We start from the raw sequence: 72,089 nt of genomic DNA, 5'->3' as shown, positions 1-72,089 counted from the left end.
ATATATTTTGGATTCTAACCACTCATCAGATATAGGGTTTGCAAATATTTTCCCATTCCATAGATTGCTTTTTCATTTTGTTGATTGTTTCTTTTGGTGTGCAGAAGCCCTTTAGTTTGATGTAGTCCCACTTGTTTATTTTTGCTTTTGTTGCTATACTTTTAGCTGTCATATTGAAAAATAAACATAGTCAAGGCCAATATGAAGAAGTTTTCCCCCTGTTTACTTCTAGGAGTTTTACAGTTTCAGGTGTTACATTTAAGTCTTTAATCCATTTTAAGTTAATTTTTGTGTGTGTTATAAGATAAAGGTCCAATTTCATTCTTTTGCCTGTATATATCCAGTTTTCCCAGCACCATTTATTAAAGAGACTATACTTTCCTCATTGTGTATCCTTGGCATTCTTCTCAAAAATTAGTTGGCTCAATATGCATGGATTTATTTCTGGGCTCTAAATTTTGTTCCATTGATCTATGTGTCTGTTTTTATGCCAGTAACATACTGTTTTGATTATTATAGCTTTGGAATATAATTTGCAATCACGTAGTGTGATGCATCCAGATTTGTTCTTCTCAAGATTTGTTCTTTGGTTATTCAGGGTTATTCTGTGGTTCTAATGAACTTTAGGATTGCTTTTTCTATTTCTTTGAAAATGCCATGGAATTTTATTAGGGATTGTATTGAATTTATAGATTGGTTTGGGTAATATGGACATTCTAACAGTATTAATTCTTCCAGTTCATGAATACATAAATCTTTCCATTTATCTGTGTTGTTTTCAGTTTCTTTCATCAATGTCTTATAGTTTTAATGTACAGATGTTATACCTTGTTTAAATTTATCACTAAGTATTTTATTCTTTTTAATGCTGTTGTAAATAGGATTGTTTTCTTAATATATTTTTCAGAAAGTTTGTTGTTAGTATGTAGATATGAACAAGGTTTCTGTATATTGATTTTGTATCCTGCAACTTTACTGAATCCATTTATTAGGTGACAGTTTTTGGTGAAGACTTTAAGGGTTTCTATATATAAGGTCATAAACAGAAACAATTTAACTTCTTCCTTTCCATTTGGATAGGTTTTATTTCTTTTCCTTGCCTAGTTGCTCTGGCTAGGACTTCCTGTACTGTTTTGAATAAAAGTAGAAAAATTGAGCACCCTCATCGTATTCCTGATCTCAATGTAAACGTTTTCCCCTTTTCAGTTTTAAATATAATGTTAGCTGTGGGCTTGACATATATGGTCTTTATCATATTGAAATACATTCCTTCTATACCTAAATTGTTGAGAGTTCTTATCATGAAAGTATATTGAATTTTGTCAAATCCTTTTTCTGCATCTTTTGAAATGATCATATGTTTTTTGACTTTCATTCTGTTAAAGTGGTATACTGAAGTCCCCCACTTTTATTGTATTGCTGTCTATTTATCTTTCAGTTTTGTTAATATTTGCTTTATATATTTAGGTGCTCTGATGTTAAGTGCCTATATATTTACAATTTTTATATCCTTTGGTGAATTGACTCCTTTATCATTATTTAGTGGCCTTCTTTGTCCTTTGTGACAGATCTTCATTGAAAGTTTATTTTGCCTAATATAAGTACAGCTACCCTGCTTTCTTTTGGTTACCAAAAACAGTATCTTTTTCCATTCCTTCACTTTTAGCCTATATGTGTCTTTAAGACCAAAGTGAGTCTCTTGTAGGCAGCATATTATTTGATTCTTTTATTTTTTTCCAGTTCAACCACTGTGTGGATTTTTTTTGGTGAATTTAATCCATTTACATTTAATTGGTAGGTAAGGACTTACTACTCTCATTTTGTTAAATGTTTTCTGACTGTTTTGTTATTTCCTTGTTCATTTTTTCTTCTTTTTCTGTCTTGCTTTATGATTTTTTGGTCCGGGTATACTTTGATTCATTTCTGTATTTTTTCTTTAACCAGTTTTACCTTAAGTATGATGTTAGATTTACATTTTATATATATACCTTTTATTTCATTAGAAATAGAAAGCTCCCTGCTAGTCCTAGTTTTCTTTTTTTTTTTGGAAGTTTTTTCTTATGAGTGCATATTTAGTTTTCTTAAATGCTTTTTTTTATATCTATTGATATAGTCATGTGGTTTTTCTTATTCAATATACTAATAGGATAATTACACTGATGGACTTAATGTTGAACTTGTTTTCCATTCATGGAATGAGCACCATTTTATAATGAAATATGATTTATTTTTATATATCACTTTGATGGTCTAATATTTTTTCAAGGAGTATTTTCTCTCTGTTTACAAGAGATTTATTGGTCTGTATTATTCCAGTTATCTCCTTATCTGGTTTTGGTATTAAAGTACTACTTGGCACATAGAATGAGTTATTAAGTTATCCCTCTGCTTCTATTTTCTGGAAAATATTGTGAAATTTTCCATCATTTCTTACTTAAATGTTTGGTAAAATTCAATGGTAAAACCATCTGGGGCTGTAGCTTTACAAAATTATTAGTCTTTTATTCATTGTCCTTAATAGATTTAAGGCTATTTAGGTTATCTGTTTTTTCTCATGTAAATTCTAGTAGTTTGTGTCTTTCAAGGGTTTGATACTTTTTATTCTAATTTATGAAATTTGATGGGATAGAATTGTTCCAAGTATTTATTTATAATCCTATGAATGGCCATGGGATCAGTAGAAATCCCTCTCATTCATTTATGATATTGGTATTTTGCATCTTCTCTCTTTACATCTTAATTAACCTGGCTAGTGTTTTATCAGTTTTATTGCTCTAAGAAGCACTTCTGCTTTTGTTGATTTTCTCCATTGTTTTTTGGGTTTTAGCTTCATTAATTTCTGCTATAATTTGTATTATTTTTCTTTGCTTGCTTTAGGCCTAAATTGATCTGTTTCTAGTTTTCCTGTAGACTGCATTTGTCTTTTCTTGCCTCTTTGCATGCATACACATTTTTTCTGATGTTTAGAACAATAATGTACATAATAAGAGTTACATTATACTGAACACTTATACACCAGATACTACATTAGATGATTTACATATAAAGTTTTTTCTAATTTCCCAAACAACCCCTTTAGGTAGTTATCATCTACATTTTACTAGTGACAAAATTGATACTCAGAGAAGTTATTACTTCTTCTAGGCCACAGAGCCAGTGATTGAGAACACTTGAATATAGTTCTAAACGTCTCTAAAGCCATTGTTTATAAATATACTACTATTTTCCCTGTGAAAATGTGTAGAGTTACTTAAGCTTGTGCACAAGTTTATCATCCTTCATAGTCTCTCATATCTTGAAAATGGGATAGCAATACTTACTTGTTTATATCCTTCAAGGAAATGCAATTTTAATATATATTTAATTGCTTTTATAAAACAAAATGGAAAATAGCATTTCTAATTTTTGTAAATATCTTTGGATATGTTTTAGGCAGCAAGTTTTATGGGAAATGACTTCAAAATTATCAGGTTTTCAATTCTGCCTCTCCTTTACTAATTAGACAAGTTGTTAAAATTCTCTCAATCTTAATTTTATTTTTTGAACAACGTGGATAACACCATCAACCTCCCAGTGCTGTTGGGAATATCAAATAATGAATGGATCTAGAAATGTATTATAAATTGTAAAGAACTCTACACAATAGCAAAAATTATTATTTTTTATTAGGAAGAGTCACTTCTATTTCAGCATTTCAAAGAGACACTTGTAAATTTTGCTCACATTTTAAAATGCTATCTTAATTTTCATTCAAGAAGTGTTTAGTTTCAGGGCTATGGGATTCACTAGGAAAAACTGGCAAAGCACTTCTTATTCTATAACATGAATAAATAATTTAGTCATAAAATGAATTAAATTTGACAGTTGGTGATAATCTGTATTTCAATGATGAATAATATTAATAAATGAAACAGAAAGAATTTTTAAATCCATCTCCAATTTCCTCTGTGTTTGTCTCCCTCTTTTTCATGTTTAATTTTTTGCTATTCATGAGAAAATGAAAATGCCGTTGTGTGGAATGATTCTGATAAAGTGAGGAATGGATAGGATAGATTTGAGGGATGGTATAAAAGGAAGTTTCAAAAGAACTTTATCAACTTTGTAGGTATTCAACAAATCAGAGTGCCAAACCCAAGATAATTTGTATGTATATTTTTTATTGAATGAAATACTATTTAAATTCCATAGTGCTTTATAATTTTCAAAAGTTTCACACAGATGATTTCACATAATCCCATAACTCTTTTTTTCTGCCTACCCCTATATTGCTTCTCCCCCCTTCCCTCTCCCCACTGGTAATCTCTAGTTCATTCTCTATATCTGTGAGAACTTTTTTGTTGTATTCACTAGTTTGTTGTATTTTTTAAATTCCACATATAAGTGCAATACTTTGTAGGTATTCAACAAATCAACATGCCAAGCCCAAGAAATTTTATATTTTTAATCTAAATGATACAACAAGAGAGAATGATAAAGAATTCTGATTACTCTAGAAAATAAGAGGATGTTTTAAAAATTTGGTAGGCATTGAGAGCAAAGCACTTTTATTTGACAACTTCAATTTTGTTTTGTTTTGTTTTTAGAGATATTTATTCAGGGCCTACTGGTCGTCATAAATAATGGTAGCATCTTTGAGTGATATACATATATGAGTAATGGTCAATGAATATGTAACTACCCTGTACCAGACAGTGTTTTAATCATTTTATGTGGGCCTTTCATTTACTCCTCAGAAAATTCCAAATTTAACAGTAGAGAAAAATAAAGGACAGAACAGTGAAATAATATTTTTTTAAGATCTGGTAGATAATGAATGGAAGAGCTTGGGTTCTAATTCATATCTTTCTGCTTTCAAATCTTTACTATTTCTAATGACTTTCTAATGATGTTTCAATCAATTAGAGAAGAAATAATAAACCAAAAGTTATTATATTTATGGCAATATGAATGTAACATAAGATACTGATGAGACTCAGGTTGGATCTCAAGGAGAACCCCAATTTGGTTGAAAACTTACAGGAAAAAAAATCTTCAGGGAGGAGATGACGTTGAGATATTTAACAGGAACTTAGGAAAGATAGGAAATCTAGGAAGTGTAAATAACTGAATTTGACCTCAATATCAGGAATGGGGCCTGAGTTATCAATGACAGTAATTTTAACAGTCACATCATCAGAGAGAAGGAAAAAAAGATAATGTGTACATACTCTTCATCGAAATAAGGATGGTGTACCAAACATCTTGCATTTGGCTCTCAAGATCTGCTCTCCTCTCTTCTCATATTGTCACCTACTCCATGTTTCTTTGCCTTCCAGCTGGATTTATCTAAGCAGATGACTTTACAGGGCTCTCTTTCTGGATATTTGTACCAATACCTTCCACTTATCCCTTTAGGCCTCGAGTTGGTAAGTCCTTTGTAGTACAATATTTTTACAGTACTCCAACACTCACGTCCTGTAAATAACCCCCTTTTAAATAAACACTCCTCAAATAATCCAATTTCAAGTAGGCCACCTGTTTCTTATTGGCACCCTTCCTGACACAGATGGCTTTATGGAAAAAGTATTCAAATTGAAGAAAGTACAGAATTCAATAAATTGGGGTCAGAAGAGGAAAATCTATATATGAATGCATAACCAGGACCAGAATAAATGTGACTTAATGAAAGCACTTTGAAAACTAAAATTATTATGCAAACAATGAAGAACGAAGATGGTCATGACAACAGTGATGACAGGGACTATCTTGAGTTACCAGAAGCTGTAATCAGGGAAGGAAATGGTAAATCTAAAATCAAGTTTGGAACCAGAAAAGGAGCAGGATTTAAAACAGGGACCTTGACAAAGTTGATACAAGGTTACTGATAAGACATGTATCATAGAACCAAGAGGGAATGCTGTTAGAGATGATATAGGGGGGACATTTCTGGGTAGGAGATGTGAAATAAAATTCATATTTTATGGCAAGACAAGAAAAATTTAAACATAAAAATTTTTCGGTGCCCTTTAGCCTCCTTTCTCCATTCTACTTTGCATTGCATAGCTGCATTATGCATCAGCCAAACCTCCCTATCAGCAAAAATACCTGCTCAACCATGATGAGAGACATTCTCCTAGCACCAGTAAGATAACTCCTTAAAAGATAACATTCCTTCTTGATCTTGTAAGAGGCCACAATGACGCTTAGATCTGGATTGTGTAAACTGTTAATAATACATCATCTAATGTACAACCCTCAGTCTCAAAAAACTTATATAACTGTGTGTTGACTTTTAATGGCTGGAACAGTTCTTGGTGCTTTCTGAGATGCTGTTCCTGAGTTTTAATACTGAATTTGGCTCTACTAAAATTTTCCATTTCTTTCTTAGATCGACTGATTAATTTTTTTGTCAACAGATGTCAATATTTCATATTGGCTTTTTAGAAATACTTTATGAGACTGGGCTTCCTGTTAGCTGAGGCCTGCTGTCACCTTAGTCATGCACCTATTTTATGGCACAGAATTGTGATGGTAAAAGCTGATTGGTAGAGAATAAATGTGATACTATGGTGGTGATGGGGTGAAAGTGGTGGTACGATTCAGAATGATGGTGAAGAAAGCTGTAGTGTCAGGGATGAAAGATGTGGCAAGACTGGATTAAAACTTTAGTGAGAGAGAATTAGGAGAGGTATTCAGATAGTTGATGTGGAACCAGGTTACAGAACCAAAAAAAGTGCTTGAGTCATTTCTATTTCTTTATAATTATAGAATGATAGAAATACAAGTTGAGCATTCAGTTGAGAATGTACAACTGATGAGCACAGTGAACTAAGATTACAGCCGTCACTAAAGTGAATAAACGAATTTGATAAAATTGCCAACACCTCATCATGTTATCTGGGTCTGTAATTTCCTGCCTCTTAACTCGATAGTGATAAGACACATCACACACTGCATTAATGCTACTAAATGTGCTCTTTTTCATTTTGCTGATTCAGTAGCTCAGAAAACTATTACTCTCCCTAGCTATGACTTGCTCAGAGAAACTAAGCCCTCCTTGGAAGAATTCATTTTTGAACATAAAATTCACAATCTTATACAAGAATACTCAGAGTTATGACTAGGTTTTATCTGTAATATTTTTTATAAGGTGATAGTTTAGAGTTTGAAACACAATTTTCTCCAAGAAAGAGAAATAAAATTAGCATTCATTAAGCACTTATAATATGCATTGTTCTGGGCTAGGTACACTACTTGTACTATTTTAATCTTTCTAATACTTTAATCATGTAATATTCATCAATGGGGCAGCCATTCAGATTGGATAATGCCCATACTGTACTGGCCATTAAATAATTTGACTGTTAACTCAAGCCTTTGGAGATAGATATTAGCTTTATCTCATTCTAATAATAGTGAAGTACAGAGAAGTTTAAAAATATATACTTGTCATACAGAGAGAAATTGATGATTGAAGGAATCATTAAACATTCAGGCCAGCCCACAAAACTTACGTATCCTATAGTGTGGCTGAAATTAGTTGAAACATTAGGCATTTACTCCGTTTCACACACAATGCTAGGTGGGATAAACATAAGTGAGAGAGAAACTCTGGCCATAGAAAAATATAAAGTCATTAAGACCAAAAGCACTTATATAATTTTCAGCTGTAGAACAGATTAAATAGGCTTTGGAGTCTATCCTGGAATAGTTATCCAACATCTCAGGTTTTATTTTCTTCAAATCTCAGGCAGCATTTCAGGAGAGGAAAGGACTAGGAAAATAACATTTACTAACTGTGGCAAACAGTTTTATAATTTTATAATCACATGAATTGAAAGGACAGTTTATGACAGTGCTTCCTATACATGTTCACATTGTGGCACATAGAAAAAAACAACAATATCTGTACAGCATATTTGAGAAAACTGGAAGGCATGTGAGGGCATTACATGGAGCTTGATTTTTTAATTAATAAATTTATATTACATTAATAGGAACAGAAAATAAAATATTATAAAATATTAGATATTAAACCTCAACATTTTTCACATTTTGACAAGAAACTTGAATTTATTACTCTGAATATAACTGTAGCAGGTATTTTTATATATAAAATTTTATAACTTTTTAAAATAATTTATGCTTTAAATGGTTACATAAAATTCCAGATCAAGCTATTTTAAAATTAATTTAAAAAGCTAAAGAATGTACATGGTTTAGTAAATCAAATGATGCAAAAGTATTATAAAAATATACAGTTGTTTTCTGACCCATAGCTTCCTAATACATTGATTAGCTCTCCCAAAGGCAAGCTCTTTCAACTCTTTTAAAATAATGTGTTTACACTGCTTTATTTTCATTCACGAACTTTAGAAATTATCTTTTGGATTCCTATTGAAGTACATGTGAATTTATCTCTCTTAAAACTGAATCCTTTTTGTTTCCCCTCTCCCATTGTTCCAATAACATTATTAATTTCTTATTTATATCATAGAGGTGGTTTTTACAATATTATCCTTATGGAAGATTATTCATAAACTGAGCATTTAGTATATTTGATTATATTTCCTTTCTTTTTGTTTTTTTGAAAGCAAATATTTGTCTTCTTATTTACTTGGTTATTTCGTTTGTCCTCTTCCTATATGTTCTAAAGCCTCTCACTACAATTTTCCACAAAGTCAATCTTATTATGTAATCTATCATTTCCTGTTTTTTCTTGGAAACTTTCCTCTTAGAGATTCTCTTCTCAGGACCAAGTGCTCACTAGTCCTGCCACACAGCTTGGCTGTCTTTTGATCACATTGAGGTTGTCTGCACTGGCCTCAGTTTGCACTGAGCTTATGTTTGTCTCTTGTCTTATACGATTAGTATCAAGTAGGATTCAAAATATGTATTTTTTATTGGGATAAAAAACACATAACATAAAATTTAACATCCTAACAATTTTGAGTGTACACTACGGTAGTGCTAACTATATGCACACTGTTGTGCAACAGATCTCTAGAATTTTTCATCTTGCAGAACTGAAATTCTATACCCATGGAACAACAACTTCCCTTTTTATCTTCCCCCAGTCCCTGGAAACCATTATACTTTCCATTTCTAAGAGTTTGATTTCTCTAAAACCCTCATATAAGTGGAATCATGCAGTATTTGTCTTTTGTGACTGGCTTATTTCACTTAGCGTAATGTACTCAAGCTTTATCCATGCTGTAGCGTATGACAGGATTTCCTTGTTTGTAAGGATAAATAATATGCCATTGTATGAATATACCACATATTCTTTATCCTTTTATCCATGGATGGACAATTATTTTGCTTCCACATCATGGTTATTGTGAATCACCTGTTACTGAGTCCAAGCTACTACTGTTTGCCGCACAACAGGTCAATAAATCAAGAAACAAATTGTTGGGGCAAGGAATAACAACTTTATTTGGAAAGCCAGCAGACTGAGAGAATGATAGACTAGTGTCCCAAAGAACCATCCTGCTGGGGTTTGGATGCTAGTTTCTTTTATAGAACAAAGAAGGGGTAGATGAGGAGAAGAAGTAAAAAAGACCATAAATTGCTGCATATTTTTGCTGGTTCTAGCTAGTCTCCGGAGGGGATATGTTAATATCTTCTTTCCTGCAGCCATTCACAGGTGGGGTTAGTCATGATGTTTCCTGTGAGCTTAAACAAAGGTATTTTAGTTTAACACTCAGGCATGGGAGTCAGGGTTCCTGGAGATGGGCCATTATGTATACTTTAAGCAATAGGCAACATCCATTTAGTGATTAACTTGTAGCAAAAGCAATAGAATACATGGGTTAAAGTAAAAGAAATAGATCCAGTGTGGAGTCAGTTTTATTCTTCTCTATTACACATGCTACGTTGAACATGGGTGTGCAAATATCTTTTCAAGATCCTGTTTTCAATTCTTCTGGATGTATACTGAGAAGTGGGATTGTTTTATCATATGGTAATTTTATTTTTAGTTTTCTGAGGAACCTACATATTGTTTTCCATAATGGTTGCACCATTTTAAAATCCCACTGGCATTGCACAGGGGTTCCAGTTTCTCCACATCCTTGTCAACACTTGTTATTTTCTTTCATAATGGCCATCTTAAGGGTATAAGCTTATGTCTCATTGTGGTTTTGATTTGCATTTCCCTAATGATTAATAATGTTGAGTATCTTTTCATATATTTGTTGGCCATTTGCATATCTTCTTTGGAGAAGTGTCTAATCAAGTCCTTTGCCCATTTTTTCAATCAGATTATTTTGTTGTTGTTTAGTTATAGGTGTTCGTTTTGTATTCTGGATATAAATGCCTTATCAGATAAACAGCTTACAAATATTTCCTACAATATCATAGGTTGCCTTTTTACTCTGCTGATTGTTTCTTTTTTTTTTTACATAATTCTTTTTTTATTAATGTATTAATTTGTTTTTTTGGCTGCATTGGGTCTTCATTGCTGTGCGTGGGCTTTCTCTAGTTGCGGCGAGTGGGGTCTACTCTTCATTGCAATGCATGGGCTTCTCATTGCAGTGGCTTCTCATTGCGGAGCACGGGCTCTAGGCACACGGGCTTCAGTAGTTGCAGCATGCAGGCTCAGTAGTTGTGTCTCATGGGCTCGAGAGCACAGGCTCAGTAGTTGTGACTCACGGGCTTAGTTGCTCCACAGCATGTGGGATCTTCTGGACCAAGGATCGAACCCTTGTCCCCTGCATTGGCAGGTGGATTCTTAACCACTGCACCACTAGGGAAGTCCTGATTGTTTCCTTTGCTATGCAGTTTTTTTTTTTAAACATCTTTATTGAAGTATAATTGCTTAACAATGGTGTGTTAGTTTCTGCTTTATAACAAAGTGAATCAGTTATACATATACATATGTTCCCATATCTCTTCCCTCTTGCATCTCCCTCCCTCCCACCGTCCCCATCCCACCCCTCTAGGTGGTCACAAAGCACCGAGCTGATCTCCCTGTGCTATGCGGCTGCTTCCCACTAGCTATCTATTTTACATTTGGTAGTGTATATATGTCCATGACACTCTCTCACCCTGTCACATCTCATCCCTCCCCCTCCCCATATCCTCAAGTCCATTCTCTAGTAGGTCTATGTCTTTATTCCCGTCTTGCCACTAGGTTATTCATGGCCTTTTTTTTTTTTTCCTTAGATTCCATATATATGTGTTAGCATACTGTATTTGTTTTTCTCTTTCTGACTTACTTCCCTCTGTATGACAGACTCTAACTCCATCCACCTCATTACAAATACCTCCATTTCATTTCTTTTTATGGCTGAGTAATATTCCATTGTATATATGTGCCACATCTTCTTTATCCATTCATCCAATGATGGACACTTAGGTTGCTTCCATGTCCTGGCTATTGTAAATAGAGCTGCAATGAACATTTTGCTACATGACTCTTTTTGAACGATGGTTTTCTCAGGGTATATGCCCAGTAGTGGGATTGCTGGGTCGTATGGTAGTTCTATCTTTAGTTTTTTAAGGAACCTCCATACTGTTCTCCATAGTGGCTGTATCAATTTACATTCCCACCAACAGTGCAAGAGGGTTCCCTTTCCTCCACACCCTCTCCAGCATTTATTGTTTCTAGATTTTTTGATGATGGCCATTCTGACCAGTGTGAGATGATATCTCATTGTAGTTTTGATTTGCATTTCTCTAATGATTAATGATGTTGAGCATTCTTTCATGTGTTTGTGGCAATCTGTATATCCTCTCTGGAGAAATGTCTATTTAGGTCTTCTGCCCATTGTTGCATTGGGTTGTTCGTTTCTTTGTTATTGGGCTGCATGAGCTGCTTGTAAATCTTGGAGATTAATCCTTTGTCAGTTGCTTCATTTGCAAATATTTTCTCCCATTCTGAGGGTTGTCTTTTGGTCTTGTTTATGGTTTCCTTTGCTGTGCAAAAGCTTTTAAGTTTCATTAGGTCCCATTTGTTTATTTGTGTTCTTATTTCCATTTCTCTGGGAGCTGGGTCAAAAAGAATCTTGCTGTGATTTATGTCATAGAGTGTTCTGCCTATGTTTTCCTCTAAGAGTTTGATAGTGTCTGCCCTTACACTTAGGTCTTTAATCCATTTTGAGTTTATTTTTGTGCATGGTGTCAGGGAGTGTTCTAATTTCATACTTTTACATGTATCTATCCAATTTTCCCAGCACCACTTATTGAAGAGGCTGTCTTTTCTCCACTGTATATGCTTGCCTCCTTTATCAAAGGTAAGGTGACCATATGTGTGTGGGTTTATCTCAGGGCTTTCTATCCTGTTCCATTGATCTATATTTCTGTTTTTGTGCCAGTACCAAACTGTCTTGATTACTGTAGCTTTGTAATACAGTCTGAAGTCAGGGAGCCTGATTCCCCCAGCTCCATTTTTCGTTCTCAAGATTGCTTTGGCTATTCGGGGTCTTTTGTGTTTCCATACAAATTGTGAAATTTTTTGTTCTAGTTCTGTGAAAAATGCCAGTGGTAGTTTGATAGGGATTGTATTGAATCTGTAGATTGCTTTGGGTAGTAGAATCATTTTCACAATGTTGATTCTTCCAATCCAGGAACATGGTATATCTCTCCATCTATTTGTATCATCTTTAATTTCTTTCATCAGTGTCTTATAATTTTCTGCATACAGGTCTTTTGTCTCCTTAGGTAGGTTTATTCCTAGATATTTTATTCTTTTTGTTGCAATGGTAAACGGGAATGTTTTCTTAATTTCACTTTCAGGTTTTTCGTCATTAGTGTATAGAAATGCAAGAGATTTCTGTGCATTAATTTTGTATCCTGCTACTTTACCAAATTCATTGACTAGCTCTAGGAGTTTTCTGGTAGCATCTTTAGGATTCTCGATGTATAGTATCATGTCATCTGCAAATAGTGACAACTTTACTTCTTCTTTTCCAATTTGGATTCCTTTTATTTCTTTGTCTTCTCTGATTGCTGTGGCTAACACTTCCAAAACTATGTTGAATAATAGTGGTGAGAGTGGGCAACCTTGTCTTGTTCCTGATCTTAGTGGAAATGGTTTCAGTTTTTCACCATTGAGGACAAGGTTGGCTGTGGGTTTGTCATATATGGCCTTTATTATGTTGAGGAAAGTTCCCTCTATGCCTACTTTCTGCAGGGCTTTTATCATAAATGGGTGTTGAATTTTGTCGAAAGCTTTCTCTGCATCTATTGAGATGATCATATGGTTTTTCTCCTTCAATTTGTTAACATGATGTATCACGTTGATTGATTTGCGTATATTGAAGAATCCTTGCATTCCTGGGATAAACCCCACTTGATCATGGTGTATGATCCTTTTAATGTGCTGTTGGATTCTGTTTGCTAGTATTTTGTTGAGGATTTTTGCATCTATGTTCATCAGTGATATTGGCCTGTAGTTTTCTTTCTTTGTGACATCTTTGTCTGGTTTTGGTATCAGGGTGATGGTGGCCTCGTAGAATGAGTTTGGGAGTGTTCCTCCCTCTGCAATATTTTGGAAGAGTTTGAGAAGGATAGGTGTTAGCTCTTCTCTAAATGTTTGATAGAATTCACCTGTGAAGCCATCTGGTCCTGGGCTTTTATTTGTTGGAAGGTTTTTAATCACAGTTTCAATTTCAGTGCTTGTGATTGGTCTGTTCATATTTTCTATTTCTTCCTGGTTCAGTCTCGGCAGTTTGTGCATTTCTAAGAATCTGTCCATTTCTTCCAGGTTGTCCATTTTATTGGCATAGAGTTGCTTGTAGTAATCTCTCATGATCTTTTGTATTTCTGCAGTGTCAGTGGTTACTTCTCCTTTTTCATTTCTAATTCTATTGATCTGAGTCTTCTCCCTTTTTCTCTTGATGAGTCTGGATAATGGTTTATCAATTTTGTTTATCTTCTCAAAGAACCATCTTTTAGTTTCCTTGATTTTTGCTATTGTTTCCTTCATTTCTTTTTCATTTATTTCTGACCTGATCTTTATAATTTCTTTCCTTCTGCTGGCTTTGGGGTTTTTTTGTTCTTCTTTCTCTAATTGCTTTAGGTGCAAGGTTAGGTTGTTTATTCGAGATGTTTCCTGTTTCTTGAGGTAGGCTTGTATTGCTATAAACTTCCCTCTTAGCACTGCTTTTGCTGCGTCCCATAGGTTTTGGGTCGTCGTATCTCCATTGTCATTTGTTTCTAGGTATTTTTTGATTTCCCCTTTGATTTCTTCAGTGATCACTTCGTTATTAAGTAGTGTACTGTGTAGCCTCCATGTGTTTGTATTTTTTACAGATCTTTTCCTGTAATTGATATCTAGTCTCATAGTGTTGTGGTCGAAAAAGATACTTGATACGATTTCAATTTTCTTAAATTTACCAAGGCTTGATTTGTGACCCAAGATATGATCTATCCTGGAGAATGTTCCATGAGCACTTGAGAAAAATGTGTATTCTGTTGTTTTTGGGTGGAATGTCCTATAAATATCAATTAAGTCCATCTTGTTTAATGTATCATTTAAAGCTTGTGTTTCCTTATTTATTTTCATTTTGGATGATCTGTCCATTGGTGAGAGTGGGGTGTTAAAGTCCCCTACTATGATTGTGTTGCTGTCGATTTCCCCTTTTATGGCTGTTAGTATTTGCCTTATGTATTGAGGTGCTCCTATGTTGGGTGCATAAATATTTACAATTGTTATATCTTCTTCTTGGATTGATCCCTTGATCATTATGTAGTGTCCTTCTTTGCCTCTTGTAATAGTCTTTGGTTTAAAGTCTATTTTGTCTGATATGAGAATTGCTATTCCAGCCTTCTTTTGATTTCCATTTGCATGGAATATCTTTTTCCATCCCCTCACTTTCAGTCTGTATGTGTCCCTAGGTCTGAAGTGGGTCTCTTGTAGACAGCATATATATGGGTCTTGTTTTTGTATCCATTCAGCCAGGCTGTGTCTTTTGGTGGGAGCATTTAATCCATTTACATTTAAGGTAATTATCGATATGTATGTTCCTATTCACATTTTCTTAAATGTTTTGGGTTTGTTATTGTAGGTCTTTTCCTTCTCTTGTGTTTCTTGCCTAGAGAAGTTCCTTTAGCATTTGTTGTAAAGCTGGTTTGGTGGTGCTGAACTCTCTCAGCTTTTGCTTGTCTGTAAAGGTTTTAATTTCTCCATCAAATCTGAATGAGATCCTTGCTGGGTAGAGTAATCTTGGTTGTAGGTTTTTCTCCTTCATCACTTTAAGTATATCCTGCCACTCCCTTCTGGCTTGCAGAGTTTCTGCTGAAAGATCAGCTGTTAACCTTATGGGGATTCCCTTGTGTGTTATTTGTTGTTTTTCCCTTGCTGCTTTTAATATGTGTTCTTTATATTTAATTTTTGACAGTTTGATTAATATGTGTCTTGGTGTGTTTCTCCTTGGATTTATCCTGTATGGGACTCTCTGTGCTTCCAGGACTTGATTAACTATTTCCTTTCCCATATTAGGGAATTTTTCAACTATAATCTCTTCAAATATTTTCTCAGTCCCTTTCTTTTTCTCTTCTTCTTCTGGGACCCCTATAATTCGAATGTTGGTGCATTTAATGTTGTCCCAGAGGTCTCTGAGACTGTCGTCAGTTCTTTTCATTCTTTTTTCTTTATCCTGCTCTGCAGTAGTTATTTCCACCATTTTATCTTCCAGGTCACTTATCCGTTCTTCTGCCTCAGTTATCCTGCTATTGATCCCATCTAGAGTATTTTTAATTTCATTTATTGTGTTTTTCATCGTTGCTTGGTTCCTCTTTAGTTCTTCTACGTCCTTGTTAAATGTTTCTTGCATTTTGTCTATTCTATTTCAAAGATTTTGGATCATCCTTACTATCATTATTCTGAATTCTTTTTCAGGTAGACTACCTATTTCCTCTTCATTTGTTAAGTCTGGTGTGTTTTGACCCTGCTCCTTCATCTGCTGTGTGTTTTTCTGTCATCTCATTTTGCTTATCTTACTGTGTTTGGGGTCTCCTTTTCACAGGCTGCAGGTTCGTAGTTCCCATTGTTTTTGGTATCTGTCCCCAGTGGCTAAGGTTGGTTCAGTGGGTTGTGTAGGCTTCCTGGTGGAGGGAACTAGTGCCTGTGTTTTGGTGGATGAGGCTGGATCTTTTCTTTCTGGTGGGCCCGTCCACGTCTGGTGGTGTGTTTTGGGGTGTCTGTGTCCTTATTATGATTTTAGGCAGCCTCTCTGCTAATGGATGGGGCTGTGTTCCTGTCTTGCTAGTTGTTTGGCATAAGGTGTCCAGCACTGTAGCTTGCTGGTCGTTGAGTGAAGCTGGGTCTTGATGTTGAGATGGAGATCTCTGAGAGATTTTCACCATTTGGTATTACATGGAGCTGGGAGGTCTCTTGTGGACCAGTGTCCTGAAGTTGGCTCTCCCACCTCAGAGGCACAGCCCTGGTGCCTGGCTGGAGCACCAAGAGCCTTTCATCCACACAGCTCAGAGTAAAAGGGAGAAAAAATAGAAAGAAAGAAAGAAAGAAAGAGGATAAAATATAGTGAAGTAAAATAAAGCTATTATAAAGCAAAGCTATACAGACAAAATCTCACCCAGAAGCATACACATATACACTCACAAAAAAAGGAAAAGGGGAAAAATTAATATATCCTGCTCCCAAAGTCCACCTCCTGAATTTGGGATGATTCGTTGTCTATTCAGGTATTCAACAGATGCAGGCACATCAAGTTGTTTGTGGAGTTTTAATCTGCTGTTTCTGAGGCTGCTGGGAGAAATTTCCCTTTCTCTTCTTTGTTCGCACAGCTCCCGGGGTTCAGCTTTGGATTTAGACCCGCCTCTGCATGTAGGTCGCCTGAGGGCTTCTGTTCCCCGCCCAGACAGAATGGGGTTAAAGGAGCAGCTGCTTCGGGGGCTCTGGCTCACTCAGGCCGGGGGGAGGGAGGGGTACGGATGCGGGTCGAGCCTGCGGCGACAGAGGCCAGTGTGACGTTGCAGCAGCCTGAGGCGCGCAGTGCGTTCTCCCGGGGAAGTTGTCCCCGGATCACGAGAGCCTGGCCGTGGCGGGCTGCACCGGTTCCCAGGAGGGGCGGTGTGGAGAGTGACCTGTGCTCGCACACAGGCTTTTTGGTGGTGGCAGCAGCAGCCTTAGTGTCTCATGCCCGTCTCTGGGGTCCACGCTGATCGCCGCGGCTCGCGCCCGTCTCTGGAGCTCATTTAGGCAGCGATCTGAATCCCCTCTCCTTGCGCGCCACGAAACAAAGAGGCAAGAAAAAGTCTCTTGCCTCTTCGGCAGCTGCAGACTTTTTCCCGGACTCCCTCCCAGCCTGCTGTGGTGCGCTAACCCCTTCAGGCTGTGTTCACGCCGCCAACCCCAGTCCTCTCCCTGCGATCCGAGTGAAGCCCGAGCCTCAGCTCCCAGCCCCCGCCTGCCCCAGCGGGTGCGCAGACAAGCCTCTCGGGCTGGTGAGCGCTGCTCGGCGCCGTGCCTCTGTGCGGGAATCTCTCCTCTTTGCCCTCCGCACCCCTGTGGCTGCGCTCTCCTCCGTGGCTCCGAAGCTTCCCCCCTCCGCCACCCGCAGTCTCCGCCCGCAAACGGGCTTCCTAGTGTGTGGAAACCTTTCCTCCTTCACGGCTCCCTCCCACTGGTGCAGTTCCCGTCCCTATTCTTTTGTCTCTGTTATTTCTTTTTTCTTTTGGCCTACCCAAGTACGTGGGGAGTTTCTTGCCTTTTGGGAGGTCTGACGTTTTCTGCCAGCGTTCAGTGGGTGTTCTGTAGGAGCAGTTCCACGTGTAGATGTATTTCTAATGTATCTGTGGGAAGGAAGGTGATCTCCACGTCTTACTCTTCTGCCATCTTCTTCTAGTCTCCAGTTTTTAATTTGGTATAATCCCATTAGTCTACTTTCTTTTGTGGCCTGTGCTTTAGGTATTGTATCCAAGAAATCAATGTCAAATCTAATGTCAGGAAGCCTCTCCCCTATGTTATCTTCTAAGAGTTGTATAGTTTCAGGTAGTACATTTAGGTCGCCTACATTTTGAGGGAATTTTTGTTTGTGGTGTAAGGTAAATATCCAATTTCATTCTTTTGCAATTAGATACCCGGATTTCCCACTTCAGTTGTTAAAGTGACTGTCCTTTTCCCACTGTGTAGCTTTGGCACCCTTTACAAAGATCATTTGAACACTTGATCGTTTGAGGGCTTATTTCTGGGCTCTCTATTCTGTTCCATTAATCTATATGTTTGTCTTTATGCCAGTACCATACTGTTATTTTTTATTGAAGTATAGTTGATTTAAAATTTTGTGTCATTTACTGGTGTATAGCAAAGTACACCATATATATATTCATATTTATATATAGTAGTTTGTATCTGCTAATCTCAAATTTCTCACTTATCCCTCCCCTGCTTTCCCATTTGGTAACCATAAGTTTGTTTTCTCTGTCTGTGAGTCTGTTTCTGTTTAGTAAATAAGATCATTTGTATCATTTTTTTGGATTCCACATATAAGCAATATCATATGATATTTGTCATTCTCTGTCTGACTTACTTCACTTAGTATGATAATCTCTAGGATCATCCAAGTTGCTACAAATGGCATTATTTCATTCTTTTTTATGGCTGAGTAGTATTCCATTGTATAGATGTACCACATCTTGTTTATCCACTCATCTGTCAACGGACACTTAGGTTGCTTCCATGTCTTGACAATTGTAAATAGTGCTGCACTGAACACTGGGGTGCAGTATCTTTTTGAATTATAGTTTTCTCTTGATATATACACAGGAGTGGGATTGCTAGATAATATGGTAGCTCTATTTTTAGTTTTTTAAGGAACCTCCATACTGTTTTCCATAGGGGCTGTATGAATTTACATTCCCACCAACAATGTAGGAGGGTTCCCTTTTCTCCACACCCTTTCCAACATTTATTGTTTGTAGACTTTTTGATGATGGCCATTTTGACCAGTTTAAGGTGATATCTCTTTGTAGTTTTGATTTGCATTTCTCTAATAAGTGGCAATGTTGAGCATCTTCTCATGTGCCTCTTGGCCATCAGTATGTCTTCTTTGGAGAAATGTCTATTTAGGTCTTCTGACCATTTTTTGATTGAGTTGGTTTGTTTGTTTGTTTGTTTGTGATATTGAACTGTATGAGCTGTTTGTATATTTTGGAAATTAAGCCCTTGTCAGTCACATCATTTGCAAATATTTTCTCTCATTCCATAGGTTGCCTTTTCATTTTATTTTTGATTTCCTTTGCTGTGTAGAAGCTTATAAGTTTGATAAGGTCCCATTTGTTTATTTTTGCTTTTATTTCTATTGGCTTGGGAGACTGACCTAAGAAAACATTGCTACATAGCAATTTATGCCAGAGAGTGTTTTGTCTATGTTTTCTTATAGGAATTTTATGATGTTATGTCTTATATCTGAGATCTGAGTTTTTATGCCATTTTGAGTTTATTTTTCTGTATTGTGTGAGTGTTCTAACTTCATTGATTTACATGCAGCTGTACAGCTTTCCCAGCACCACTTGCTGAAGAGACTGTCTTTTCTCCATTGTATATTCTTGCCTCCTTTGTTGAAGATTGATTGATCCTAAGTGTGTGGGTTTATTTCTGGGCTCTCTATTATTTTCCATTGATCCATATGTCTGTTTTTGTGCCAATACCACACTGTTTTGATTACTGTAGCTTTTTAGTATTGTCTGAAGTCTGGGAGGGTTATGCCTCCTGCTTTGTTCTTTTTTCTCAGGATTGCTTTGGCAATTTTGGGTCTTTTGTGGTTCCATATAAATTTTAGGATTATTTGTTCCAATTCTGTGGAAAATGTTATGGGTAATTTGATAGGGATTGCATTAAATCTGTAGATTGCTTTGGGTAGTATGGCCATTTTAACAATATTAATTTTTCCAATCCAAAAGCATGGGATATCTTTCCATTTCTTTGAATCATCTTCAATTTCCTTTATCAATGTTTTATAGTCTTGAGCACTTAAGTCTTTCACTTCCTTGGTCAGGTTTATTCCTAAGTGTTTTATTTTATTTTTGATGTGATTTTAAAGAAATTTTTTTCTTTCCTTTTCTGATATGTCATCATTAGTGTAAAGAAATGCAACTGATTTCTGTATGTTAATCTTGTATCCTGCTGCCTTGCTGAGTTCGTTTGTCAGTTCTAGTAGTTTTTGTGTGGAGTCTTTAGGGTTTTCTATATATAGTATCATGTCATCGGCATATAATGACAATTTTACCTCTTCTCTTCCAATTTGGATATGTTTTATTTCTTTGTCTTGTCTGAATGTTGTGGCTAGGACTTCCAATATTGTGTTGAATAGAAATGGCAAAATGGGCATCTTTGTCTTGTTCCAGATTTTAGTGAAAAGTCTTTCAGCTTTTCACCATTGAGTAGTATGTTGGCTGTGGGTTTGTCATAAATAGCTTTTATCATGTTGAGATATGTCCCCTCTATACCCACTTTGGTAAGAGTTTTTATCATGAATGGATGTTGAATTTTATCAAATGCTTTTTTCTGCATCTATTGAGATGATCATGTGGTTTTTGTCTTTTCTTTTGTTGATGTATCACATGGATTTGCACATGTTGAATCATCCTTGTGACTCTGGGATGAATTCAACTTGATCACGGTGTATGATCCTATTTATGTGTTGTTGCATTTGGTTTGCTAATATTTTTTTGAGGATTTTTGCATCTATATTCATCAAAGATATTGGCTTGTAACTTCCTTTTTTGGTAGTGTCTTTGTCTGGTTTTGGTATCAAGGTGATGGTGGCTTCACAGAATGACTTTGGGAGTGTTCCCTCCTCTTCAGTCTTTTGGAAGAGTTCTTCATTTTATGTTTGGTAGAACTCCCCAGTGAAGCCATTTGGTCCTGGACTTCTGTTTGCTGGGAGTTTGTTTTTTGTTTTTTTTTTTAAATTACAGATTCTATTTCACTTCTGGTGATCAGTGTGTGCAAATTATCAATTTCTTCTTGATTCAGTTTTGGTGGGCTGTATATTTCTAGATACTTGTCCATTTCTTCTAGGTTGTCCAATTTGTTGGCCTGTAATTGTTCATAGTATTCTCTTATGGTATTTTCGTATTTCTGTGGTATTGGTTGTTATTCTTCTCTTTAACTTCTTGCTTTGTTTATTTGGGTCTTCTCTTTTCTTCTTGGTGAGCCTGGCCGGAGGTTTGCCAATTTTGTTTATCCTTTCAAAACACCAGCTCTTGGTTTTATTGATTTTTTTTCTGTTGTTTTTTAATCTCTATTTTATTTATTTCCTCTCCAATCCTTATTATTTTCTTCCTTCTGCTGACATTAGGTTTTGTTTGTTCTTCTTTTTCTAATTCTTTTAGATAGTAGTTTAGGTTATTTATCTGAGATTTTTCTTGTTTTTTGAGGAAGGCCTATACAGGCATTTTAGATGTGAAATTTTTCATGGTAATTCCGGGACCAAAACTACTTCTGTCTTATGGTTCTGCCATTCTTTAAATCAGGGGTCAGAGAACAAATCATAGCCACCACCTGTTTTTAGATGACTTATGAGTTAATAATGGGTTTTATTGGGAATTCCCTGATGGTCCAGTGGTTAGGACTCAGCACTTTCACTGTCAGGGCCTGGGTTTAATCCCTGGTTGGGAAACTAAAATCCCACAAGCTACACAGCATGGCCAAAAAAAAAAAAGAGTGATTAAAAATGGGTTTTACCTAAGTAGTTGAAAAAATTCAAAATAAGAATAACATTTTGATGAAATTATGACATTTTTTAATGTCAATAAATAAAGCTTTATTAGATAACCAATTTGTTACATATTTTCTATGGCTGCTTTTATGCTAAAATGAGAGTTTAGTCATTATGACAGAGATTGTCTGACCCTCAAATGCTAAAATATTTCTCTTTGGTCTTTTACAGAAAATATTTATTAGTCATTCAGAGGTTTAGAGATTCAGAAGCTAGCCTAGAACAGGTCAATTTCAGATTGAATTGGGATGATCAAGCCCTCACAATATCTGCCTAATAAAGGAAAAAGAAAAATCTTTTGGGGAGTAGATGGTTGATCTTTCACTTCCCAGAAAACCTTGGCCTCTTTAAGCAAATTAATGTATTTCCTTCTAAATGACAATATTTTCATAACAGGGATTTTAGGCAACAGAAACCTGCATTAAGTCAAAAAGTACATTTTATGCCTAATCAAGGCCAGGCAGCTTATTTATCTAAGGGACTTATTTTATGAGGTGTGAGATCTGCATTAGTAGGAAATATGCTTTATGCAGATGTGTTATTCTCCCTGGGCAAGTCAAGTTGACTGTTAAATATTGATGAAGATATGTTTGATAGAATTGAACAGTCCTTTGAAGAATGTAAGGGAGATTTTATATATATATATATATATATATATATATATATATATATATATATATATATATATATATATATATATATATTTTATAGATATATATATATATACTTTCTTAAATAAGAATACAAATGCTTATGAAGACCAAACTATTGTGTCTAACCAAATAACAAATCATCAACTAAAGTGAAAGTCTGTAAGACATACCTCAGTAGGTTTTCGACATTGCTGGTTTGTATCAAACTTACTTGGGGAGCTTGGGGAAAATGCAGAAACCATACCCCATAGAAGCTGAGAACAACTAATGCATTCAAAGACTTTAGACACTGGATTCAGATGAGTCTGAATTCCAACCTTGCCTGTGATTAAATGTATGGCTTTGGACCAATTTCTTAAAATCTCTGAACTTTATTTATTGGTCAAAAGAACAAAGTTCTTGGCTTCCTTTGGAGCTACTGTGAGTGTTAAATAAAATTATATAAATGTATACTATAACACAGTACTTAGCACTTAATACAAGTTTAATTTTTTTTTTTTTTACTTCCCCTTCCATGGACTAGAACCTATTTCCACCTACCTTTAGCCCTGTGATTATTTTAGTAAACCCTAGCAGAAGTCTTGAATCGGTCAAGTCCCTGAACTAGCCACACAATTGGAAGCATAATGGAACCTCACAAAATGGATCTCAGATGCTAAAAAGAAAATTTCTGGGTTTGGACTCATCCAGGATGAAAAAAGACTCAGGACACAAGGGTAATAGTAGCCAACAAATGTACACAAAATTAGGGCCAAGACAAGACCAGAACTTTGGTTCGTAAGTTCTAAAAGTCTGACTAGCTGCCTGGAGAAACCAGAGTAATTGGAAGTAAATTTGACAGGGAGCTTGTGAAACAAGCTTTTTTTAGACAGGTGTGTTAAAGAATCCCCTGTGAGAAGCAACTACCTCTATACTTACAGATTTCAGAATTTAACCAACACCTCTGACAGGTTCTGTGACTTGCAAAATCTATCCAGACCAAGAAAAGTTGCTGGACTTTTTCCTTTTCTTAATTGTACATTCTCATATTTTTACTCTTAAATGATAGCAATATTTTTATAAAATTCAACCAAACAGCCTATAGCTCTAGGAAAATTATGGAAGAAAAAAAAGATCATAAAATAAAATATAAAAATGCAATGAATTATTATTTGTGCAGAGCAATAAAATTCACAAAGCACTTTGCATATTTAGAATCTATCTCTTGGAAAGTATACAATAGCCCCATCATTGTCATAATTTATATTTTAAGTAAGGAGACAAACATAGAGAAGTTGAGGAAATTGACAAACTAGTAAGTGACAACTAGAATTCAAACAAAATCTAATTAATTCAGACTTTGGGCTCTTTGTCCATTTAACAATTAATTCAAGAAATTTTTACTGATATTTTACTATGTGCCAGGTTTTATGCTGGGTACTTGGTATATACAAATAAAAAAGACAGTCCTGCTTTTCGAAGAACTCAGTTTAATATGGGGATAGAGTTGAAAACAAAGAATTCCAATAATGTATGACAGTTTAAATGAAAGATTAGATAATTGAGAAATGAGATAAATTAAATGAAAAAAGATTAACTTAGAATATCAGGCAAAACCAAGAATATTTTTTATAAAGGATGTTTAATATGGTGTAGAGTTCTTCATAGGTATTATCGCATGTAATCCTAATTATATCCTACAAATTAGGGACTCTTATCCCATTTTTATAAATGATCAAACTAAGGTTCAGAGCAGTGATAGCAAACCCATGTTTCTATAGCTAGTAAGTAATAGGGACCAAATCTGTTGGTCTCCAAAGCTCCATCTCATAACCATTATATACATTATCTCTGAGATAGCCTCCCAGGAAGAGATGTTTCATCTTGGTGCTCAAGACTATAGGTGTTCATCCATTAGACAACTTGGGGAAGGTATTTCTGAAGAAGAGAGTAGCAAAGCCTAGAGGTAAGAGACAAGATGTTGAGCCTGGAGAACCATGTGTAATTCAGTGTTAGTGATACAGTGCCAGCTTTGGAGAGGGCTAAGCTGTGAGGCTGGAGAGAGAGCCACTGAGCAGAGCCCAGTCTGTCCTAGGTACCCTGCTAGGGAGGATGGGAGTGATTCATAATCACTGAAGAAGGTTCAGCCACAAAACTACATAGTAAGATTACCATTTTGGAAGAATGAAATTATAACACTGTGATCCATTTTGCCATTCTTTAGCTAACCAGTAATTGATCTAATTAAGTATACCCTCCTACCTTTCTTAAAACATGTCCTTGGGGAGTACAGAGATGAGCAGAACAGGAATTTAGTGGAAAGAGGAGAAGCCAGGCTTAGATTTCAGATAGGTAAGCCTTTTTACCTCTTCTAATCTGTTTTCTCCAGTGTGCAACCTAGGTAATGAATACAACCTGCACTGCTTACAATCAACTGTGAGGATCACATGTGGCTTTATTTTTTTATGACAACTTTATTGAAATATAGTTCACATACAATATAATTTGCCCATTTAAAGTGTACAATTCAGTGGATTTTAGTATATTCACAGAGTAGTGCAACCAGCACTACAATCAATTTTAGAATATTTTCATCACCCCAAAAAGAAACTCCACACCCTTTGGCCTTCACTCCCCATTACCCTCCCCCCGCCCCCGGGCCCTGGCAACCACTAATCCATTTTCTGTCTCTATGGATTAGCCTATTCTGAACATTTCATGTAAATGGAATCATACTGCACGTAGCCTTTGTGACTTAGCTTGTTTTATTAAATGAAATCAACCATTATCTGAACTACTACCCTGGCCATTAGGCAATATAGATACTATCACTAATAATAATAGCATAATAAAATAATACCTACAATAAATCCCTCCGACGAAAGTGTATGTGTTCTAGTAACCTCTGTGTCCTCAGAGTTTAGCCCTATTCTGGGAATATACTAATTAGTTACTCATTTGTTGACTACTGAATGAGTATTAATAAAAATAATGATCACACATTTGCACAATACTCTTTTTTCAAAGCTCATTTTTATTTGACTCTCACAAAATGCTTGGAAAAATGAGTACTATTATTATAATTACTTTACCAAGCAAGCAGAGTCCAGAAAAGTTAAATGACTTACATAAGAACAGAAACCATTCAGTAGTAGAGCCAGAATTTAATTATAGATTTTCATGTCTCAAAGCTTTGTCTTATGGACCACAAATTCTGAATATGATTGATTTGGAGACTCATAAGAGTGATACTACCTTAAAATCTTGCCCAGACTGGTTTTCAAAGGGATATATCATTCATACCATTTATAGCCACTCATTATGGCCTATCAGTTTTATCATACATGGAGCTCCTATTGACTGGTGATTCCTTGAGCCCTGGGTTACAATGGACTCAGAGGCTCTATCTGGGTATGGCAGAAATGAGTGTCAGAATTAGTGATGTCTGTGGGTGTGAGAGTAAGAAGTGAGTGTAGGCTCTGACATATACTTGCCACCCCTGTGATAAGACATTGTCCTTGGAAGAAGACATAAAAATATATTGTAGTTTTTTTTTTTTTGTAACTTATTTATTTATTTATTTTTTCACACACACACACACACACACACACACACACACACACACACACACACACTGTATTTTATTTTTACAAGAGATAAATAGACTGACACCAAGCATTGTACATGGATGACCACAACAAAAGCAACAATGATTGCAATTACCAAACATGAAACACACTCATACTATGTCATAATATTGACATTCAGTCCAGTAATCCTCCACTGTAACAGCTCCTTTACTTTGCAGTGAAAATTGATTTGTATATTCTTTGCCTCTGAGTCCTTGTGGGATTTTTTTTTTTTTAATTCAGACAGAAAGTCACAAAAATTATACTCATCCTCATCAGTTCGCTCAGTCCCATGTAATTAATTTTTTTTTTCATCTTGATCTTTTGTTAGCACTTTTATGAGTTCATCAGTTTTTCATTAGAGTTCTGAAAATGCTTATTCATTCAGTTCAGCAGTACAGTCAGTTACCAGAAACCTGTACTTGTCAGAGTCTTTTCCATGAATTTCTTGAAGATGAAACCCTTTTATAAGAACATATTTGCAGACTCATCAGAGTACACCCAGAACTGTCTGTAAATGACAAAAGACTTAAAAATGACCACAGTTAAAGATTTGATGAAAGTTCATAATAATGCAGTTGACAAGAAAATTAGTTATTTCTGAGATATACATTTTAAAGTAATAACTAGGATTATTACTTATAACATTATACCAGAACATATAAGATTTTTAGAAATTTCATGTAATGTCTGAAACATTTATATTAACATACTTCCATACATATTTCCATACAAATACAAATATAAGATTTTTAGAAATTTCATGTAATGTCTGAAACATTTATATTAACATATTTCCATACAAATAACCCAATGAAAGTTTAGTATTAGTTGTTTTGTATGTTTTTTTAATACTGCAGGTTCTTATTAGGCATCAATTTTATACACATCAGTGTATACATGTCAATCCCAATCGCCCAATTCAGCACACCACCATCCCCACCCCACCGCAGTTTTCCCCCCTTGGTGTCCATATGTCCATTCTCTACATCTGTGTCTCAACTTCTGCCCTGCAAACTGGCTCATCTGTACCATTTTTCTAGGTTCCACATACATGCATTAATATATGATATTTGTTTTTCTCTTTCTGACTTACTTCACTCTGTATGACAGTCTCTAGATCCATCCACGTCTCAACAAATGACTCAATTTCGTTCCTTTTTATGGCTGAGTAATATTCCACTGTATATATGTACCACCACTTCTTTATCCATTCGTCTGTTGATGGGCATTTAGGTTACTTCCATGACCTGGCTATTGTAAATAGTGCTGCAATGAACATTCGGGTGCATGTGTCTTTTTGAATTACGGTTTTCTCTGGGTATATGCCCAGTAGTGGGATTGCTGGGTCATATGATAATTCTATTTTTAGTTTTTTAAGGAACCTCCATATTGTTCTCCATAGTGGCTGTATCAATTTACATTCCCACCAACAGTGCAAGAGGTTTCCCTTTTCTCCACACCCTCTCCAGCATTTGTTGTTTGTAGATTTTCTGATGATGCCCATTCTAACAGGAGTGAGGTGATACCTCATTGTAGTTTTGATTTGCATTTCTCTAATAATTAGTGATGTTGAGCATCTTTTCATGTGCTTCATGGCCATCTGTATGTCTTCTTTGGAGAAATGTCTATTTAGGTCTTCTGCCCATTTTTGGATTGGGGTGTTTCTTTCTTTAATATTGAGCTGAATGAGCTGTTTATATATTTTGGAGATTAATCCTTTGTCCGTTGATTCATTTGCAAATATTTTCTCCCATTCTGAGGGTTGTCTTTTTGTCTTGTTTATGGTTTCCTTTGCTGTGCAAAAGCTTTGAAGTTTCATTAGGTCCCACTTGTTTATTTTTGTTTTTATTTCCATTACTCTAGGAGGTGGATCAAAAAAGATCTTGCTGTGATTTATGTCAACGAGTGTTCTTCCTATGTTTTCCTCTAAGAGTTTTATAGTGTCCAGTCTTATATTTAGGTCTCTAATCCATTTTGAGTTTATTTTTGTGTATGGTGTTAGGGAGTATTCTAATTTCATTCTTTTACATGTAGCTGTCCAGTTTTCCCAGCACCACTTATTGAAGAGACTGTCTTTTCTCCATTGTATATCTTTGCCTCCTTTGTCATAGATTAGTTGACCATAGGTGCGTGGGTTAATCTCTGGGCTTTCTATCTTGTTCCATTGATCTATGTTTCTGTTTTTGTGCCAGTACCATATTGTCTTGATTACTGTAGCTTTGTAGTATAGTCTGTAGTCAGGGAGTCTGATTCCTCCAGCTCCATTTTTTTGCCTCAAGACTGCTTTGGCTATTCGGGGTCTTTTGTGTCTCCATACAAATTTTAAGGTGATTTGTTCTAGCTCCGTAAAAAATGCCATTGGTAATTTGATAGGGATTACATTGAATCTGTAGATTGCTTTGGGTAGTATACTCATTTTCACAATGTTGATTCTTCCAATCCAAGAACATGGTATATCTCTCCATCTGTTGGTATCATCTTTAATTTCTTTCATCAGTGTCTTATAGTTTTCTGCATACAGGTCTTTTGTCTCCCTAGGTAGGTTTATTCCTAGGTATTTTATTCTTTTTGTTGCAATGGTAAATGGGAATGTTTCCATAATTTCTCTTTCAGATTTTTCATCATTAGTGTATAGGAATGCAAGAGATTTCTGTGCATTAATTTTGTATCCTGCAACTTTACCATATTCATTAATTAGCTCTAGCAGTTTTCTGGTGGCAGTTTTAGGATTCTCTATGTATAGTATCATGTCATCCGCAAACAGTGACAGTTTTACTTCTTCTTTTCCAATTTGTATTCCTTTTATTTCTTTTTCTTCTCTGATTGCCATGGCTAGGACTTCCAGAACTATATTGAATAATAGTGGTGAGAGTGGACATCCTTGTCTCGTTCCTGATCTGAGAGGAAATGCTTTCAGTTTTTCACCATTGAGAATGATGTTTGCTGTGGGTTTGTCATATATGGCCTTTATTATGTTGAGGTAGGTTCCCTCTATGCCCACTTTCTGGAGAGTTTTTATCACAAATGGGTGTTGAATTTTGTCAAAAGCTTTTTCTGCATCTATTGAGATGATCATATGGTTTTTATTCTTCAATTTGTTAATATGGTGTATCACATTGATTGATTTGCATATATTGAAGAATCCTTGCATCCCTGGGATAAATCCCACTTGATCGTGGTGTATGATCCTTTTAATGTGTTGTTGGATTCTGTTTGCTAGTATTTTGTTGAGGATTTTTGCATCTATATTCATCAGTGATATTGGTCTGTAATTTTCTTTTTTTGTAGTGTCTTTGTCTGGTTTTGGTATCAGGGTGATGGTGGCCTCATAGAATGAATTTGGGAGTGTTCCTTCCTCTGCAATTTTTTGGAAGAGTTTGAGAAGGATGGGTGTTAGCTCTTCTCTAAATGTTTGATAGAATTCACCTGTGAAGCCATCTGGTCCTGGACTTTTGTTTGTTGGAAGATTTTTAATCACAGTTTCAATTTCATTACTTGTGATTGGTCTGTTCATATTTTCTGTTTCTTCCTGGTTCAGTCTTGGAAGGTTATACCTTTCTAAGAATTTGTCCATTTCTTCCAGGTTGTCCATTTTATTGGCATAAAGTTGCTTGTAGTAGTCTCTTAGGATGCTTTGTATTACTGTGGTGTCTGTTGTAACTTCTCCTTTTTCATTTCTGATTTTATTGATTTGAGTCCTCTCCCTCTTTTTCTTGATGAGTCTGGCTAATGGCTTATCAATTTTGTTTATCTTCTCAAAGAACCAACTTTTAGTTTTATTGATCTTTGCTATTGTTTTCTTTGTTTCTATTTCATTTATTTCTGCTCTGATCTTTATGATTTCTTTCCTTCTGCTAACTTTGGGTTTTGTTTGTTCTTTTTTCTCTAGTTTCTTTAGGTGTAAGGTTAGATTGTTTACTTGAGATTTGTCTTGTTTCTTTAGGTAGGCTTGTATAGCTATAAACTTCCCTCTTAGAACTGCTTTTGCTGCATCCCATAGGTTTTGGGTCGTCGTGTTTTCATTGTCATTTGTCTCTAGGTATTTTTTGATTTCCTCTTTGATCTCTTCAGTGATCTCTTGGTTATTTAGTAACGTATTGTTTAGCCTCCATGTGTTTGTCTTTTTTACGTTTTTTTCCCTGTAATTCATTTCTAATCTCATAGCGTTGTGGTCAGAAAAGATGCTTGGTATGATTTCAATTTTCTTAAATTTACTGAGGCTTGATTTGTGACCCAAGATGTGATCTATCCTGGAGAATGTTCCATGTGCACTTGAGAAGAATGTGTAATCTGCTGTTTTTGGATGGAATGTCCTATATATATCAATTAAATCTATCTGGTCTATTGTGTCATTTAAAGCTTCTGTTTCCTTATTTATTTTCATTTTGGATGATCTGTCCATTGGTGTAAGTGAGGTGTTAAAGTCCCCCACTATGATTGTGTTACTGTCGATTTCCTCTTTTATAGCTGTTAGCAGTTGCCTTATGTATTGAAGTGCTCCTATGTTGGGTGCATATATATTTATAATTGTTATATCTTCTTCTTGGATTGATCCCTGGATCATTATGTAGTGTCCTTCCTTGTCTCTTGTAACATTCTTTATTTTAAAGTCTATTTTATCTGATATGAGTATTGCTACTCCAGCTTTCTTTTGATTTCCATTTGCATGGAATATCTTTTTCCATCCCCTCACTTTCAGTCTGTATGTGTCTCTAGGTCTGATGTGGGTCTCTTGTAGACAGCATATATATGGGTATTGTTTTTGTATCCATTCAGCCAGTCTATGTCTTTTGGTTGGGGCATTTAATCCATTCACGTTTAAGGTAATTATCGATATGTATGTTCCTATGACCATTTTCTTAATTGTTTCGGGTTTGTTTTTGTAGGTCCTTTTGTTCTCTTGTGTTTCCCACTTAGAGAAGTTCCTTTAGCATTTGTTGTAGAGCTGGTTTGGTGGTGCTGAATTCTCTTAGGTTTTGCTTGTCTGTAAAGCTTTTGATTTCTCCATCAAATCTAAATGAGATCCTTGCCGGGTAGAGTAATCTTGGTTGTAGGTTCTTCCCTTTCATCACTTTAAGTATATCATGCCACTCCCTTCTGGCTTGCAGAGTTTCTGCTGAGAAATCAGCTGTTAACCTTATGGGAGTTCCCTTGTATGTTATTTGTCATTTTTCCCTTGCTGCTTTCAATAATTTTTCTTTGTCTTTAATTTTTGCCACTTTGATTACTATGTGTCTCGGCGTGTTTCTCCTTGGGTTTATCCTGTATGGACCTCTCTGCGCTTCCTGGACTTGGGTGGCTATTTCCTTTCCCATGTTAGGGAAGTTTTCGACTATAATCTCTTCACATATTTTCTCTGGTCCTTTCTCTCTCTCCTCACCTCCTGGGACCCCTATAATGCGAATGTTGTTGCGTTTCATGTTGTCCCAGAGGTCTCTTAGGCTGTCTTCATTTCTTTTCATTCTTTTTTCTTTAGTCTGTTCCGCAGCAGTGAATTCCACCATTCTGTCTTCCAGGTCACTTATCCGTTCTTCTGCCTCAGTTGTTCTGCTATTGATTCCTTCTAGTGTAGTTTTCATTTCAGTTATTGTATTGGTCATCTCTGTTTGTTTGTTCTTTAATTCTTCTAGGTCTTTGTTAATTGTTTCTTGCATCTTCTCAATCTTTGCCTCCATTCTTATTCCGAGGTCCTGGATCATCTTCACTATCATTATTCTGAATTCTTTTTCTGGAAGGTTGCCTATCTCCACTTCATTTAGTTGTTTTTCTGGGGTTTTTTTTGTTCCTTCATCTGGTACATAGCCCTCTGCCTTTTCATCTTGTCTTTCTATAACTGTGGTTTTTGGTCCACAGGCTGCAGGATTGTCGTTTTTCTTGCTTCTGCTGTCTGCCCTCTGGTGGTTGAGGCTATCTAACTATATTGTAGTTTTTAACTTACCTATAGTACGTTATCACCCATGCCCATATGAGTGTGGCATTTGATGAATGATTAAAAGATCACAGCATAATTGTTGTTGGCTTTTTAGGGAGATATGGAGTATACACTAAAACAATCCACAAGGAGGAATTTTCTGTGCTATAAAACCTTATTCAAAAAAATATTGATTGAGCACAGATGATCCAATAATGTTGTTTTTCTAATTTCAATGATTATAAATAACATTTTATTGAACACTTTTGTATATAAAACCTTTTGGCATTTTAGAATTTTTCCTTTTGGATAGATTATTGTGTATTAGCAACCTGACACATAGGAAAATGCTTTCCAAAAGCTTTTATGTTAAACTAGAGACATCATTAGAAGATGATAATATAATTGAAAGAACTAAGTTTACAGAAAAAAGTAAAAAGTATAAAGCTTCTTTGTGGCAAAAATATGGAAATGTATCTATATAGAGAGTGCTGTAAAAAGTAGGAAGCAGTGCTATATGCTCTTTTTTAAAATTTTTTTATTGAGGTATAGTCGATGTACAATATTACATGTTTCAGGTGTACAACACAGTGATTAACAATTTTTAAGGTTATACTCAATTTATAGTTATTATAAGCTATTGGCTATATTCCCTGTGTTGTACAACATATCCTTGTAGCTTACTTTTTTATTGAAGTGTAGTTGATTTACAGTGTTTTTGGTATAATGAAGTGATTCAGATATATATAGATATATATGTATTCTTTTTCAGATTCTTTTCCATTATAGGTTATTACAAGATACTGAATATAGTTCCCTCTGCTATACAGTAGGTCCTTGTTGTTTATCTATTTTATATATACTAGTGTGTATCTGTTAATCCCAAACCCCTAATTTATCCCTACCCCCTTTACCCCTTTGCTAACGATGTTTCATTTCTAGATGTGAGTCTATTTCTATTTTGTGAATAAGTTCATTTGTCTAATTTTTTAGATTCCACGTATGAGTAATTTCATATGGTATTTCTCTTTGTCTGACTTACTTCATTTAGTATGATGATCTCTAGGTCCATCCATGTTGCTGCAAATGGCATTGTTTCATTCTTTTTTATGGCTGAGTATTATTCCATTGTGTATATATAACACATCTTTATCCATTCATCTGTTGATGGACATTAGGTTGCATCCAGGTCTTGGCTATTTTGAATAGTGCTGCTATGAAGACTAGGGTTGTATGTACGTTTTCAAATCAGAGTTTTCAACTTTCTTGATATATGCCCAGGAGTGGGATTGCCATATCATATGGTAACTCTATTTTGCTTTTTTTAAGGAAACATCATACTGTTTTCCATAGTGGCTGCACCAATTTACATTCCCACCAACAGTGTAGGAGGGTTCCCTTTTCTCCACAATTTATTACTTGTAGACTTTTTTTTTAAACATCTTTATTGGAGTATAATTGCTTTACAATGGTGTGTCAGTTTCTGTTGTATAACAAGGTGAATCAGCTATACCTATACATATATCCCCATATCTCCTCCCTCTTGCACTTCCCTCACACCCTCCCTATCCCACCCCTCTAGGTGAACACAAAACACTGAGCTGATCCCCCTGTGCTTTACGGCTGCTTCCCACTAGCTATCTCTTTTACATTTGGTCATGTATATATGTCCATATCACTCTCTCACTTCGTCCCAGCTTACCCTTCCCCCTCCCTGTGTACTCAAGTCCATTCTCTACATCTGCATCTTTATTCCTGTCCTGCCCCTAGGTTCCTCAGAACCTTTTCCTTTTTTTTAGATCCATATATATATATGTGTTAGCATACGGTATTTGTTTTTCTCTTTCTGACTTACTTCACTCTGTATGACAGACCCTAGGTCCATCCACCTCACTACAAATAACTCAATTTTGTTTTCTTTTATGGTCGAGTAATATTCCATTGTATATATGTGCCACATCTTCTTTATCCATTCATCTGTCGATGGACACTCAGGTTGCTTCCATGTCCTGGCTATTGTAAATAATGCTGCAATGAATATTGTGGTACATGACTCTTTTTGAATTATGGTTTTCTCAGGGTATATGCTGAGTAGTAGGATTGCTGGGTCGTATGGTAGTTCTATTTTTAGATTTTAAGGAACCTCCATACTGTTCTCCACAGTGGCTGTATCAATTTACATTCCCACCAACAGTGCAAGAAGGTTCCCTTTTCTCCAGACCCTCTCCAGCATTTATTTTTTGTAGATTTTTTGATGATGGACATTCTGACCAGTGTGGGGTGATACCTCATTGTAGTTTTGATTTGCATTTCTCTAGTGATTAGTGATGTTGAGCATCCTTTCATGTGTTTGTTGCCATTCTGTATATCTTCTTTGGAGAAATGTCTAATTAGATCTTCTGCCCATTCTTGAATTGGGTTGTTTGTGTTTTTGATATTGAGCTGCATGAGCTGCTTGTATATACTGGAGATTAATCCTTTGCCAGTTGCTTCGTTTGCAAATATTTTCTCCCATTCTGAGGGTTGTCTTTTCATCTTGCTTATGGTTTCCTTTGCTGTGGAAAAGCTTTTAAGTTTCATTAGGTCCCATTTGTTTATTTGTGTTTTTATTTCCATTTCTCTAGGAGCTCGGTCAAAAAGGATCTTGCTGTGATTTATATCATAAATAAATAAATATAGTGTTCTGCCTATATTTTCCTCTAAGAGTTATATAGGGTGTGGCCTTATATTTAGATCTTTAATCCATTTTGAGTTTATATTTGTGTATGGTGTTAGGGAGTGTTCTAATTTTATTCTTTTACATGTAGCTGTCCAGTTTTCCCAGCACCACTTACTGAAGAGGCTGTCTTTTCTCCACTGTAAGATAAGGTGACCATATGTGCATGGGTTTATCTCTGGGCTTTCTATCCTGTTCCATTGATATATATTTCTGTTTTTGTGCCAGTACCATACTGTCTTGATGACTGTAGCCTTGTAGTATAGTCTGAAGTCCGGAAGCCTGATTCTTCCAGCTCCGTTTTTCTTTCTCAAGATTGCTTTGGCTATTTAGGGTCTTTTGTGTTTCCATAAAAATTGTGAATTTTTTTGTTCTAATTCTGTGAAAAATGCCAATGGTAGTTTGATAGGGATTGCATTGAATTTGTAGATTGCTTTGGGTAGTAGAGTCATTTTCACAATGTTGATTCTTCCAGTCCAAGGACATAGTATATCTATCCATCTGTTTGTATCATCTTTAATTTTTTTCATTAGTGTCATATAGTTTTCTGCATACAGGTCTTTTGTCTCCTTAGGTAGGTTTATTCCTAGGTATTTTATTCTTTCTGTTGCACTGGTAAATGGGAGTGTTTCCTTAATTTCAGTTTCAGATTTTTCATCATTAGTGTATAAGAATGCATGAGATATCTGTGCATTAATTTTGTATCCTGCTACTTTACCAAATTCATTGATTAGCTCAAGAAGTTTTCTGGTGGCATCTTTAGGATTCTCTATGTATAGTATGTCATCTGCAAACAGTGACAGCTTTACTTCTTTTCTGATTTGGATTCCTTTTATTACTTTTTCTTCTCTGATTGCTGTTGCTAAAACTTCCAAAACTATGTTGAATAATAGTGGTGAGAGTGGGCAACCTTGTTTTGTTCCTGATCTTAGGGGAAATGGTTTCAGTTTTTCACCATTGAGGATGATGTTGGCTGTGGGTTTGTCATATATGGCCTTTATTATTTTGAGGAAAGTTCCCTCTATGCCTACTTTCTGGAGGGTTTTTATCATAAATGGGTGTTGAATTATATCAAAAGCTTTTTCTGCATGTATTGAGATGATCATATGATTTTTACCCTTCAATTTGTTAATATGGTGTATCACATTGATTGATTTGCATATACTGAAGAATCCTTGCATTCCTTGGATAAACCCCACTTGATCATGGTGTATGATCCTTTTAATGTGCTGTTGGATTCTGTTTGCTAGTATTTTGTTGAGGATTTTTGCATCTATGTTCATCAGTGATATTGGCCTGTAGTTTTCTTTCTTTTTGACATCTTTGTCTGGTTTTGGTATCAGGGTGATGGTGGCCTCAGAGAATGAGTTTGGGAGTGTTCCTCCCTCTGCTATATTTTGGAAGAGTTTGAGGATAGGTGTTAGCTCTTCTGTAAGTGTTTGCTAGAATGCGCCTTTGAAGCCATCTGGTCCTGAGCTTTTGTGTGTTGGAAGATTTTTAATCAGTGTTTCAATTTCAGTGCTTGTGATTGGTCTGTTTATGTTTTCTATTGCTTCCTGATTCAGTCTCAGAAGGTGGTGCTTTTCTAAGAATTTGTCCATTTCTTTCAGGTTGTCCATTTTATTGGCATATAGCTGCTTGTAGAAATCTCTCATGATCATTTGTATTTCTGCAGTGTCCATTGTTACTTCTCCTTTTTCATTTCTAATTCTGTTGATTTCAGTCATTTCCCTTTTTTTCTTGATGAGTCTGGCTAATAGTTTATTAATTTTGTTTATCTTCTCAGAGAAGCAACTTTTATTTTATTGATCTTTGCTATCATTTCCTTCATTTCTTTTTCATTTATTTCTGATCTGATCTTTATGATTTCTTTCCTTCTGCTAACATTGGTTTTTTATTTGTTCTACTTTCTCTAATTGCTTTAGGTGTAAGGTTAGGTTGTTTATTTGAGATTTTTCTTGTTTCTTGAGATAGGATTGTATTGGTAGAAACTTCCCTCTTAGAACTGCTTTTGCTGCATTCCATAGGTTTTGGGTCATCGTGTTTGCATTGTCATTTGTTTCTAGGTATTTTTTGGTTTCCCCTTTGATTTCTTCAGTGACCTCTTGGTTATTTAGTAGTGTATTGTTTAGCCTCCATGTGTTTGTATTTTTTACAGTTTTTCTTCCTGTAATTGATACCTAGTCTCATAGCGTTGTGGTCATAAAAGATACTCGATCCAATTTCAATTTCCTTAAATTTACCAAGGCTTGATTTGTGACCCAAGATATGATCTATCCTGGAGAATGTTCCATGAGCACTTGAGAAAAATGTGTATTCTGTTGTTTTTGGGTGGAATGTCCTATAAATATCAATTAAGTCCATCTTGTTTAATGTATCATTTAAAGCTTGTGTTTCCTTATTTATTTTCATTTTGGATGATCTGCCCATTGGTGAAAGTGGGGTGTTAAAGTCCCCTACTTTGATTGTGTTACTGTCGATTTCCCCTTTTATGGCTGTTAGTATTTGCCTTATGTATTGAGGTGTTCCTATGTTGGGTGCATAAATATTTACAATTGTTGTATCTTCTTCTTGGATTGATCCCTTAATCATTATGTAGTGTCCTTCTTTGTCTCTTGTAATAGTCTTTCTTTTAAAGTCTACTTTGTCTGCTATGAGAATTGCTACTCCAGCTTTCTTTTGATTTCCATTTGCATGGAATATCTTCTTCCATCCCCTCACTTACAGTCTGTATGTGTCCCTAGGTCTGAAAGGGGTCTCTTGTAGCCAGTATATATATGAGTCTTGTTTTTGTATCCATTCAGCCAGTCTGTGTTTTTGGTTGGAGCATTTAATCCATTTACATTTAATGTAATTATTGATATGTATGTTCCTGTTACCATTTTCTTAATTGTTTTGTCTTCGTTTTTGTAGAGCTTTTCCTTCTCATGTGTTTCCTGCCTAGAGAATTTCCTTTTGCATTTGTTGTAAAGCTGGTTTGGTGGTGCTGAATTCTCTTAGCTTTTGCTTGTCTGTAAAGGTTTTAATTTCTCCATCAAATCTGAATGAAATCCTTACTGGGTAGAGTAATCTTGGTTGTAGGTTTTCTCCTTTCATCACTTTAAATATGTCCTGCCACACCCTTCAGGCTTGCAGAGTTTCTGCTGTGAAATCAGCATTAACCTTATGGGGATTCCCTTGTATGTTATTTGTTGCTTTTCCTTTGCTGCTTTTAATATTTTTTCTTTGTATTTAATTTTTGATAGTTTGATTAATATGTGTCTTAGCGGGTTTCTTTTTGGATTTATCCTGTATGGGACTCTCTTTGCTTCCTGGACTTGAGTAACTATTTCCTTTCCCATATTAGGGACGTTTTCAACTATAATCTCTTCAAATATTTTCTCACTCCCTTTCTTTTTCTCTTCTTCTTCTGGGACCCCTATAATTTGAATATTGGTGTGTTTAATGTTGTCCCAGAGATCTCTGAGACTGTCCTCAATTCTTTTCATTCTTTTTTCTTTATTCTGCTCTGTGGTAGTTATTTCCACTATTTTATCTTCCAGGTCACTTATCCGTTTTTCTGCCTCAGTTATTCTGCTATTGATTCCTTCTAGAGAAATTTTAATTTCATTTATTTTGTCGTTCATCATTGTGTGTTCACTCTTTAATTCTTCTAGGTCCTTGTTAAGCGTTTCTTTTATTTTCTCCATTCTATTTCCAAGATTTTGGATCATCTTTACTATCATTACTCTGAATTCTTTTTCAGGAATACTGCCTATTTCCTCTTCTGTTGTTTGGTCTGGTGGGTTTTTACCTTGCTCCTTCATCTGCTGTGTATTTCTCTGTCTTCTCATTTTAGTTAACTTACTGCATTTCAGGTCTCCTGTTCGCAGGCTGCATGTTTGTAGTTCCCGTTGCTTTTGGTGTCTGCCCCCAGTGGGTAAGGTTGGTTCAGTGGGTTGTGTAGGCTTCCTGGTGGAGGGGACTGGTGCCTGTGTTCTGGTGGATGAGGTTGGATCTTGTCTTTCTGATGGGCAGCACCACGTCCGGTGGTGTGTTTGGCTTATCTTTGAACTTATTATGATTTTTGGCAGCCTCTCTGGTAATGGGTGGGATTGTGTTCCTGTCTTGCTAGTTGTTTGGCATATGGTGTCCAGCAGTGTAGTTTGCTCGTCCTTGAGTGGAGCTGGGTCTTAGAATTGAGATGGAGATCTCTGGGAGAGCTTTTGCCATTTAATATTACATGGGAGTGGGAGATCTCTGGTGGACCAATGTCCTGGACTGGCTCTTCCACCTAAGAGGCTCAGTCCTGACAACCAGCCAGAGCCCCAAGACCCTGTCAGCCACACAGCTCAGAAGAAAAAGGAGAAAAAAAAAAAAAGAAAGGAAGAAAAATAAATAAATAAAGTAAAAGAAATAAAGTTATTAAAATAACAAGTTAAAAAATTGTTATTAAAAATAAAAAATAAAAAATTAATTAAAAAAAGGAAGAAAGAGAGATCAACCAAACCAATAAACAAATCCACCAATGATAACAAATGCTAAAAACTATACTAAAAAAAAAAAAAAAAAGGACAGACAGAACCCTAGGATAAAAGGTAAAACAAAGCTATACAGACAAAAGCACACAAAGAAGCATACACACATACACACTCACAAAAAGAGATAAAGGGAAAAAATATATATATATATATTAAAAAAAAGGAAGACAGCAACCAAATCAATAAACAAATCTACCAATGATTACAAGCTCTAAATACTAAGATAAACATAAAACCAGAAACAAAGTAGATGCAGAAAACAAACCCCAAGTCTACAGTTGCTCCCAAAGTCCACCACCTCAATTTTGGGATGATTCGTTGTCTGTTCAGGTATTCCACAGATGCAGGGTACCTCAAGTTGATTGTGGAGATTTAATCTGATGTTCCTGAGGCTGCTGGGAGAAATTTCAATTTCTGTTCTTTGTTCACACAGCTCCTGTGGTTCAGCTTTGGAATTGGCCTTGCCTCTGAGTGTAGGTCGCCTGAGGGCATCTGTTCCCCACCCAGACAGGACGGGGTTAAAGTAGCAGCTGATTAGGGGGCTATGGCTCACTCAGGGAGGCGTACGGAATATGGGGCAAGCTAAGGGAGTAGAAACGGGCATGACATTGCAACAGCCTGAGGCACGCTCTGTGTTCTCCCAGGGAAGTTGTCCCTGGATCACAGCACCCTGGCCATGGTGGGCTGCACAGGCTCCCGGGAGGGGAGGTGTGGATAGTGACCTGTGCTTGCACACAGGCTTCTTGGTGGCTGCAGCAGCAGCCTTAGCGTTTCATGCTCATCTCTGGTGTCTGCGCTGATAGCTTCGCTCGCGCCCATCTCTGGAGCTCGTTTAGGCAGTGCTCTGAATCCCCTTTCCTTGCACACCCCGAAACAATGGTCTCTTGCCTCTTTGACAGTTCCAGACTTTTTCCCGGATTCCCTCCCAGCTAGCTGTGGCACATTAGCCCCTGTCAGTCTGTCTCCATGCAGCCAACCCCAATCCTCTCCCTGGGATCTGAACTCCAAAGCCTGAGCCTCAGCTCCCACCCCCCACCTGCCAGGTGGGTGAGCAGACAAGCTTCTCAGGCTGGTGAGTGCTGGTCGACACTCTGTGCGGGAATGTCTCTGCTTTGCCCTCTGCACCCCTGTTGCTGCGCTCTCCTCTGTGGCTCCGAAGATTCCCCCCCACCCAACCCCTGTCTCCACCAGTGAAGGGGCTTCCTAGTGTGTGGAAACTTTTTCTCCTTCACAGCTACCTCCCAGAGGTGCAGGTCCCATCCCTATTCTTTTCTCTCTGTTTTTTCATTTTTTCTTTTGCCCTACCCAGGTACATGGGGAGTTTCTTGCCTTTTGGGAAGTCTGAGGTCTTCTGCCAGCGTTCAGTAGGTGTTCTGTAGGAGTTGTTCCACATGTAGATGTATTTTTGATGTATTTGTGGGGAGGAAGGTGATCTCCACGTCTTACTGCTCTGCCATCTTGAAGGTCCTCCTGTAGACTTTTTAAATGATGGCAATTCTGACTGGTGCTGTGAGGTGGTACCTCATTATAGTTTTGATCTAGATTTTTCTAATAATTAGCATTCTTGAGCACCTTTTCATGTGTTTATTAGCCATATTTAAGTCTTCTTTGGAGAAATATCTGTTTAGGTCTTCTGCCCATTTTTCGATTGGGTTGTTGTTTTTAATATTGAGCTGTATAACCTGTTTGTATATTTTTGGAAATTAATTGCTTGTTGGTAGCATTGTTCCCAAGTATTTTGTCCAGTTCCATAGTTTATCTTTTCTTTTTGTTGATGGTTTCCTTTGCTGTGCAAAAGCTTTTAAGTTTAATTAGGTCACATTTGTTTATTTTTGCTTTTGTTTCTATTACTCTAGGAGGTAGAATTTTGTATATTAATTTTGTATCCTGCAACTTTACTGAATTCACTGATGAACTCTAGTAGTTTTCTTTTGGCATCTTTAGGGTTTTCTATGTATAGTATCATGTCATCTGCAAATGGTGACAATTATACTTTTTCATTTCCAATTCTGATTACTTTTATATCCTTTTCTTCTCTGATTGCTGTAGCTAGGACTTCCAAAACTGTGATGAATAAAAATGGCAAGAGTGGGCATCTTTTTCTTCCTGATCTTAGAGGGAATGCTTTCAGCTTTTCACCACTGAGTATGAAGTTAGCTGTCATATATGACCTTTATTATGTTGAGATATGTTCCTTCTTTGCCCATTTTCTGTAGAGTTTTTAATCATAAATGCATGTTGAATTTTATCAAATGCTTTTTCTGCATCTATTGAGTTGATCATATGGTTTTTATTCTTCAATTTGTTAATGTGGTGTATCACATTTATTGGTTTGCAGATATTGAAAAATCCTTGCATCCCTGGGATAAAAATCACTTGATCATGGTGTATGATCCTTTTAATGTATTGTTGGAGTTTGCTAGTATTTTGTTGAGGATTTTGGCATCTATATTCATCAGTGATACTGACCTGTAAGTTTCTTGTTATGTGCTATCTTTGTTTGGTTTTAGTTACAAAGTTACTGTGCCCTCATAGAATGATTTCAAAAGTATTCCTTCCTCTTGAATTTTTTTGCATATTTTGAGTAGGATAGGTGTTAACTCTTCTCTAAATGTTTGGTAGAATTTACCTGTGAAGCCGTCTGGTCCTGGACTTTTGTTTGTAGGGAGTTTTTTAACTACTGATTCAATTTTGGTACTGGTAATGTGTCTGTTCATATTTTTTATTTCTTTCCGGTTCAGTCTTAGTAGATTGTAGCTTTCTAAGAATTTGTCCATTTATTCTTAGGTGTCTGTTTTATTGGTCATATATTGGTGTATATTTGGTGTGTAGTTCTCATAGTAGTCTTTTATTTTCCTTTGTATTTCTATGGTGTTAATTGTAACTCCTCCTTTTTCATTTCTGATTTTATTGATTTGGGCACTCTCCCTTTTTTTCTTAATGAGTCTGACTAAAGGTTTTTCAATGTTGCTTACCTTTTCAAAGAACCAGCTTTTAGTTTTTTTTCTGTCTCCGTTTCATTTATTTCTGCTCTGATCTTTATGATTACTTTCCTTCTACTAACTTTGGATTTTGTTTGTTCTTCTTTCTCTAGTTGCTTTAGGTGTATGGTTAGTTTGTTTATTTGAGATTTTTCTTGTTTCCTGATGTAGTCTTGTATCACTATAAACTTCCCTGTTGGGACCGCTTTTGCTACATCCCATAGGCTTTGGATCATCGTGTTTTTGTTTTTATTTGTCTCTAGGTATTTTTTTATTTACCCTTAGATTTCTTCAGTGATCCACTGGTTGTTTAGTAGCATATTGTTTAGCCTCCATGTGTTTGTGTTTTTTTGCACTTTTTTCTTGTAATTGATAGACTCATAGCATTGTGGTCAGAAAAGATGCTTGATATGATTTCAATTTTCTTAAATTTACCAAGACATGGTTTTTGGCCTAGCATATGATCTGTCCTAGAGAATGTTCCATGTGCACTTGGAAAGAATGTGGATTCTGCTGCTTTGGAGTGGCATGCTCTATAAATATTTGTTCTAATGTGTTGTTTAAGACCTGTGTTTCCTTGTTAGTTTTCTGTCTGGATTATCTGTCCATTGATGTAAGTGGGGTGTTAAAGTCCACTACCATTATTGTGTTACTGTTGACTTCTCCTTTTATGTCTGTTTATATTTGCCTTATATATTGAGTTACTCTTATGTTGGGTGGATCTATATTTACAATTGCTATATATATTTCTTGGATTGATTCCTTGACCATGACGTAGTATCCTTCTTTGTATCCTTCTTCTCTTGTAACAGTCTTTATTTTAAAGTCTATTTTGTCTGATATAAGTATTGCTCTTCTGGCTTTCTTTTGATTTCCATTTGGTGAAATATCTTTTTCCATCCCCTCACTTTCAGTCTGTATTTGTCTCTAGATCTGAAGTGAGTCTCTTATAGGCAGCGTATATATGGGTCATGTTTTTGTATCCATTCAGCTAGTCTGTGTCTTTTGGTTGGAGCATTTAGTCCATAAATATTTAAGGTAATTGTCAACATGTATGTTCTTATTGGCATTTGTTAATTGTTTTGGATTTGTTTTTGTATGTCTTTTTATTTTTTCCATTTCTTCTTTTGTTTTCTTGTGATTTGATGACTATCTTTAGTGTTATGTTTGGATTCCTTTTTTGTGTGTGTATATATATTATAGATTTTTGGTTTGTGGTTACCTTGAGGTTTTTGTATAGCAGTCTACATATATATATGATTGTTTTAAGTTGCTGATCTCTTCATTCCAAATACATTTTAAATACCCTGCATTGGTACCCTTCTCAACTCACAATTACTGTTTTTTGATGTCATATTTTACAACTAATTGTTTTTTGTATCCCTTAACTGCTTATTGTGGATACAGACGATTTTACTACTTTTTTCTTTTAACCTCCCTACCAGCTTTGTGTGTGGATGATTTCCTAACATTACTGTATGTTTGCCTTTACCAGTGAGCTTTTTCATTCTGTAATTTTCTTGTCTCTAGTTGTGGCCTTTTCTTTTTTACCCAGAGAAGTTCTTTTAATATTTGGTGTTAACGCTGGTTTGGTGGTTTGAAGTCTTTTAGCTTTTGCGTGCCTGTAAAACTTTTGATTTCTCCATCAAATCTGAATGAGAGCCTTGCTGAGTAGAGTATTCTTGGTTGTAGGTTTTTCCCTCTCATTTCTTTAAATATATCATGCCACTCACTTCTGGCCTGCAGAGTTTTTGCTGAAAAATCAACTGATAGTCTTATGGCAGTTCCCTTGTATGTTATTTGTTGATTTTCCCTTGATGCTTTTAGTATCTTTATCTTTAATTTTTGTCATTTTGATTACAGTGTGTCTTGGTGTGTTCCTCTTTGGGTTAATCCTGTATGGGACTCTGTACTTCCTGAACTTGGGTGACTCTTTCCTTTTCCAGGTTAGGGAAATTTTCAGCTATGATCTCTTCAAATATTTTCTCAGGCCCTTTTTCTCTTCTCCTTCTGTGCTGCCTCTAATGCAAATATTCGTGCACTTGATGTTGTCCCAGAGGTCTCTGTCCTCATTTCTTCTCATTCTTTTTTTCTGTTTAGGAGTAGTGATTTCTACTACTCTGTCTTCCAGCTCACTGATCCATTTTTCTGAATCATTTAGTCTACTATTGATTCCTTCTAGTGTATTTTTCATTTCAGTTATTGCATTCTTCATCTCTGTTTTGTTGTTCTTTATATTTTCTAACTCTTTGTTAAAAACTTCTAACTTCTTGCTCTGTGCACCCATCTCTCCCCAGTTCTTTGATCATCTTTAAGATCATTACTCTGAACTCTTTCTTGTATAGATTGCCTATCTCTACTTCACTTAGTTCTTCTGATATTTTATCATTTTCCTTCATCTGGAAAATATTCCTCTCCTGCCTCATTTTGTCTAAGTTAGTTACTATTTGTATTTTTATGTCTGTGGTAGGTTAGTTACATTCTCAACCTTGGAGAAGTGGCCCTCTGTAGGCGGTGTCCTGTGCATCCCAGCAGTGTACTCCCCTCTCATCACCTAAACTATATGCTCTAGTGTTTCCCCGTAAGAGGGCTGCATGGGTCCTTCTATTGTGGTGGGCTGACTATGTAGGTGGCCTGGTAGGCTTGGTTGGCCCCTAGTCTGGTTGGTTGCCAGGCCCTCCCTTTTACAGATGCTGCTGGCTGCTGTTTAGTGGACTGGTTAATGAGGTGGCTGGTTGCCAAATCCTAGGGGGCCCTGGGGCTAGTGCTGGCTCACTGGTGGGTAGAGTCAGGGTCCCGAAGACTCTGGGGCTTTTGCCCCCCCCCATTGGCAGGTGGAGCCAGATCCTGAGGTTAGTGCCAGTCTACTGGCAGACAGAGTTGTTTCCTGGAATCCAGCTGTAGGGCCCAGGGATCCCAGAGCTTGTTTCAGATCACTGCGGTGGAGAGCAGTTCTTGACACAATTGGGTATGGGGTCTAGGGTGTCTCAAAAGTTGTGTTGGCCAGTTAGTGGGCAGGGCCAGGACCCAGCATCCCAGGGTAGTGTCTGGCCTGTGTTGTGGGATCAAAGTTTTCTTGCTTTTGGTGTCTGCCTCCTGTTGGGTGAGACTGGTCTAGAGGCTTGTGCAGGCTTCCTGGTGGGAGGGGTGAGTGCCTGTCTACTGGTGGGAGAAGTTGGGTGTTGGCACTCTGGTGGGCTGGGCTGTGTCTAGGGACAAGTCCAAGTCCAGAGGCCGCTGTGGGCTCTTTAGTCTTTAGGCAGCCTGTCTGATGATGGGTGGGGCTGTGTCCCTGCCCAGTGTGTTGTTTGGCTTGAGGCATTCCAGCACTGCTACCTGCAGGCTGTTGGGTAGTGCCAGGTCTTAGAAGTAATGAGCTAAGATGGCATCTGCTAGCAGCAGCGTTCACATGGTTGAATGTTCCCCAATATGTTTGATACCAATGTCTGTGTTCCCAGGATGAGCTGCAACCACCCCCTGCCTCTCCAGGAGACTCTATAAGACCAGTAGGTAGGTCTTGCCTAGACTCCTATCAGATTACTGCTTTTGCTCTGGGTCCTGGTACACATGAGATTTTGTGTGCGCTCTTTAAAAGTGAAGTCTCTATTTCCCCCAATCCTTTGGGGATCCTGCAGTTAAGCCACACTAGCCTTCAAAGCCAAGTGCTCTGGGTGGGGGCTCCTCTTCCAGGTGCTGGACCCCTGGGCTGGGAGCCTGACGTGGGGCTTAGAACTCTCACTCCTGTGGGAGAACCTCTGCAATATAATTGTTCTCCAGTTTGTGGGTTACCCACCTGGGGCATATGGGATTTGATTATATCCCAATTCTGCCCCTCCTACCTGTCTTGTGTGGTTCCTTCTTTATGTCTTTCTTTAGTTGTAGGTCTTTTCTGGTGGGTTCCAGTCTTTTTTATCAATGGTTGTTTTGCAGATTGTTGTGATTTTGGTGTCTTCATGAGTGGAGGTAAGCACAGGGTCTTTCTGCTCCACAATGGTGGCCACTCTCTCCCATTATGCTCTTGAATGGAGGTCTATGTTTTCCGTATGCTGTAAACTGAATGTTTATGTCACCCCAAAATTCATGTGTTGAAAAATAATCCCAAATACCACCTTCTGATGGCATTAGGAGGTGAAACCTTTGGGGGTGATTAAGTCATGAGAGTGAAGCTCTCATGAATGGGATTAGTGCCCTTATATAAGAGACCCCTCCTCCTTTCTTCCATAGCATACAGTGAAAAGACAGCCATCTATGAACCAGGAAGCATGCCAGCACCAGACAGTGAATCTGCCAGTACCTTCATCTTGGACTTCCCAGCCTCCAGAGTTGTGAGAAATAAGTTCTGTTGTTTATAAGCTACCCAGTTTATGGTACTGCTATGTTATAGCAGCCTGAATGGACTAAGACACCATATATGCCAAAGTTACCCATTGGGACATAGGTGACATGAATATGGTCTACCTAGAGTAAATATTCAGCCAAATATGAGACACTCAAATCCACTTTCTCAGATTCCTTGCTGCTCCCAGCTGTGCCAGCTTAGTCAGAAGGTTTAAGCATCTAAGAAGACAAAAAAGACATGTTTTGCAGATTCCTGAGTTACCTGTGAGAAAAGATGAGATGAAGCTTACCAAAGGTCCATTTCTAAACTACACTTGGACTGTTTTAAAGCTATGTCATACACACACACGTAAATGATAAACAATTAGTTGTTTGATGAGTTACAGGTAACTCAAATAGACAATAACTGCTGTACATGCAGAAGGGCAAGTCAGAGAGAGGCTTAATCCTGGAATGTTACAACCAGATGGTTGATTGTACTAAAAGAAAATAGGGAGCAATAAGGGTACAATTCACATATAAATCAGCAAAATTTAAGCTCTAAAATAAACTTATTATTATTATTTTTTTAATTTTATTGGAGTATAGTTGATTCACAATGTTGTGTTAGTTTCAGGTGTACAGTAAAGTGATTCAGTTATACATATACATATATCTATTATTTTTTAGATTCTTTTCCATTCTAGGTTACTACAAGATATTGAGTAAAGTTCCCTGTGCTCTACAGTAGGTCCTTGATGGTTATCTATCTTATATATAGTAGTGTGTGTGTGTTAATACCAAGCTTCTGATTTATCCCTCCTCCCACCCACACATTTCCCCTTTGGTAACTGTAAGTTTGTTTTCAATATCTGTAAGTCTGTTTCTGTTTTGTAAATAAGTTCATTTGTCTCATTTTTTAAAAAATTAGATTCCACATATGAGTGATATCATATGATATTTGTCTTTCTCTGACTTGCTTCACTTAGTATGATAATCTCTAGGTCCATCCATGTTGCTGTAAATGGCATTATTTCATTCTTTTTTATGGCTGAGTGGTATTCCATTGTATGTATGTACCACATCTTTATCCATTCCTCTGTCAGTGGACATTTACGTTGCTTCCATGTCTTGGCTATTGTAAACAGTGCTGCAATGAATATTGAGGTGCATGCATCTCTTCAAATTATGGTTTTCTCTTGATATATACCCAGGGGTGAGATTGCTGGATCATATGGTAGCTCTATTTTTAGTTTAAGGAAGCTCCATATTGTTCTCCATAGTGGCTGTGCCAATTTACATTCCTACCAGCAGTGTAGCAGGGTTCCCTTTTCTCCACACCCTCTCCAGCATTTATTGTTTGTAGACTTTTTGATGATGGCGTTTCTGACTGGTGTGAGCTGATACCTCATTGTGGTTTTGATTTGCCTTTCTCTAATAACTAGCTATGTTGAGCATCTTTTCATGTGCCTATTGGCCATCTGTATGTTTTCTTTGGAAAAATGTCTATTTAGATCTTCTGCCCACTTTTTGATTGGGTTGTTTGTTTTTGATATAGAGCTGCATGAGCGGTTTGTATATTTTGGAGATTACTCCCTTGTTGTTGGTCACTTCATTTGCAAATATTCTATCCCATTCTGTGGGTTGTAGTTTTTCTTTCTCAGGATTGCTTTGGCTATTTGGGGTCTTTTGTGTTTCCACACAAATTTTTAAATTTTTAGTTCTAATTCTGTAAAAAAAATGCCATTGGTAATTTGATAGGGATTGCAAGGCAATCTACAGATTCTGTGCAATCCCTACCAAATTACCAATCGCATTTTTCACAGAACTAGAACCAAAAATTTTTAAATTTGTATGGAAACATAAAATTTTTTAAATTCTCAAGAGCCTACAGGTGGTGGTAGTGGGTATACTGGTACTAAAGTGGTGGCAGTACTAGGATCTATTGTCAGATGATCTAAACAATTTTCATGGGTCACCCTCTCACCATATGAAGTTAAATACCTCACTTGAATCTGGGCAACAATCGCTTCATCTAACAGATTAAACAATTCTCTACCTTCCCCTAAGTCATGACATTTTATTAGGAACTTAAATTATGTTAAAGCTCTCTGTCAACTATGAGGTGAACATTGTGTAAATATTTAGGATTGCTGTCTTGTCTCTATCTATCTATCTATGTCACTGGAAAGTTTAGAAGTTTGGATAATATTTATTTTACTGTTGATCATCCGTACACTTTGCTAAGTCTTCAAACCCTTACTCCTGTCTTCCTCTGCAGCTTCCTCTCCCTCTTGTCCTTTCTATACACAGAACTACCCATTCAAATCACAACTTACATACACTCAACTGTGCCATAGTTTGTTTCCATACCTGGAATTCCCCTTGCTTTTTGCCATATTGGCTAACTCCTAATTTTCTTTCAAGTTACAATTCAAATGTCCACTATTCCGTGAAACCTGCTCTGACTCATTTTACCAATTTTAGTAATTCCTTCTTTGTGCCTCTCTCCTACCTAGTAAAAACATATACCTACTATCCAACCTATGATGGAGCAATCATCATTGAATAGATTATTCATGCTTCCTAGCTTGTGAGCTCATTAAAGAAATGACCCATGCCTATTTATACAAGTGAATAAATGCTAACAAACAATTGAAAAAGTGATAATACTTTAGTTAATTATTGAATAAATAAGTAAAAATGATATTAAGCTGGCCTATCTACTTTCTTGGTCACAGGTTAGTAAGCACCCTTTATACCTTCCAATTATCTGCTATATGTCCATTTTACTGTTGTGATAACCTCATGCATCTGAAATGAAAAAAAAAAATTAACAATGGGACATTGTAACAAATGAGACTTGTCCAGAAAATGCCTGTTTTTATTCTCTCTGGATTTTTAAAGTGGGTGGCATGCTTTAAGCCAAATATGGTAAACTCCAAGCTCTTTAATATTCCATTCACCTGTATCCCATAACCAGAAGATTTCTTCTTGATCATGCAATCAATATTGCAGACTCATTTAAGGATCTTTTCCCTAAGTGCTGAGATAAGGATGTTTCTTGTGTTGGGGCCAGGTTGTAGAAGAATTGTTGAATCACATTTTTGTCTTCTTGTCGATCTCTCTTCCTTTTTGTTAAGTGAAGTATAGGTGAATTACAAGATTGTGTTAGTTTCAGGTGTACAGCAAAGTGTATCAGGTATACAAACATATATATGTATTTTTTTTTCATATTCTTTTCCCTTATTGGTTATTACAAAATGTTGAGTATAGTCCCCTGTACTATATAGTAGGTCCTTGTTGGTTATCTGTCTTTCTTTTTGAGTTATACTATTTTATTTTTTTCTTTTTGCACATTTGTCATTATTGACATTATCAAGTATATATCAGTTCCTCTTGGCTATTGACTCTTGATCTCTCTGCTAATTTTGACAGTGCCCATTCTAGATATGTCTAAAAGTTTGTAGTCTTTCTTTCATCTATGGTCCTTCTATTGGCAAGACCAACTCTGCTGTGGGCCTAGATTAATGAATATATGTCATCCTGAAATATCTAATAGAACTAATTATGCTCATTTTGATTCCATACTCACCAAACAGATTGCTGGTTTTGACCTGGCTTCCGTTCTTATGTCTGTCTGCATGGGCAAGTGCCCATCCATATTGACCTCTTTTTTTATATTAGAATTTTTTTATTAGAATTATGAGCTTAGTGACTGGGGATCAGTCCCAGTGAGATGGCTTTGTTCACACTGTGCTGGCAAAAGAAGGGTTCTGAGCCTAGAAGATAATGGAGAGAACACAGTGACTTTTCACCTAGGCATGTTGAAGTGTATATTCATGTTAGAATAAGTTTTTGAAAAATAATACTAATTTTGTGGTTAAACTGGAAAATCAATATGAACTCATGACCTTAATGATCATTATTTTCTAGATCTCTCCATAATGTCTGGCATATGTAGAAAAGTATGGTAACTTTTCATAGTATCCTGAAGTTGGTCTTTAAAAGTATTTTCCATTCAAAGGAATTGAGACTTTCTGGAGATGATCTCATGCATTGAAATAGGAAAAAAAAATCAAGATGAACTAGCTTGTTGTTGCCAGAAATCAAAGCTGCTTTTAAAATTTTCTGAGTGGTATCTTAAAAGGCAAAGGATTTCATTAAATGAGGTTTCCAATGGATAAGTTGTAATAATTTAACTTATGCATCCAAAAGATAATTTTAATTATAATAATAAAATTGAGTTGAATATGTGAAAAAGACCATGAAATTGTAATTACATCAAGTATGTAAAATTTAAAATAAAATTTAGAGTATGAAAATTTAAAAGTAGGGCAAGTACATTAAACCATGATAATTAGTTTTAATAATTAGGGAATGCTGATTTCATTTAAATACATGTAATATTTAAAAATTGTAGTATGCATTTTTAATATGTTTTAACAAAAAGGATGATTTCAAAGAACAGTGAGTAAGTAATATAGAATCCAACAACCTGTGACAAAATGATAGATTATCTGCATAACCTTAATAGAAAATTGTCTATATAAACTCATTCCTTAATCTCCTGAGGCATGAAACTTCTGGATATCCTACTAATTATGCAGTGATAATAGGGCACAGTCAAGTAAACCGTGAAGTGAGGTGGATCACTCTGTAAGTAATATATGTGACTTGGAGGAAAAGCTGGGTCAGCACCACATTCTAAAGCATAGTCTTGTAACGTACCAGTTATTTAACAATCAAAGTTTTGTTTGAGAAGAGTCCCAACCCAATAAACACTGACTCAGGTTTCAATCTACTTAGAAGATGTAACCAGATCCCTTGACAAATGAGGAATGAATAGGTTAATGAAATAAAATCTGCAATACCAGCTAGTTTATATTGCTTGACTTTCAGATTGATAAAATTATTGTCCATAAATGAATAAAACCATAACCAGGAATATATCAAATAAGTTTATATCAAATAAATTTGTATAGAAATAATAATGTGACAAAACCACGGGATTGATGTTTTGAAGTAGGTTCTCTAATAAATTTTAATAACTATAATGTTTTGTATATATAAGGCATTTGGAGCATTTAAAATATTTTTTATGCTAGATTTATGACTTTATTGAACTGTTTTGAGACTTGACTAATTTTATATTTACTATCTAAATGTTTAAGGGATTTTGATTTATATTTAAATTTATGAATTATATGAGCAATGATAACAATGTTCACTAGATACACTATCTTAAAAAAGGATGCACGAAAGAGTGACCTTCTTAAGCCACAGAGCCCCTTAAGCTTCTAAGATTCTACCCTGAGGGCACTGACCCTGATAAACCAAGCATGAGAGATCTTTATAACACACGGAGCTGCTTTTAGACCACCCAGCCTCTCTGGATGATGAGGTAGCTGGGATGAGGAATTGTAATTTCGTCTGACTATTAAATAATGGAAATTTACCTCTCAAACATAAAGATTTCCCCCATGTAGTCCTTTCCATGAACTTTTTGTTTGGATTTTTATCCAACTCAAAGTGATAATCAATCATTTATTTCCTAGCCAAAAGGAGACTACTAAATTATGAAACTTTATACTTGTGCCCTCAGTGACACAGATAAAAGATAAAGCAAATTTGAAATCCCCTAAACCTGAATTCCTTGTGACACACCACAGGTGCTTCCCAGAGAATGGCAAATCTAGTCTTTTGTACAGCTCATCAAAACAATTTCCTGTGATCCTATGTCCACTTGAACCAAACTGATTAGTTAAGGTCCATAAATCCAGTAAAAATAAGCCATGTACGTTATCTAGAACAAGCATATTCCCGCTTTGATATCTCCTGTAGTCCATGGGCCCCAGGATGTGAAAGGTATTGGGGTTTCCAACCCTTCCCTAGTTTGTTTCCCCTCAGTTAACTCAATCTCATTTCAGTCATCTCCATCTCTTCTATTTCCGTCTCCGTCACATCATGCTCACTCTGAGTCCCATGGTTTTGCTGTCACTTGTCCTTTCACTTGTCCACCCTTGTTTCTTTCTTTATAAGTTTTCCCACTTGAAGTTCTTTCTCCTTCGTGAAATTTTCCATGCCTGCCCCAACTCTTGCTCTTGTTTAACTTTCTAAAAAGTAACACAGGAGTTTTCACGAAATAATTCTATCGAGGGTAAGCAGGCTATTTTCAAATCCTTAAAGGCCAACGACTAGGAAGCACTCCCTCCTCAGAAATATGTGTCATAAGCTTTTAAGTCCCAATAATCCTAAACTTTTCCCATTGTTTCACAAGCCTTAGAGCTGGTAGTTGCCTCATTCAGTGATTACCTCTATGTTATCTCTATGAAAAGGCATTTAGAAAAAGAGAAAAGTGGAAGCTGGTTCAAAAAGGTAATGGATATAGGCTGAGATTTATGACCTGTACAGTAAGAGGTATACATGTGTGGACTCCCCTGAGCATAAATAAAGGTTTCAGAGACTTAATACACAGGGGGCCAATGAGCAGCCTTCCAGCCTGGCAGCCCTCCAATGGGCACACAGTAGCTATTACTATTTTCTTTTCAAAGATGAGAAAACTGGGGCTTGGAGAGACCTCAGTTTTCCCTAGTCCGTGTTCCATTTTTGCCTTTTCAGTTTTCCATACTTGTTTATCCAATTGTCTATGTTAAATTCTCTCTGCTAAAATAACTTGTATGGTTTCTATAACCTGTCTGGACCCTAACTAATATATACAGTATTTGGAATATTAGATGAAACCAATATACATGTTGTCCCTATCTTGTCAACTTCAAGGGCTTCATGTTTGTGGAATCAACTTTTAAATTAATTCTGGAGACTTTAACCATACAAAGTCCTGAGGAAGAATAAAAGCTTACCAGGAATTGTTTTCATAAGGAATTTATGTGCATCTAAGGAAGATGTTTTTAAAGTTTCAAAATTCAAGCTTAACTCTTCAGTACAAGACTGAAATAACACACGTCAAATGCATGCTCAGTAGTATAAATGACCAGCTCATAGCCATGATCATCTTGTCAATGAGCCAAGCAGCACTCTTACGTGTAGCCATCCAAAGTTCTTTCAGGACCAAGTGACTCAATTGTGGGAGGAAAGAATTCAAATCCCACAATTTTTTTATGCTTAAACAAGGGCATGTTCTCACACCTGGGTGTGTTCCCATTTGGGCACATTTCCACCATCACTAATATGTATTTTTACATATATGTTCAAGCTAGACAATTTATGTACATTAACTCATTTAATATTGGTGAAAACTCTTGCAAGCTAAATACTGTCAGAAGTTTATAGAAAAGAAAACTGCCTATCAGATTGATTGAGCCAGGTGACCCCAAAATTCACAGTTAGTAAGTACCAGAACCAGAAGTCCAACTGAGGTCTGTCTTATTGCTAGTATTTTACACTATTCCATTCCAATGAACCACAGGCTTGGGAGTAGGAATAAAGAAGGAATGGTTCATTCAGATCTAGAGAAGAGATTAACAGTCTAGTTGATTATACCCTGAGGAGTAAAAGAGTATAAAGCCATAAGCAGTAAAGGTTATAATTACAAAAGATCATGAAATTGCCATTCCCACTGGGCAAAATGGTATAGTATAATACGCATGGTCTTTGCCTTCAGAAAAACTTGAATTCAAATTCCATCTTTCCACTGTATATGTCTTACTTTAGACAAGTCACCTAACTCTTAGTCCTCTGTTTTTCCAAAACCACCTCACAGAATTACTGTAAAGAGTAAAAGGAGGTACAAATACAGTAGATGCTCAATAAATATCAAGTCTCTTCTGACTTTATAAAATCTTTCATATTTACTATTTCCTTCATTTATCACCACTTGTACCTCTGTCATAACTAATAACAGAATATCTTTAAAATTAAATGAACCTACCTAAACTAATACTAAAGAGAGAGGCTTCGAGCATTCTTTGGAACACTTTCTGAACAATTATGGATAAAGAAACACTCAAAAGGATAGAAAGTTAAAAGCAGATTCAAAATTGTAATAAATATAGGTTATGTATTTAGTCCTATCCAAAGGAAGAAGTATTCTTAGGCTTCCTTGAGCCTAAAGACTGGTTTCAGAGTCTTGATACAAAAAAATCAATGAGCAGTGACCTAGCAATTCTTCCATCGGGTAAAAGGTGACTCTTACTTTTCTTTTTTTCCTTAGGTGAGAAAACAGGCTCAGGCAGGCCAGAATTTCCCATAGCTAATAAAGGTTAGAAAGCTAATCTGAACCCAGTTTTTCTAATTCCAGGTCAAATACTGTTTCCAGTATGGTGCAACATTATAAATCAGTCTAATTCCCTATATTTCTATTCCTGCTTGTGGAGTTGTAAGTTTTCCCATTTTAATAAGAGAAAAATAGCCGTCTTTTATTAGGGAAATTAAGAAGCAGTTAGGAGACATGTACACCACCTCTGTATCTCTTCCACATAATCTCTTCTAGAGGTTTGCCAGTTAGAAATCAAATAGAGCATCATTGCTTGCCTAGCGTGCAAGTGATCTCCAAATGCAAACGCCATCTAATAGGTATTTTAGATGCTCTTTGTCAAGCAATCTTATTTTCCGGAACATAATTGCTTTATTCAATCAAAGTGTCTCCAACTGCTGTGGATTAGAGACCTCATGATTTAGTTTCTATCAAAAGAATCCTGCCCCAAGTGGAGAAACTTGCCTGATTTAAATGAATATCAACAAAAATGATGATTTTACACTTTTCAGAGAAACAACAGTCCCTAAAGTTCTCGTGTATTTCCGGGGACCTTAATGGAGGCTAACAGATTTATGGTCTCATTATTACCTGAAGCAATGTCTTCCAATAGGTAATTTTTATGCTGTGGGACAGCAGAACATATAGGAATAAATGTTCTTGAATAAAGGAACTGGCTGTCAGGGTTTTCAAATACAGCAGTTACTAAAACAATAGATTTTCACAAAGAAATGAGCTTCTTTTCTCCTTAGCGTCCCACCTGTGTTTCACCATTAATCCCATCAGAAACACTTGTCTCTTTAAATAGTGGAAAATATCATTTAAAGAATTGGGAAACAATAATAAAAACCTGTAATACCATATCCAATTAGTATTTTAATAACATTATATAATATTTTGTATTCATAATATAGTATAAATTCTAATAATAATGTGTATTAATAATCTATCCTACTTCAATTAATGATTCTAATCCATATTATGCCTCTCCTATTCCCAGTCTCAAACAAGACACAATGGACCACTGAATAGAAGTTATAAGAAATGTGTTTTCTCTTATCAGTGAATATATTAAAACAGAGATTGAATGGCCATGAGTAAGCATAGTTTTGGAATTGAAATAAATGGAAGATTTTAGAATGAATTCGTGTATTAGATAGGAGATGGCACTATGTATCATAGAATGTTAGGGACCCGTGAAAACAAAGGAATGAAAAAATTTAGGGACCCATGAAATTTAAGGACATAAAACGAAGGAAACAAACCTTTGTCAAATATTGGTTTCATGCTAGGCATTTTGCAAGTTAAAGTTTTCCCAAATGTATAAATAAAAAATCTGAGAGTTTGAATAGGAATAGAACAGAACTGGGAATGAGACTACCTAATTTTAAAGAATTTTTTAAAGTGCACTTCCCTAATCCTGCATAAGAAATATCAATAAAAAACAACCAAATTAAAAAGAATCTTACACTCTGCCTACATTCAATTTTAATAAATGAAAGGGAATAAAAGTTTTAGTTTACAACAACGAAAACTTATCCAAAAATTAACTTCAGGTTACACTACACAGTTATCAATATCTCAGGGTAGTATTCTAACTCTTCTTCCTTCTAGGCCCTCTCTGTCACATCACCCTGTTGCAATGACCTCATAGCACTTATCACTACATGAAATTATCTTTTTCTTTATTTTGCTACACATTCAGTGTTGTTTCTTCACCTCTACTTTGTTGCTTCAAGTGTTAAAGATAACTGGCCCAATGTGGAGTTATTTATGCTAAAACCCTTGTCACCAAACCAAGACTTAACTTAATTGGTTTCAGCTATACCGGAAATGGAATCTTAAACTAGTCAATCAGGAATCTCTTCATTAGCATTAGTTAGGTAATCTGCCTGATAAATCCGTCCATTTCCTATAAGGAAAGTTACCCTACAATAACCAATCTGCTTTTCACCCTAGTACTCTTCCTTGTTCCTGCTCCCTTCTGCCTGTAAAATGTCTTGCCTTGTACAGCTCTTTTGGGCTCCTTTCTATCTGCTAGATTGTATGCTGCCTAATTCATGAATCACTGAATAAAGCCAATGTGATCTTTAAAATTTACTCAGCTGAAATTTGTTTTTTAACAGAAGCAAAGCAAACTTTTCTGTTTGTTCACTACTATATCCCCAACACCTAAATTAGCACCTGGCACAGAATAGAGCCCCAATGAATATTTGCTGAATCAAAGGTAGTGTTACCACAGTAGCGTTAATACAGGCTTCCCACATAAAATGGTGATAATCTATGAAAGAGGCAGGACTGCACAGTGGAAGGAAGGCATGTTTGAAGTCACACAGTTCACTCACCAACGCCAGTCCATTGCCTGATTTAATCTTCACAACTTCAGTGTGAGGTGGACAGCGTTGTCATTCTGAGTGTATGGACGATGATGAGACACCTAGAGAATCAGAGGGAATTTTACAAAAATAGGTAAAAAGCAGAAATGAAACTAAGACACTTATCCTAAGTTTGAGGGTCAGGACATTTTCTTTTACTGTTTTCCTGTATTAAACCAAACAAAATTGCATAGGAAGGGGATTAAAAATATAACAAGCAAACACAAAAATTAGAAAGGAAATCATGAGAGTGGTCAGGCTATAGTGGAGGGGAAATTTCAAGAAACATTGAAAAGTGAGGATAAGTGGAAAAGCAGTGGTGGCTAATGGAGAACTACATATGTTATGTATATAGGGATAAAATAATTACATTTGATATTATACAACTATATAAATAGCCATATTTACGTATGGCTAATAAGAGTTTTCGAGTTGGAAATCTTGGCCTCTGTCTTACCTTGAACCTTTATAAGGCAAATTTAATCTGCTAAAAAATGGGAACTGAGACAATCAACTTGTTTTCTTCTTTATTAAACTCGGTATGGTGTGGTATAGCGTGAGTGTGTTGTATATGTGTGTGTGCACGTGCATGTGTTGAAAAGCACTGACTGATTTTGTACCTTCAGCTCAAGCTACAAATTCCCGAATATAGGACATACTTCTGACAGTCCTCCCTACAGTACTTAGCAAAAAAAGAGCTTATGATCAAATAAAATATGAAGGAAGGAAATGGAGAAGAAAAATAATGAATACAACAAGAAGGAAATTAGGCAAAATGAAAAAAATTGGGAAAAAATAGAGAATTATTTGCAATCAAGAAGGAAATACCATCTTTCTTTAGTATATATATATAAAATGTGGCCATAGAGTGTGCTATGGTTAAACATATTGAGATAAACATGAGCTAAACCACCATAAAGGATGTGGCAGACTCCTAATGGGAAACTGGCATATAAAATTAGAAATGAAATAAAGTGTTGAAGTTTCCATGACAAAAGACTGTACAAAAACAGTAGGGGCACAAAAGCCAGAGTGATTTATTTTGTCTATTTTGTCAATATGTAAATTGCCAGTTAGAACTATCATTATATCAGCTTTGACGAGGACAGTTATACTTTTTAAAAAGTGTTATAGAGGTCCAATGCACATAACAAAAAATTCACTGATTTTAAGTATATAATTCAGTGAGTTTTGACAAACATATAGAGTGTATAGTGGTATAACCACCAACACAATCATGATAGAGAATATTTCTATTGCCCCATAACATACCCTCATGCTCTCCCATTTTTTATTGAGATATAATTGATATATATTAGTTTCAGGTGTATGACATAATAATTCAATAGGACAATTATACTTTGATATTGGATGTTTAAAATATATATTTGAATGTGGTCCAGATCAGAGTTTATCAGCTCTCTGACAGTACAGAATGTGGTGTTCTCCATCAAACAGAGCAATTCAAGCAACAGAGCTTGCAAACCTGTGTTATTAGTAACTTTCTGGAAGAAAAATTCAAATTACAATGCTGATAGACTCTATGAGGAAGCCAATTGCTAAAAATTAATTCCAAAACACACACACACACACACACACACATTCAAAACTGCATCACTGTAATCTAATTATTTTAATAGAAGCTAAACCAATTACACATAATTACTTACAACCTTGAGGTTAACTATATTGATGAAAAAACTCTGCAGCTATGTAAATGTACTAATATAATGTTTTAATTATATCCACACATCTATTTAAATCAGCTAATTCCATTTTATACACAAAGCAGTTTGTTATCTTTGTATTTGAGCCCAAATCATATGGTCTCGTTTATTGAAAATTTTTTAAATAAGAGCATCTATTGACAAAATAAGGTTGTGAATGAAAACCACTCCAATGTATTCAAATTTATTTAAATTTAATTTATTCAATTCAATGGGGGGAAAGAAGTCCAGCTGGTTATTTGATATCATGGAGAAAAACAAAAACAAACCTTTAGATTGACAGAATTATTTTCGAGATAAAAATAGCTATATTCTGGTGAAAATTTGTAAAGATTCTGACTTTTATTACCTAATGCCTACCTTAGTATAGAGGAAGAGCATTGATTATATTAGGTATCTAGGTTCAAAGTCAACCTAACAATTATACTAGACTTTTCTGAAAATACGAGTATTTATCTAATTCCAGCATTTGACAACTTATTGAAAAATAGTAGTTACTAGATGGTGGGCATGGGTCTAGGTAGAAGACATGTCCATTAATTTTCCACATTCATAGGATTATAAACAGATCCTGCTCTGTATATTGTAAAGCACTTCAAACAATGTATTATTGCAATATTTTGCTACTGCCATGTGTCAGTCTCTGGAGCGACACATACCATCTCCAAATTTTTCCACCTTTAATGTGCTGAGCCTTGATTTCCTCACCTAAATGATCAGGCATTCCAGAGACTTCCACAAATCTCCCAAGGACTTAGCACCTGTTAGATTCACCAAGGAGATTGTGTTAGGAGAGTACCGGGGATTCCAGGATGTATCCTCAGCCTTCCAATTGCATGATCTTTCCTTGCCAGGGTCTCAAAAATCCTTCCACCCGCTCACCCCAAGTTAGGAATGACTCCAAACATTTGAAAACAGGATTGACCCAAGGACAGGAGCCAGTTGCCAAAAACAATATATCCAAATCTCATTCCTGTGCAATAGCATATTACAGTACTGGATGTGTTATTGTTTGAAATAGAATGTCATTTTCTCCCTGTCCCTTTGATTTCTATCAACAAGTCTTATAATAAGATTAGAGGACAGATAAACAACAAGGTCCTACTTTATAGCGCAAGGAACTATTGATATATTCAATATCTTATAATAACCTATAATGGAAAAGAATCTGAACAAGAATATATATATATAACTGAATCACTATGCTGTATTCCTGAAACTAACACAACATTGTAAATCAACTATACTTCAATGTAAAAAAAAGATCAGAGGACAGATTCCATATGAGATAATTGTAGGTTTATTGAAAAATTGTTCCAGCCTAGACTATCTAAATTGTGAGAACAACAAATGTTTAGTGAGAAATGAGGAAGATTTCTATAAAATATAAGTGAAATATTTTTAAAAAACATATTTTAGCCTCAGCAAAAAAATCCCCAAATTTTCAGAAAGTGTGAAATTTTCACTTCAGATTACATGAAGCTATCATAAAATATCCCAGAATATGCTGAAATCTTTGCCTCAATTCCTAAGCACCTTCTGTTTCCTACATGTAGCATAACCCTGTAATCTACCTCCCAAACCAAGATATTTTGTAAGAGGTGTGATACAATTTCTTATTTGATTTATAAGCTATTTTCATAACTAAATTTTTCTAAAAAATAAATAATAAATTCATATAAATTAAAGCAAATATATATTTTAAACACCTATATATTGCTTATCTAAATAATAGTAATAGCAAAGGAATAATTATTTCGGTATATATTCATATACTTTAATCATTTTCTTAATCATATCTGTTTCTAATACTCTGCAGTAGGTATGTTTCTGGAGTAAAATAGAACACTTTTTAATAAGACAGTCTTATTATTTGAAATTCTGTCATAAATTTTCCTACAATCTTCTTTAACACTGCATTTTATAGTTACAATCTTTCAACTTATTTATATTAAGATTTTTGTTTAAATATTAATATAAAATGTTTATCATTTATATAGCTATATAATATGAATATAACAATTTTCATTGAAAAATATTTTCTGTGGGTGCTGAGTTACACAGTCAACTGAAAGAAAATTCTGCTAAACAGATATTCTAGTTTTAAAATTTGGCTAATTGAAATGTATTAATATATTTGCTCAAATATATTCACAGCTATTGTATTTTTGCCTTCACTTAAAAGCTCTTTGTACTATCATATTTACAAGAAAAACATCATCATATAAGTATTTGTTTATAATTGTTTTTAATGTTTTGTCAAATTTAAAGCATTAGAATTGTAGGCTTTATCTTTCTTACATTCTGGCCAAAGTATAAGCATACACAATTAAAATATAATATCCAATTTAAAAAAAAAAACTTCCTCTCAAGTTCATATATTCCCAACATAATATAAAATTATCATTGTCGATTTATAATTGTTCAACAACTAGTTCAAATTTTCAGTCCCTCCCTTGTTTTTGTACAGATCAACTTCATGTTTTCCCCTTTTCAAATTCTGTCTTCAATAAATGCAATTCCACAAAAGCTTAAAAAGTGGAAACTTTAGAATCTCTACTCACTGAATATTTTGATTTAAGATTCCCCAACCAATTTTGTTCAAAATACAAGCAAAATTAAGACCTCTAATTTTATTTATTTATTTATTAAACATCTTTATTGGAGTATAATTGCTTTACAATATTGTGTTAGTTTCTGCTGTACAACAAAGTGAATCAGCCGTATGCATACATATATCCCCATATCCTCTCTCTCTTGAGCCTCCCTCCCACCCTCCCTATCCCACCCCTCTGGGCAGTCACAAAGCACCGAGCTGATCTCCCTGTGCTATACAGCTGCTTCCCACTAGCTATTTTACATTTGGTAGTGTATATATGTCAGTGCTCCTCTCTCATTTCGTCCCAGCTTACCCTTCCCCCTCCCCACATCCTCAAGTCCGTTCTCTACCTCTGTGTCTTTATTCCTGTCCTGCCCCTAGGTTCATCAGAACCATATAATTTTTTTTTTTTTTTTAAGATTCCATATATATGTGTTAGCATATGGTATTTGTTTTCCTCTTTCTGGCTTACTTCACTTTGTATGACAGACTCTAGGTCCATCCGCCTCACTGCAAATAACTCAATTTTGTTTCCTTTTATGGTCGAGTAATATTCCATTGTATATATGTGCCACGTCTTCTTTATCCATTCATCTGTCGATAGACACTTAGGTTGCTTCCATGTCCTGGCTATTGTAAATAGTGCTGCAATGAATATTGTGGTACATGACTCATTTTGAATTATGGTTTTCTCAGGGTATATGCCCAGTAGTGGGATTGCTGGGTTGTATGGTAGTTCTATTTTTAGTTTTTTAAGGAACCTCCATACTGTTCTCCATAGTGGCTGTATCAATTTACATTCCCACCAACAGTACAAGAGGGTTCCCTTTTCTCCACACCCTCTTTAGCACTTATTGTTTGTAGATGTTTTGATGATGGCCATTCTGACTGGTGTGAGGTGATACCTCATTGTAGTTTTGATTTGCATTTCTCTGATGATTAGTGATGTTGAGCATCCTTTCATGTGTTTGTTGGCAATCTGTATGTCTTCTTTGGAGAAATGTCTATTTAGGTCTTCTGCCCATTTTTGTATTGGGTTGTTTGTTGTTTTGATATTGAGCTGCATGAACTACTTGTATATTTTGGAGATTAATCCTTTGTCAGTTGCTTCATTTGCAAATATTTTCTCCCATTCTGAGGGTTGTCTTTTCATCTTGTTTACGGTTTCCTGTGCTGTGCAAAAGCTTTGAAGTTTCATTAGGTCCCATTTGTTTATTTTTGTTTTTATTTCCATTTTTCTAGGAGGTGGGTCAAAAAGGATCTTCCTGTGATTTATGTCATAGAGTGTTCTGCCTATGTTTTCCTCTAAGAGTTTTATAGTGTCTGGCCTTACATTTAGAACACCTCTAATTTAAAAAATACTTTGTATTTGTTGATAAATAGCAGCAAAGAGATATTATGTACATCACAATCAATGTTGAAGTTTTTTTTAGTCAACATCAGTTTGTCATTAAAATTTTGAAGTTACTGTTTATATGTAAACATATTTTAAGTTTTTTTTTTTTTTTTTTTTATAAATTTTTTATTTATTTATTTATTTTTAGTTGTGTTGGATCTTCGTTTCTGTGCGAGGGCCCTCTCCAGTTGCGGCGAGCGGGGGCCACTCCCCACCGCGGCGTGCGGGCCTCCCACCATCGCGGCCCCCCTTGCTGCGGAGCACGGGCTCCAGACGCGCAGGCTCAGCAGTCGTGGCTCACAGGCCCAGTCGCCCCGCAGCATGTGGGATCCTCCCAGACCAGGGCTCGAACCCGTGTCCCCTGCATTGGCAGGCAGATTCCCAACCACCGCGCCACCAGGGAAGCCCCCTATTTTAAGTTTTGACATCCCCAGTTTATGCTTTTGTAAATATGGCAGCTTGACTGGATAAATTAATAAATTACTTGTGCACCAACCCAGTTATAAGTACATATCTCTTCAAGTTTTTTAATTTAATAATTTAGTGACCTATGGAATCTAGTCCCCAAGTTTTCAAATTTAGTAGTTTAGTGATGTTCAAAGGAATTTTTATATGAAATATCAATGCAGAAACAATTTTATCTTCATGTTTAACTTTTTAACCGAATTTACAGAGGAATTCAAAATAGTATCAGTTACTTCCCTTTTAATAGAATGAATTTCCAGAACTTTGTGTTAATTCTATAACTGGATAAAAACCATGATTGGAAACAAATTCATTGATTTTCTATTTGAAGCCTTGGACACAAGTGATATAAAACTGACATCACATTTAATTATGTATGAGGTTCTTCTGCAAGTAGAACTAATGGAGTACTAGCTCTTACTACACTTTATATACATCTACAAGAATACTGAAAAGTGAGCAAAATTTAGAAAAACAATTGTCTGAGGTCATCGATACTTATGCTTCACAGAGTGATGTATAAAGGCTCCTTCTGCCATTGTCTGTATTAAACTGATGTTTTCAAGCTTAATCTTCTAAAATAAAAACAAACTGCTAAAGTAAATGCTGATGCTTCTTCAGCAGTGCTATGTCTTCTGGCTTTTATGTGGCCATTGGTATTATTACAACCCCCATGGCAGTTATTTAGGGCCTCAAAATATTTTGTCCTAAGTATATTTCATTATCAGCTTTTTTGAGAAATTATAAATTCTTACACAAATTATTTTGCCTTTTTAAGCTCATTACTGCTGAAAAGATTTATTTCAAATTGTGATGTTATCAAGTAATAAAATGGTTATAAATGTATGTCATTCAGTGAACAACAAAATCACTGTGATAGGAACATCTAGACAAATCTCTATTATTTTCTCTATGGCAGCAATGGCTCAGCCTCAATTTCCTGCACATAATTAACATTTATTACCCTGTATTTCCTCATATTTCTCACTTTAGCTACTAACTGGCAGCCTGGCAGCCTTGTGACTTTCACAATCCATGGTCCAGGCCGCTATGTGTCCATCAAAAGCAGTATCATCAAATATCACTAACTGAGACCAGAAGGAGCTAGCTGTCTCTGGTGGCTGCTTTCTTAGTGTGCATCATTTTTATCAGCCATAGCTCGGCATACTATCCCTTAAAATTACCCTGTATCTAGAAAGGGTCAGGAAAAGAAAGGTTATTTTGGGTTATCATCTTCCAAATTTAATCAAGTGTTTGTTAGGGTGAGAACTCCATATGCTGCTCATACATCTCATATACCATTATATCAGATCATGGCAGGGCTCTGAACTATCTAGTGAAAGACTACCAAACCTATCCTGGGTTATTTTAATGCAGTCATATGGTGATACTTTATTGAAATAAATTAAGGATCTGAGACAAATGCTAAGCTGAATATCCAAGTAATAGATGTAAGATGATGGTGCTGACACCTGTAACTAAGACTTTTGTCACTCTACCTAAACGATAGTATTATTCAGTTAAGTGTTTTATGCTTTTGTGGGAGTCAGGCCTCTATCAACTAGAGTTTCCAAGAAGTCTTTTTTTTAAAGGTTATACTCGATTTATAGTTACTATAAAATATTGGCTACATTCCCTGTGCTGTACAATATACTGTTGCAGCTTATTTATACATAGTAGTTTGTACCTCTTAATCCCCTACCCCCCTCTTACCCCTCCCCACTTCCCTCTCCCCACTGGTAACCACTAGTTTGTTCTGTATATCTGTGAGTCTTTTCTTTTTTGTTACATTCACTAGTTTGTTTTATTTTTCTGGATTCCACATACACGTGATATCATACCATATTTGTCTTTCTCTGTCTGACTTATTTCACTAAGCACAAGACCCTCCAAGTCCATCCATGTTGGTGCAAATTCGTTCTTTTTATTCCTGAGTACTATTCTAAGAAGTCTTAAAGGCAATTTGGCATAGAGTTAATAGTGTAGGCTCCAGGGTCAGACCTTTTACATCCAGATTCCAGCTCCACCACCTTCTAGCTGGGTAACTTCGGGCAATTTACCTTAATCACTCTCTGCTCTACTAACCCCATCTACACTCTGGGGAGAAAAATAGTGTTGACCTTAAAATTTTGTTATGAGGATTGATAATACATTTATATGCAAAGTACTTAAAATGGTACCTAACTAGTAGTAAGCACTCAAAAAATATTACCTATGGTCATTATTAACATAGTGTATTAAAATGATCAGTTTATATTGGCCTCCCCCATCAAATCATAAGCACTGCAAGGACAGAATTTTATTAATTTTTTTAATAGATCTTTACTGGAGTATAATTGCTCCACAATACTGTGTTAGTTTCTGCTGTACACCAAAGAGAATCAGCCATATGCATACATATGTCCCCATATCCCCTCCCTCTTGAGCCTCCCTCCCACCCTCCCTATCCCACCCCTCTAGGTCATCTCGAGAAAACCATAATTCAAAAAAAGACATGTACCACAATGTTCATTGCAGCACTATTTACAATAGCCAGGACATGGAACCAACCTAAATGTCCATCGACAGATGAATGGATAAAGAAGATGTGGCACATAGTAATTGGTCACTAAAATGAAGGTACAAAAAAGAAAAAGATGTGGCAGTTTGCAGGGCAGAAATAGAGACACAGATGTAGAGAACAAATGTATGGACACCAAGGGGGGAAAGTGGCGGTGGTGGGGGGGTGGTGGTGGTGGGATGAATTGGGAGATTGGGATTGACATGTATACACTGATATGTATAAAATGGATAACAATAAGAACCTGCTGTATAAAAAAATAAAGTAAAATTCAAAAAAAAGAAAAAAAAGATGTGGCACATATATACAATGGAATATTACTCAGCCATAAAAAGAAATGAAACTGAGTTATTTGTAGTGAGGTGGATGGACCTAGAGTCTGTCATACAGAGTGAAGTAAGTCACAAAGAGAAAAACAAATACCGTATTCTAAAGCATACCTTATTCATTTTTGTCATGAGAACATATAGCTGGGGTGCTTAGTGGGCATTTAATAAATACATGTTGAACAAATTTGAATAAGCATGGGCTACTTCTTTCGCAGCACTTAACCTACTGTGTTATAGCTGATTTGTTTCACTTTTGTACCCCACTACGTGGTGAATACCATGATGAAAGCGTTCTTGTCTTATACACCTAGTGCTCTGTATATATCAGGGGCTCAATTAACATTTAGTGAAGATGAAAGAGTTCTAGCTTCCTGTCGTCCAGCTGAATAATGTTTGGAACGTCATTTCTATTTTTGCATCTCATTTTCCTCATTTTCAAAACTTTATTTCTGTGGGGGATGGTTTGGAATAAGAGGGAAAGAAAAAAAACAAAAAACGCTCGTGTCTATTTTAATAGAGTCAGACAGCAGGTTCCTAAGTGTGTTCCACAGAATGGTGACTTTTCCTGCGTGAAGCCAAGAGCTTTCTCGAATGATGAAGAGCTAATGGTAGAGATAATGTTCAAAGACACCTGTCCCTGACATTGCTTTATTCCCCTGGAGGAGGATGTGATCTTGCTGATACCTGGATTTCTTATGAACTAGGACAGTCTGAGGTTTGTACACATTCCTGTATACTGAAGTTTGTAAATTAATGGATTAAGTTCTTCAAGAACAGTAACACTGATTTAGAGAATTAAAAATTGCAGCCCGGCAAGGAGTAAGCTTTCCGACCTGAGAAGGCCCTGCCTTGCTTGGGTGGTGTCACAGGCTGCAGCTCTCCCACCCCAGGCCTGCCCTTTCCCTCTCCTCTCTACCTTCTTAAGGACCAAGAGAAGTTATGCTGAGGTATGCAAACTGGCTGATGTTATGTGTGCACATCAAGTTTCTGATAAATGTCTGTATTATTGGTAAAATTCAGGAAGCTAAGAGTGCAGAATGTTCATACCTAATATATATATTTTTAAGTTTCCATAGTCAAATACAGTTTGGAAACCCAGGCTTTGGCAAGGGTAAAGGTGCATGTGTATGTTTAACTGCAGGAAAATGCAAAACCTTTGTTATGCTAATATGTTCTGTGAATCTCCAATAAGGAAACAGAATTTGCAGGATTTGCCAAACTTATCTGATCACAGAAAATTCTGTAGGCCTAGTATAATGTGAAATGCACTCTGGGAAAAACTGAGCTAATCAAGAGATACTCAGAGCCTGAACCATAGTGTTTGCAGCATTTAAGTTAAAATTTAGAGCTAAATTTTCTCCCCTTATTGTGAGACTTCATTTTGTCTAAAGATAGATTCAGATCTTTTAAAATTCATTTAAAAACTTCATTTGCAGTTTCTTTTTGGACAGTTACCCACAGAAACATACATATACATATGCATACATGCATATAAATGATACATACATACATATAAATAAATGATTATAAGAAATTTGGAAAAATAATAGAGTTAACTGGTGAAAAATTATTTCATATTCACCTGTTTAAATATAATTCCTGTTACATATCTTTGTACTTCATTTCAGTGCTTTAATTTTTTTTACATATTGGAGAATTTAAATATTTGATTTTAATGGTTGTATAATATCCCGATCCTGCAATTAACATATTTGAGCAAAATGCTTTTAGATGTGTCAGATTATTTCCTTGGGATATGTTTCAGCAATGGAATTGTTGAGACAAAAAATTTGAAAATATTATGGCTTTTGTTATATATAATTTATATATAGAGAGAGGGGTGGGAAGAGCTTAGAAGGATGCAAGTACTTCTCAGTACTTGTTAAGGAAATCAACTTGTAGCATTCATAGCTGCAAAGCCTGTCATGGATGAAGAATGGCTTATTATGTAAAATAATAATAATGTAGTGTTATTATCATTAACGTAGCAACACTTACTGTATTCTTAACATGTACTGGAAACTATTCTAAGTACTTTACATTTATTATCTCTTAATCTTCAAGAAACTCTGAGGTACTTACTCTCATTATTCTCGTTTTAAAGATTAGGATTTGAGGCACAGAGCTATTAAGTAATTTACCCAGAGTCACTCAGCTAGCCAAGAGCAGAGCTCACATACAAATTCAGGCAGTCAAACTTCAGAGCTCCCTTTCTTAATCATTGCTCTTTAGCAGTTAACAAAAAATATATACATATACACAGCCCAACCAAATGCGAGTACCTACATTACAGCTCTGAACTTAACCATCCACATTGCATTACCAGCGTATGAAAGAGCCTCAGAATTGTTGGGAGTGGTTATATGCCTTTTTCTGTTTCTTCTTCAGTTGTATTTATTCTGATCATTCATTCTCCAATCTACATTAATTACTTCAGCATTAAATCCTTGGCTAGATAGACATTTTCTTTCCTGGGATCTCTGTTAATATTGGCAAATTAAAAGCCAACGTTATTCCTATAAATATGAGATCTCAGGGTAGATATCTTAGGTCAAATATGAATTACAGGGGAAATATACTTTCAATGGACATATTAATTGGAAAATGCAGAGTCACATACACAGATGTACATACGTTCCTTTTCAGGGCTCTCATGATCCAATCAAAGTGGCAACACTCACAGGCAAACAGAAGCTTTCATGGTTGTTTGAATGGAAAATCTCCCAAAAGTTCCAATTCTGTGTCTCTTTTGTCCAGCATTCTAGCAGCTTGCCTAGCTGACAAGTATATTTCCTAGACCTAGATAATCCATTTTCCCAATCGGTGTTTGGCTAGGACCTGTATATATTTCATCTTAATGAGAAGAAGCCACTTTGAAATTGTAATTTGGACTTCCTTAAATATCCTCAGTCTTATTCCCATCAGATTCATATTCTAGTAAACATATACAAATTCAGATTTGCCTATAATGTCCCTGTAAAACATTTATTCTTTTCTTTAGTTTTCTTTCCATCTTGAAATATTAGAGTGGGTTCAGCATTTCATTAAGTACCAAATATATACTGCTATTTTTTTTCCTGGCAATATTTAGGAAATATTGTTATTCTTAATTTACTTTAAGAACTGACCAGTGTAGGATAGGATCTGGCACATTGTAGGTATTCTTATTTATAAATATATTATAAATATATAAATTATAAATATATAATTATTTTTATATATATTATAATTATAAAAACAAATTATAAATATTACTTTTGTACCCATAATGCCTTCATAACTTCATAATTCAAGGAGAGCTCTCACTTCCTCAAATAGATTCTGTAAATTCCTGTCTCAGCTATGCAAAACTTCCCTTTTTTTACCTTGATTTTTTATTTTTTTTATTTTTATTTTATTTATTTCTTTAACATCTTTATTGGAGTATAATTGCTTTACAATGGTGTGTTAGTTTATACTTTGTAACAAAGTGAATCAGTTATACATATACATATGTTCCCATATCTCTTCCCTCTTGCATCTCCCTCCCTCCCACCCTCCCTATCCCACCCCTCTAGGTGGTCACAAATCACTGAGCTAATCTCCCTGTGCTATGCAGCTGCTTCCCACTAGCTATCTATTTTACGTTTGGTAGTGTATATATGTCAATGCCACTCTCTCACTTCTTCCCAGCTTACCCTTCCCTTTCCCCGTGTCCTCAAGTCCATTCTCTATGTCTGCATCTTTATTCCTGTTCTACCCCTGGGTTCTTCAGAACCATTTTTTGTTTTTAGTTTCCATATATATGTGTTAGCATATGGTATTTGTTTTTCTCTTTCTGACTTACTTCACTCTGTATGACAGACTCTAACTCCATCCACCTCACTACAAATAACTCCATTTCGTTTCTTTTTATGGCTGAGTAATATTCCATTGTATATATGTGCCACATCTTCTTTATCCATTCATCCGATGAAGGACACTTAGGTTGCTTCCATGTCCTGGCTATTGTAAATAGAGCTGCAATGAACATTTTGGTACATGACTCTTTTTGAATTATGGTTTTCTCAGGGTATATGCCCAGTAGTGGGATTGCTAGGTCGTATGGTAGTTCTATTTGTAGTTTTTTAAGGAACCTCCATACTGTTCTCCATAGTGGCTGTATCAATTTACATTCCCACCAACAGTGCAAGAGGGTTCCCTTTTCTCCACACCCTCTCCAGCATTTATTGTTTGTAGATTTTTTGATGATGGCCATTCTGACCGGTGTGAGATGATATCTCATTGTAGTTTTGATTTGCATTTCTCTAATGATTAATGATGTTGAGCATTTTTTCATGTGTTTGTTGGCAATCTGTCTGTCTTCTTTGGAGAAATGTCTAATTAGATCTTCTGCCCATTGTTGGATTGGGTTGTTTGTTTTTTTGTTGCTGAGCTGCATGAGCTGCTTGTAAATTTTGGAGATTAATCCTTTGTCAGTTGCTTCATTTGCAAATATGTTCTCCCATTCTGAGGGTTGTCTTTTCGTCTTGTTTATGGTTTCCTTTGCTGTGCAAAAGCTTTTAAGTTTCATTAGGTCCCATTTGTTTATTTTTGTTTTTATTTCCATTTCTCTAGGAGCTGGGTCAAAAAGGATCTTGCTGTGATTTATGTCAAAGAGTGTTCTGCCTATGTTTTCCTCTAAGAGTTTGATAGTGTCTGGCCTTACATTTAGGTCTTTAAACCATCTTGAGTTTATTTTTGTGTATGGTGTTAGGGAGTGTTCTAATTTCATACTTTTACATGTACCTGTCCAGTTTTCCCAGCACCACTTATTGAAGTGGCTGTCTTTTCTCCACTGTATATTCTTGCCTCCTTTATCAAAGAAAAGGTGACCATATATGCGTGGGTTTATCTCTGGGCTTTCTATCCTGGGAAATATTATCTACCCATAATGCCTTCATAACTTCATAATTCAAGGAGAGCTCTCACTTCCTCAGATAGATCCTGTAAATTCCTGTCTCAGCTATGCAAAACTTCCCTTTTTTTTACTTTGATTTTTTAATTTTGCCTAAATCTTCAGAATTAAAGAACTTAAAAAATAAGCTTTATTGTCACTTATTTTATAATTCCTTGTAGCATTTAGTATAATAACATAGTGTCTGGCACATAGTAGTGCTTCAATAATTTTGCCCTGGAATACAGTATCAGTGAAGGAAGGAATTACATATTATTCCCTAAGCAATTACATATGGGCCTGAAAACCACATCAACTGTTGCCTTTTTTGTGTGTCATACTTGATACATTCCCAAATTCATTCCTCCCCAGTTATTTTGGTCACTCACTGGAGTCACATTCAAAGACTAATATAACCCTTTCACTTTTGTTCACTTACTTATTCAAAGGGCTAGCAGTGCAAAGCTCATTTAGAGTAAGATAACTTGTCTTGACGTTTAGAACATTCTAGTTTTGGTCCCAGTTTACCAACTACTTTAGAGAATTTGTTTAACCTCTTAGAGTCTTGGTTTCCTCATCTATTCAATCTATTCAATTGGAAGAATAGTGTAATCTGTTTTCGAGATATCTAATGAAATAAGTTAAAGGAAAGTTTAAAAATTTTTAAGGTGCTAGGAAAATGTATAATTATTATGGCAAAAAGCTGAAACAAAAGCTCAACATTTTGCCTGGATCCTTCCTAAATCACCCTGCTTTCCAGCTGTGTTTTTTTATTTGTTGGTTTGTTTTTGCTTTTAGAACTAATAATCCAAATTTCTAACAGCCATATATGACAATAGTAGTGGCTAGCACAGTAGTGGCTAGCATACCATTTAACGGGCATTGGTTTAGGTATTTACCTTTAATTCTTACAATTACATGAGGTAAATACTATTACTATCTACATGAAAGAGAGGGGGAAACTGAAGCTTAGAAAGGCTCAGCAACTCCAAAGATGAATAAGTATTATGTGTGGGAATCCATATTCAAAGCTAGGAGTGACTGACCCTTAAGTTCATTTGATTAACCAATTTGCTACCACGCCCCCTTCCTTCCCCTCTAAATGCACATCTTTCTTTACTCCTGTCT

The sequence above is a fragment of the Balaenoptera physalus genome (genome assembly GCF_965194825.1).
Source record: "Balaenoptera physalus genome assembly, chromosome: 10".
NCBI classification, from domain to species: domain Eukaryota; kingdom Metazoa; phylum Chordata; class Mammalia; order Artiodactyla; family Balaenopteridae; genus Balaenoptera; species Balaenoptera physalus.
This window is presented reverse-complemented; position numbering follows the sequence as displayed.